The 72,089-nt window shown below is 42.6% G+C and overlaps 1 protein-coding gene across 1 annotated transcript; it reads right to left on the bottom strand.

Moving 5' to 3' along the window:
- Positions 1 to 35,956: 35,956 nt before the first annotated feature.
- On the bottom strand, positions 35,957 to 51,204 carry LOC129466028 (pregnancy-specific beta-1-glycoprotein 6-like). Its single transcript, XM_055248846.2, has 6 exons — positions 51,141 to 51,204; positions 49,515 to 49,880; positions 43,769 to 44,047; positions 40,743 to 41,042; positions 40,109 to 40,363; positions 35,957 to 36,715 (listed from the first exon to the last, which is right to left on the bottom strand). Exons 1-6 carry the CDS (start codon positions 51,202 to 51,204, stop codon positions 36,648 to 36,650), a joined length of 1,332 nt encoding a protein of 443 aa, XP_055104821.1. The 3' UTR covers positions 35,957 to 36,647.
- Between the last annotated feature and the right edge of the window lie 20,885 nt (positions 51,205 to 72,089).

Genomic DNA, 72,089 nt, shown 5'->3' with positions numbered 1-72,089 from the left:
TGCCCTTGCTGATTTTGGTGCATTTTTCATTCCCCAAAGGCAGGACAGGCCTCCGTGTGAGAAGAAAGGAAATGGAACAGTCAGCTTTGTTAGAGGAGGTGTCTGGGGAAGTCCTCAGGGTGGAGGAAGCTGTGCGGGACAGGGCTCGTCAGGTAGAATGAAAGGGGGATGCAGTTTTTTCACAGAGCACCTTTCAGATATCTCACCAACTCTGGCCTCACTGGGCCCTGCCTTTCCTCCTGAGCCCTGAGCCCTGCTTCCTGGGAGAGAGGAAGGATGAAGCTGGCATGTGTGCTGTCCAGGTTTCTTCCATCTCTGGAATCTTGACAGTGAGGGACCCTAATGTGTTACCACAGAGGAGACCGTGGGAAAAAGCTGTTTCTCAGGGGTGCCTGGCTTGTGAAGTGAGGGGAATTCAGACCAGGTTGGACTCGTGAACTACAGGGACCCTGTTCCATGTCAGCAACCAGCTCCTCTAGCTCCGTGTTTCTCTCTGTGTCTTATTCTTTTGTGTGATTTCTAAGCCCATGCTAGATTCCTCCTCATGATGCCTGATCGTCAGACCTGTGTGGGGAGACCTAATGATGGGGTGGGGGTGGTCTTGTGTGTCACACAGAGTGTCCAAGGAACAGGCTTTGTGACTTTCTCTGCCCCAGCCCCACAACAAGATCTGGATGGTGGGCTGGGTCAGATAAAGTCAGAATCCATGGAGGAGGGTATGTGTCCTGGCAGTGCTGAGGTTCGTGCCTCTAGGTTACTTCCCAGTCTCTGCAAATACATTTATGTTGTGCATGTGCTGTTTGCTGGGCTGTCTCATGTCCCTAAATTCTTGAACCTGTCTGTCGTTAATGTCATGAGGGGTCTGCATGGAAGTACATGAGGGCTATCTGATTAGGGTGGGTGTGTTTTACATAGTGGGTTTTTTTTTCACCAAACACTTTTCAAAAAACTGTGGTTGAGTATATATATAGAAACACATACTTATATTCATTAGATGTGAATATATATTCATATAAATTTAATATATATATACATATGTCTATAAATATACACATGTCAAAATGTATATAAATGTAAATAAATATACACGTCAAAATGATGGTGACGGAAAGTAATGCTAATGTCTTAAGTTCTGGGCCCTTAGTGAGAGTCTAGAGACTCCAAAACAGAGCCACTCATGCTAAATGCTACACACTCCAACTGAAAGTTTAAGGAAGCAGATGGATTCCAAAACAGACCAATTTTTTTTTTCTGAGAACAGGAGATTCCAGTCTACCTGAGTCAGCATAATATGGAAGTCACCTCTGCTTTAACTGTTACCAAAAAAGTGACCTGAAGTACATTGATGTTAACCAATCCATTTCTATGGCTCTGTTTACTGGTTCTCTGTTTACTGGTTCTCAAATCCACAGTTGTGTTATTGTATCACCCAGGGGAAGCTATCAGTGTATTTATAGAATCATTTCTGCCCCAAATCATGAATCACAATTAAAAGCCAATTAGATCTTGCCAGGTGCCGTGGCTCACGCCTGTAATCCCAGCACTTTTGGAGGCCGAAATGGGCAGACCACAAGGTCGGGAGATCGAGACCATCCTGGATAATATGGGGTATTTTTTGTACTAAAAATACAAAATATAATTAGCTGGGCATGGTGGCAGGTGTCTGTAGTCCCAGCTACTCGGGAGACTAAGGCAGGAGAATGGCATGAACCCAGGAGGTGGAGCTTGCAGTGAGCTGAGATGGTGCCACTGCACTCCAGCCTTGGCAACAAAGAGAGACTCCATCTCAAAGAAAAAAAAGAGCCATAACTGTAACTAATTTCGTTATAGATCTATAGTAATTTTGTCTTTTGATGCACGTTCACAGCCAGTGATGGCCAGTGGTGTCTCTCTGCATCATTCTCACCCTGACCCTCCTGCCTCCCTCTTTCACTTACAAGTACCCTTATGATACACTGGGCCCACTGAGATCATACAGAATGACCTTCTCATCTCAAGATTCTTAACCTCATCACATCTTCAAAGTCTTTTTGCCAAATATAGTAACATGCACTGGTTCCAGGAGTCAGGATGTGGACATTTTTAGGAGGCCATGATTCTGTGTAACACACGTACCCTTCATGAACATCAACCACAACAAAAATTAGCTTTGTCTTCCTTCTGTGTCTCACGTTTCTGACTGTGCATAAACTTTAAGATGAAACACAGTAGTTCTGCTATGAACTGGCTGGATGACTATGGACCACTGACTTAAATTCCCTCAGCTTCTTCTCATCTGCAGTAGAAGGTGATTCTTTTTTTTTCCAGTTTTTAAATTTTCTTTTTTTATTATTATTATATGTTAAGTTCTGGGATACATGTGCAGAACGTGCAGGTTTGTTACATAGGTATACATGTACCATGGTGGTTTGTTGCACCCATCAACCCATCACCTACATTAGGTATTTCTCCTAGTGCTATCCCTCCCCTAGCCCCCAATGCCCCAACAGGCCCCGGTGTGTGATGTTCCCCTCCCTGTGTCCATATGTTCTCACTGTTCAACTCCCACTTATGAGTTAGAACATGTGGTGTTTGGTTTTCTGTTCCTGTGTTAATTTGCTGAGAATAATGGTTTCAGGCTTCATCCATATCCCTGCAAAGGACATGAACTCATCCTTTTTTATGGCTGTGTTGTATTCCATGGTATATATGTGCCACATTTTCTTTATCCTGTCTATCATTCATAGGCATTTGGGTTGGTTCCAAGTCTTTGCTATTGTAAATAGTGCTGCAGTAAACGTACCTGTGCATGTGTCTTTATGGTAGAATAATTTATAATCCTTTGAGTATATACCCAGTAATGGGATTACTGGGTCAAATGGTATTTCTTGTTCTAGATCCTTGAGGAATTGCCACACTGTCTTCCACAATGGTTGAACTAATTTACTCTCCCACCAACAGTGTAAACGTGTTCTTATTTCTCCACATCCTCTCCAGCATCTGTTGTTTCCTGACTTTTTAATGATTGCCATCCTAACTGGCATGAGATTTTATCTCATTGTGATTTTGATTTGCATTTCTCTAATGACCAGTGATGATGAGTTTTTTTCCATATGTTTGTTGGTCTATAAATGTCTTCTTTTGAGAAGTGCCTGTTCATATCCTTCTCCCACTTTTCGATGGGGATGTTTGTTTTTTTCTTGCAAATTTGTTTAAGTTCCTTGTAGATTCTGGATATTAGCCCTTTGTCAGATGGATTGATTGTAAAATTTTTATCCTATTCTGTAGGTTGCCTGTTCAGTCTGATGATAGTTTCTTTTGCTGTGCAGAAGCTCTTTAGTTTAATTAGATCCCATTGGTCAGTTTTGGCATTTGTTGCCATTGCTTTTGATGTTTTAGTCATGAAGACTTTACCCATGCCTATATCCTGAAAGGTATTGCCTAGGTTTTCTTCTAGGGTTTTGATGGTTTTAGGCCTTATGTTTAACTCTTTAATCCATCCTGAGTTAATTTTTGTATAACATGTAAGGAAGGGGTCCAGTTTCAGTTTCCTGCATACGGCTAGCCAGTTTTTCCTATACCATTTATTAAATAGGGCATCCTTTCCCCATTGCTTGTTTTTGTCAGGTTTGTCATGATTGTGGTTGTGTGGTGCTACTTCTGAGGCCTCTGTTCTGTTCCAGTGGTCTATATATCTGTTTTGGTACCAGTACAATTTTTTTTGGTTACCATAGCCGTGTAGTATAGTTTGAAGCCAGGTAGCGTGATGCCTCCAGCTTTGTTCTTTTTGCTTACGATTGTCTTGCCTATACGGGCTCTTTTTTGGTTCCATATGAAATTTAAAGTAGTTTTTTCTGAGAAGAAAGTCAATGGTAGCTTGATGGGGATAGCATTGAGCCTATACATTACTTTGGGCAGTATGGCCATTTTCACGATATTGATTCTTCCTATCCACGAGCATGAAATGTTTTTCCATTTGTTTGTGTCTTCTCTTATTTGCTGGAGCAGTGGTTTGTAGTTCTCTTTGAAGAGGTCCTTCAGATCCCTTGTAAGTTGGATTCCTAGGTATTTTATTCACGTTGTAGCAATTGTGAATGAGAGTTCTCTCATGATTTGGCTCTCTGTTTGTCTGTTATTGGTTTATAGGAATGCAAGTGATTTCTGCATATTGATTTTGTATCCTGAGACTTTGCTGAAGTTGCCTATCATCTTAAGGAGATTTGGGGCTGAGATGATGGGGTTTTCTAAATGTAGAATCATGCCATTTACAGGGACAATTTGACTTCCTCTTTTCCTGTATGAATACCCTTTATTTCTTTTTCTTGCCTGATTGCCCTGGCCAGAACTTCCAATACTATGTTGAATAGGAGTGGTGAGAGAGGGCATCCTTGTCTTGTGCTGGTTTTCAAAGGGAATGCTTCCAGCTTTTGCCCATTCAGTATGATATCGGCTGTGGGTTTGTCATAAATAGCTCTTATTATTTTGAGATACGTTCCATCAACATCCAGTTTATTGAGAGTTTTTAGCTTGAAGGGGTGTTGAATTTTATCAAAAGCCTTTTCTGTATCTATGGAGATAATCATGTGATTTTTGTCATTTGTTTTGTTTATGTAATGGATTACATTTATTGATTTGTGTATGTTGAAGCAGCTTTGCATCCCAGGGATGAAGCTGACTTGATCGTTCTGGATAAGCTTTTTGATGTGCTCCTGGATTCGGTTGGGCAATATTTCATTGAGGATTTTTGCATCGATGTTCCTCAGGGATATTGGCCTGAAATTTTCTTTTTTGGTTTTGTCTCTGCCAGGTTTTGGTATCAGGATGATACTGACCTCAAAAAATGAGTTAAGGAGGAGTCCCTATTTTTCTATTGTTTGGAATAGCTTCAGAAGGAATGGTACCATCTCCTGTTTGTACCTCTGATAGAATTCGGCTGTGAATCCGTGTGGTCCTGGGCTTTTTTTTGGTTGGTAGGCTATTAACTACTGCCTCAATTTCAGAACTTGTTATTGGTCTTTTCACGGATTCGACTTCTGCCTGGTTTAGACTTGGGAGGCTCTATGTGTCCGGGAATTTATCCATTTCTTCTAGTACCTTTTTAAACTAAAAACACATTCTACTTTTTGTAATATACTTTGCATACAGGGTAGTTTTTCCTATATTTTATTAATCACATACCATAATTACATAATAAGCTCCTAGTAACCCTTTGATATGGTTTGGATCTGTGTCCCTGCCCGAATCTCATATCAAATTGTAATCTCCAATGTTGGAGGTGGGGCCTGGTGAGAGGCGATTGAAATATTGAAATATGGGGTAGGTCTGTCATGATATAACATCATTGCCTTTGGTGCTGCTATAATGATTGAGAATTCTTGTGAGATCTGATTGTTTAACCGTGTGTAGCACCTCCCTCTTGCTCTCCTCTTTCTGCTTCCATCATGTGAGATGCCTTGTTCCCTCTTTTCCTTCCTCCATTGTAAGTTTTCTGAGGCCTCCCCAGAAGCAGAGCAGGTGCCAGAATTATGCTTCCTGTACAGCCTGCCAAACCATGGGTGGTGAATTCATACTCTTTTCTTTTTCTTTTTTGTTTCTTTTTTCTTTTTTTTGAGATGGAGTCTCACTCTGTCACCCAGCCTAGAGTGCGGTGGCCTGATCTCGGCTCACTGCAAGCTCCACCACCCAGGTTCATGCCATTCTCCTGCCTCAGCCTCCCGAGTAGTTGGGACTACAGGAGCCCACGACCATGCCCAGCTAATTTTTTGTATTTTTAGTAGAGACGGCATTTCACCATGTTAGCCAGGATGGTCTCAATCTCCTGACCTCATGATCCGCCCGTCTCTGTCTCCCAAAGTGCTGAGATTACAGCGTGAGCCGCGGCGCCCGGCCTCAATCTGTTTTCTTTATAAATTACCCAGTTTCAGATATTTCTTGGTAGCAGCATGGGAACAGACTAATATACCCTTATATTCAGTAGAACAAACTAGGAAGAAAGCAGTTCTAAGTATGTACCTGATGTGAGGTTCAGGACAAAGAACAGAGCTATGAAGATTATGCCTGGAATCTCTCCCAGCATGGCCAAGAGGCACAGCTGGGACATGGACTGGCTGTTGTTCCCTCGCTTTGCTATGGTTACGTCTCTTAAACTCAGAATCTAAGAGCCCAATCTAAAGACATGAGCCTACAGACAAATTAAGGAAATGTATATATGCAGAGCAGCTGTTTGATGACCTTAAGACATCTAGTAGACATTATAAACCTGTCTGCCAACAGAACCAGGCACAAATATCTAAATTAAATTCTGAATATATTTCTATTTTATATTAACAATAACTTAAAAGTTATCTTTATTTAAAGATTACTAAAATTGCATGAACTGAAAAGCATTTGTGCTTATTTACTTTATTTATGAGCACTCATTTATCTTTACATTAAATTGATACCATGTGTAAACTATATACAAACATTTGGATAGACATATACATATATGTAATGTAACATATTGCATATACATGTACCCATAAAGATAGAGAGTGACAAAAAGACTTCAGAGTTTTAATTTTAGGACTTTGAGGATTGGATGGGTAAAACTCACTACTTTAAAAGGACAGTTGGATTCAAATTGTGCCTTTGTAAATGAAAGAGGTAACATTTATCTGAAGAAGCCCTTACTGAGTTTTAGAAAAAGTGGGTAGCAAATTTCCATCTCAAAACACAAAAAGGGATAGAATTTAGGCTTTTACAAGAAAGACTTTGGATGTGTTCAAGAAAGGTTAAAAATAGATGCTAAGGTAACACAAAAATTACAGAAATTTACCATAAGATTTTATAAGAAAACTAATTTTATTTTAATAGGTAGCTTTAATTTGGTCTCTGTTTACCAGCTGGACCACTGAGCTCAGGACAGAGTCCATTAAAGAAGAGGGTTGACAAAGTCTTTGCAATTGTTAGATCCTAATAAGTTAAATAGGTGAAAAGAAGACACAGTTGGAAGGGAGAGGACCTAGAGCTTTAAAAATCAAGGATTTCACTGAATCCCAGGTCCCCAAGAAGAGTAAAATGCCATGGGAACCATAATGTGCAACACTTCCACAGTTTACTTTGCTACAAAGGCATTTTTCTCATTGTTTAAACTGTGTCTTTCTTATCTAAACATGCAAAGATATAAGTAGTCTTCTGAAGTAGTAAACATTTATTCTAACCACTGTTAGTCACCTCCAAAACCATAGATTTACCACTGACCCAGCAGCCAGCACACACACAAGATGAAGTATTTGTACAGTACAAAGTAATCGCTGATGACCCTAAAAGCCAGAGGTCAGGTAACACAACAGAAAACAGAGCAGGGTTTTAGACCGGAAAGGAATCCATTCACTCACAACTCTTGGGGTTCCATGTGGAAAAACACAGAATCTTCCCAAACAGAAAAGTCTGTGGCATCTTTTCTGTTTTTCCTAAGTGGTCCCAGGCTGTTCAGAATTCTTTAGGTCCCCTCATGTTGCATCACGGGCAGCAAGAGGGAGATAAAGAGAGGAATGAATAAAAGAACAATTGTTAAGAAAAGAACAGAGAGACTAAGCACGTGATTCAAAATGATTCCAGTCACCTGAAAAAAAAATTCAAGAAACAAATAAGAAAAGCAGAAAAGTGAAGCAGCATCATTGTCTGCGGTAAATACCCAAGGTTTATTGTCTCATGGCTACAGAAAACTAGGTTTAGAATGAAATTTTAATAAGTGAAAGAAAGAGAAGAGCTCTGTGCAGCAGAGAGGGGTCCTGGAGAAATGGGTTGCTGCTTCTGTGGTGAAAAGCAGCAGGTTTTACAGATGGGCTTGAGGAGGTGGTGTCTGATTTACAAAGGGCATGAGATATTCGTCACACCAAGTGTTCCATTTGCATAAGGTGCAAAAAACTGGTTAGGGCTAAGTGTGCCATTTGCATGGGGTGTGAAAATCTGGCTGCCCCCCCCAAACTTTAATTATGCAGATGGGTTTTCTACCTGACTGGCACCATGTTGCCAGTTTCTTTACTGTACATGTGGTGACAAAGAAAAGGAAAGGTGGAGCCTCCATGTAGAACATGTCTGCCCCCACCCGCCGGCAGGTCCTTTCTGTTGGCACAGCTGCTGGCATTCACCTGTGCAAGATTTCAGCTTGCTTATCTATTTCTGCAGTTCGATTTTTCAGGCTGCTCTTTGTTAGAACAGAAATGATTTGGGGGCTGCTTTTTTATTAAAAGGGAAATTTCACCAAGGACTCTGTTGCTTTTACTGTCTGCCTAAATAACTTCTTTTTATCTCCTGTATCATATTTCCCCCTTAGGAGTAGTAACCCCAACTGCTGTTAAGGGGTGTGGGACAATGACTCTTTCTGGCTACTTCCTGCTGAAAAGGGGTGTCGTGTGGGAAACAACAGTTAAGTCTCCTCTTGAGGTCAATCTAAATGTCCTCAGAAGAGATGCATGTCCATGTGTGGTTCCATTGTGTGCAGCACCATTTGGAGTTTAATAGCTTCTAGATGAGAAGAGATAAATATTACAAGAGGGTTTAGGGTATAGAGTTTGAATATGAGCATTAAGATTATCATTGTTAGTGGGGGTACTATAGGCCATAACCATGACAGTAGAGTTTGATACCTGTTAGCTGTTTCGATGGGTTGTAATACTAATTTTCTCCACCAGATGTCACTGCACCTCACCAGAAGCGTTAACATAGAAACTATTTTTTTTGGATAAGTGGCATTGGATTGGGTGTTGAAGTAACTTTAGTGTTAACTTTGGCTAAATCTTTTCTGTAATGATTAGTCCTGCTATAAAGATGATAATTAAGCAGAATATTACAGCAGTTAGAATTTTCCGTCCAGAGTTTCACATTGTGAGTGCCACAGTGTATAGTCATGCTGCAAATAGTAGAGTGAATATAACAATTCCCACAAGGGTGGTGTAGTAAATAATTTACATCTAAAATTTTACTCCCCAAGATATAGAATTTCCCTTTGGGCGTCTATGAAATTACAAATGTAAACCCATGGATAATCAAAATCTCCCTGCAAGTATGTGTCAAAAGGAAGTTCTAGTATCTGGTGGTGAATCTTGAGAGGAAAGGTAGAAATGACAAAGTATCTGCTGAGGTAGGGGTGGGACTGAGGAGGATGAGTAGACCTCACTCATTTACTTATCTTTTATGATTTTTAGCTTAAGTTCTCCTATGTCTTCACATTGATATCTGGGACATTCCCCTAGGCTGTCAGGGGTTGCTCCCTCAGCTTCCCAGACTTTGGCTCAAGTGTCACATATCCAGGAGTCAATACCTGTAAGTTTTGCCGTTGAGGGTGTTGAAAGAAGAACAGTGTAAATTTCTTCCCAGCTTGAGCTTAGGGAAGGAGAGAGAGATGGGAGAGCTTTCCTAATACCAAATCTCCTGGGTTAAATAAAGGTGGTCTTATTTTCTGTAGTTGGACTTCTGCTAGTTGTGTTAATTTCTGTTGAAAGTGAGCCAGAGGTTACATGTTTAACCAATTCTGAGGTTTAATAGAAAATCATTGGTAAGACCAGGCACGGTTACTCCTGCCTGTAATCCCAGCATTTTGGGAGGCCGAGTCGTGTGGATTGCCTGAGGTCACGTGTTCGAGACCAGCCTGGCCAACATGGTGAAACCCCGTCTCTACTAAAAATTAAAAAAAAATTAGCCGGGCATGGTGGCAGGCGCCTGTAATCCCAGCTATTTGGGAGGCTGAGGCAGGAGAATGGCTTGAACCTGGGAGGCAGAGGTTGCAGTGAGTGGAGATTGCACCACTGCATGCCAGTCTGGGTGACAAGAGCAAAACTCCATCTCAAAAAAAAAAAAAAAAGAAGAAAAAAAAAGAAAATCATTGGCAAGGAAAGGTCATCCATACAGCATTTCAAAAGGGCTTAGGCCTAACTTTGAAAAGGTATTTCTTACCCACAGTAAAGCCATGGGAAGAAGAGTGACCCAAGGAAAGTGGGTTTCTTGGAACAGTTTTCTGAGGTGTCTTTTGATAATATCATTTGTCTTTTCTACCTTTCCTGAGAATGGGGGTCTCCAAGCACAATGGAGATGACACTGTATGTCTAATGCCTTTGAGACCCCCTGTGTGATGGCTGCCTTCAATGAGGGGCCACTGCCAATTTTGAGGTACTTTTGTAGACCAAAGCAGGGAGTTATTTTGTTAGCTAACACTTTTATTACCTCAGAGGACTTTTCTGTAAGGCATAGAAATGCTTCTACCCAGTTAGTCAAAATATCTACCTATACCAGGAGGTATGAAATGCCCTTCGTCTTTGGCATGTGGGTGGAGTCTATCTGCCAGTACTCCCCTGGATAGTTTCTCATCCTTTAAGTTTGATGAGGAAGAAGCTGCCTGTTGGAATTATTTTTAAGACAGACTTCACAAGCATTAACAACATGTTCAACTGTTTTTAATAAGTTCTCTCCTGAAAACAATCTCTGGGCACACTGATAAGTTTTATCATTTCTCAAGTGAAAATCTTGGTGAAGGATATTAAGGGTGTTCCACTGGCTGGAGGCTGGCAAATGGAGTTTGCCATCCTCTGACTATTGACATCCTGAGGGCTGGAAAGTGTACCCTTGAGAGATGGCCCAATCTCTCTCTGCAGGGGAGTACTGAGGCTTAATTTTTCTTATGGAGCCTTCCCAGATTAGAGAGCCTTTTAGTGTGTTAAGATCCTGAGGCTTTCTTGCCATTGACTTGGCTCCTGATCAGCTAACTTGTCTCCTTTGGCTAATTCATCTGTTCCCTTCTGATGTCCCTTACAATGCATTACTGCTACCTCTTGTGGAAGGAAACTGAGGATAATAACCTGTTAATTTCCCTATGATATTTTATAGGAGATCCCTTAGTGGTAAGACTCTTTCCTTCCAAATTGCAGCATGAACATGTATCAGGGGAACCCGCCCTCAATATTTCAATGTACGTTCTTTCTATTATTCATAAGTGTCGGCCAGTTGAGAGATAAAGAGTACAAAGAGAAGAAGTTTACAGCTTGGACTCTGGGGGTGATATCACATATCAGTAGGACCTTGATGCCCACCTGAGCGACAAAACCAGCAAGTTTTAATTAAGGACTTCAAAAGGGGAGGTAGTGCAAGAACAGGGAGTAGGTCACAAGATCACATGCTTCAAAGGGCAAAAAGGAGAACAAAGATCACAAGCTTCTGAGGAAACAGGATAAAAGGCAAAACAGAACTACTGATAAGGGTCTGTGTTCAGCTGTGCACCTATTGTCTTGATAAACATCTTAAACAACAGAAAACAGGGTTTGAAAGCAGAGAACTGATCTGACCTCAAATTTACCAGGGCGGGTTTTTTTCCCCACCCTAATAAGCCTGAGGGTACTGCAGGAGAGTAGGGCATATTTCAGTCCTTATCTCAACAATGTAAGACAGACACTCCCAGAGTAGCTGTTTATAGACACCCCCGCAGGAATGCAATTCTTTTCCCAGAGTATTAATATTGATATTCCTTCCTAGGAAAAGAATTTAGTCATATCTTCCCTACTTGCACGTCCATTTACAGGCTCTCTGCAAGAAGAAAAATATGGCTCTTTTTGCCTGATCCTGCAGGCAGTCAGACCTTATGGTTGTTTTCCCTTGTTCCCTAAAATCGCTGTTATTCTGTTCTTTTTCAAAGTGTACTGATTTCACATAGTTCAAACACACATATTTTACAATCAATTTGTACAGTTAGATACAATTATCACAGGGTCCTGAGGTGAGATACATCCTCAGCTTATGCAGATAACAGGATTAAGAGATTAAAGTAAGACAGGCGTAAGAAATTATGAAAGTATTATTTGGGAAGTGATAAATGTCCATGAAATCTTCACAATTTATGTTCCTCTGCCATGGCTCCAGCTGGTCCCTCTTTTTGGGGTCCCTGACTTCCTGCAACAAGCATGGAGAACTAAGAAAGCATACTTGGGGTCAGTGTAAATGTTAGCTACATTTCCCTTGCTTAATTCAAGAGTTCTTGTAAGAGCTATCAGTTCAGCTAGTTGAGCATTTGTGCCTGGAGAGAGGGGCCCACTTTCAGTAACATCACTCAGAGTGACTATGACATATCCTGCCTTATGGACTCTGCTTTCCAAAGAAACTTTCATCCATGAAGAGGCTGCAGATTGGATTTTCTAGAGGAGGTTCCCTGAGATCCTCCTTGGCTATGCAGGTCTGTACCACAACTTCTTCATGGTCATGTTCAGGTTCCTCAGGGTGGAAAGTGGTTAGGTTTAGGTGAGAACAAGTTTTCAATTGGACTGTAGACACTTCTAACAGAAGAACAGAATATTTAAGGAGCCAGCTGTCTGTTAGCTAAAGGCTTCCCCTGGAAGACAGCAATCTTGCTACATTATGTGGGGTATAAACAGTGAATCCATTTCCAAGGGATAATTTGGTGGCCTTCAATACCAGTAGGGCCATTGTGGCAACTGCTCAGAGGCATGCTGGCCATCCTTTAGCCATCAAACCAAGTTCCTTGCTCAGGTAGCCCACTGGCTGTTGTGTTGGTCCTCGGGCTTGAGTTAAAACTCCCGGGGCCGTTCCCAGCATTTCTGATACATAAAGATTGGAGGCCCTCCCTATGGGAAAGCTGAGGGATGGTGACTTAAGTAAGGCTTGTTTTAGCTGGTTGAAGGCCTTTCGACCTTCAGGTTCGCAGGTTAGAAAATGAGTTTTAGCGACTTGAGTTTCTTTAATGAGGTGATATAAGGGATGTTGTATCTCACCGTACCCAGGTATCCATAGTCTGCAAAATCCTGTAATGCCCAAAAATCCTTAGTTGCTTGAGGGTTTTAGAGAGTGGGAAGAAGGAAATGGGCTTAATCCTTTCTTCTCCTAATGCTCTGGTTCCTTCAGACAATATTAAGTCTAGGTACTTCACTGAGGTTTGGCAAAGCTGGGCCTTGGATTTTGAAACCTCTGTCTGCTAAGAAATTAAGAAGAGTTTTCAGTGCCTTCCTGAGAAGCTTCCTCAGTTGCAGCACAGAGCAGCATGTCACTCATATATTGCAAGACCCTCACCTGAGGATGGGAAAACTCAGAGAGGTCCTTTGACAATGCCTCTCAAAAGAAGTGAGGACTGTCTCAAAATCCCTGAGGCAGCACCATCCATGTTAACTGGGTGGTCTGGCCAGAGGGATCTTCAAAGGCAAACAAGTATTGAGAGTGAGGATGTAATGGTATACAGAAAAAGCCATCCTTTATATCTAGGATTGTGAACAATTTAGTTCCCTCAGACATTTGAGTTAGCAAGATATAGGGATTACGGACCCCAGGATGAATTGGGACTGTGGCCTTATTAATGAGGCAGAGGTCCTGAACTAGGGTCCATGCCCCATTTAGTTTTTACACTCCTAATATTGGGGTGTTGCAGGGGCTGTTACAGGGTTTGAGGAGGACTCAACATATTCTTCCTTGAACTGCCCATGCTTCTGGATTAATATTAGCTTCCACTGTGGGAGACAAAGTGTTTATCCTGGGGAGATAAGGATGTTGGCCCCCGTGTGATTAAAAATATTTCTACCTAATGAAGGAGTGAGACTTTCAGACATACTTAAGAAGGCATGTATAATAATAGTTCTCCCCTCTACAACTAAGGGGTTGAGAAAAATATCAGGTTAGAACCTTTCCCGAGATGTCTATCACAGTCATGCTACAGGAAGAGGGGAGGCCTGGATAAGAGAGAAGAGAGAGACTGGCTCCAGTGTGCACAAAGAGGTCCAACCTTCTTCCTTTAATTTCCATATCACCTGGGGTTCCTCTGTAGTAATGACAGCTTGAGCTGCTGCAGCCAAGGGTTTGAATCCTGGGACCCATCAGTCCCATTGGACCATTTGTGGAACTGATTCTGATCTCAGTGTCCTCCATCTCCAGGGACAGTCTGATGGAATGGGTGCTGTCCAGGTTGCTGCCCTCTCCTGAAGCTTGATAATGAGGAGCCCTGATGTGTCACTATGGAGGAGGCTGTGGGAAAAAGCTGTTTCTCAGGGTGGCCTGGATCACAAGGTGGGGGCACTTTTGACTTGGCTGGACCTGTGAATTACAGGAATTCTGCTCCATGTCAGCAACCAGCTCCTTCAACTTCGTGTTCCTCTTTGTAGCTGATTCTCTTGCCTGATTCCTGAGCCTGTTCTAGAGTCCTCCTCACAATATCTGATGGTCAGGGCTGTGTGTGGAGACCTAATGAAGGGTCTTGTGTGCTCATACAGAGTGTCCACGGGACAGGCTTCATGACCTCCCCTGCCCCAAGCCCACAAAAAGATCTGGATAGTGGGCCGGGTCAGATAAACTCAGAATCCCCAGCATGGGTGTGTGTCCTGGCAGTGCTGAGGTCTATGCCCTAGATTAACTCTCAGTCTCTTTGCAAACCCATTTATGGTTTGCATGCGTTGTTGGCTGGGAAGTCTTATGTCTCTAAATTCTTGTGTCACTCTGTGGATAAGGTAATAAAGAGTCTGCGTATAAGTATGTAAAAGCTATCTGATCAGGGTGGGTGTGTTTTACATAGTGGAGTTGTTTTTCACCAAAGACGTTTCAAAAAGCTGTGATAGTATATATATATAGACACACATGCATATTTACATGTGTTAGGTTTTTATATATTTATAGAAATACAAATATATATTAAATTTGTATATAATGTGCCATTTTAACCACTTTAAAATGTGCAATCAAATAAAATTAACCACAGACACAGTGTTACATTACCATCAGCCCTATTTTTCCTAGAAAATTTCTGTCATTGTAAACTAAAGGTTTATATCTTTTAAATGATAACTCCCTATTTTTTCCACCCTAGACCTTGATAATCTCTAGTCCACTCTCTGTCTCTATGAATTTGCCTATCCTTGATGTTTCATATAAATGGAATCATACATATTTGTCATTTTGCTTCTCGGGTATTTCACTTACCATAATGTTTTCAAGGTCTATGAATGTTCCAGTGTGTGTCAGAGTTTTTTTCCTCTTTATGGCAGATTAACATTCTGTTGTATGTGTCACCACATTTGTTTACTCATGTGTTGATGAACACTTGGATTGTTTTCATATTTGATCTTTTGTGAATAACGCTGCAATCAACATTCCCATGTGGGTACCTGTTTGAGTCCTTCGATTCAATTCTTTGGGTATATACCTAGGAATGGATGCTGTTTCATATGAGAATTCTCTGATTAGCTTCTTGAGGAACAGCACAACTCTTTCTCCTAGTGGCTGTATCTTTTTATAATCTCACCAGCAATCTATGAGGATTCTGAATTCTACATAAGGCTTTCACTTGTTATTTAACATTTTAAAAGAATGGTAGCCATATGTGTAGGTGTAATGTGGTATCTCATTGTGGCTTTGACTTTGTATTTTCCTAATGACTAATGATGTTGAGTTTCTTTTCATGTCCCTCTTGATGATTTTCATATCTTCTTTGAAGAAATGTCTATTTGAGTTCTTTGCCCATTTATATAAATTGGGTGGCTTGTATTTTTGTTATCGAGTTGTAGCAGTTCTTTGTATATTCTGGGCGTGAAACCATTGTCTATGTGATTTGCAAATATTATGTCTCATTCTGTGTTTGGTCTTTTTATTTTCTTGATAATATCCTTTGATGCGCAAAAGGCTTGCATCTTTAGCCCAATTTATCTATTTTTCCTTTTTGTTTCTCATGCTTTTGGGTCATACCTGAGAATCCATTGCACATTTGAGGTGGTTAAGTTTTACCCCTGTGTCTTTTTCTAAGATGTTTTTATGGTTATAGATCTTATAATTAACTCACTGATCCATTTTTAGATAATTGTTTGATATGGTTGGAAGTCTAGTTCTCTAAGTTTATTGTTTTCATGTGGTTATCTAGTTGTTTCTGCACCATTATTTGAAAGGATGATTGTTCCTCCATTAAGTTATCTTGACACCCTTGTGCAAGAACAATTGACTATAAGGGTGAGGGTTTATTTGTGAACTCTCAATTCTATCCCTTTGGTCTCTATTTGTATTCTTATGCCAGCAGATTCTGTTTTTAATAGTTGTAATGTTTTGTGATTTCAAATAAGAAAGTTGAAGTTCTGCAATTTATTCTGGCAAAATTGTTTTGGCTATTTCAAGCGTGCTTTTTTGAAAAGCAAGGAGGTCAATGTTTTGCAATTTGGAAAGCCTTTTCTGTCTTGTTTTGGAAAGAAATTTTGCTGTCTAGGGATCTTTTCAGGAACTTTATCAATGTAGGTAAATTATCACCACTTCCTTTGCTGAGGTACTGTGTTAAAATGTGTGTTGCCTCCCGTTGAGGAATTGAGAGACCCTGGAAGCACTTGCCCATGTGGTGAAGGACAGTCAGCTCCATAATGAGGGGCACAGAAGACATTGCTTTGGGACACAATGTTGTCAGGGGAGCTGTGTGCATCTCTACTTCTTTATTTTTTGTACAGCTTGCATATCTGCTGGACATATTAGATATTGAAATCTTTGTTCATTGTCTTGGTTCTGGGTTGGCTGACCTGTCAGCTGGAGCTGGAGGACATGCCTGGCAGCGGAATGACCCCCATGGGAAAGAGCAGGGCTCAGCAGAGTGAAAGCAGCTGGGACCCAGAGAAGCCAGGGAGGTCTGACTCTTAGAAGTCAAAGACCAACAGGTGGGTGTCCTCAGGGGCAAATGGACTGCACTGGTACCCATTGCAGTGGACTGGAAAAAGGTAAGAGGCTTTGGGTATCCCATTTTCTCTCTCAGCTCTTCAGTAGGAGATTTGGGCTCTGGGCTGGTACTGTCCTGCAGCAGGGGCAGGGTAGACAGGAATGGCTGCATATCAGGCCTAAGTTCATGTCATCCTCTCAGGCATTGCAACTGAAGATGGAGAATTTTGTTCAGAGGCCCAGCCTGGGGACATGGGAGGCACCACCTTGTTACAATTAATTTAGTAAAACAGTATACATGATTTTTTCTTCTAGAATAATTATTAATGTCATGTTTTACAATGTATCTCTTAAAGGAATGGTGAGAATCATCTACATAATGTATGTTTTAAGTGGTCTTTTCTATAATTGCAGCTTTCATATGTTTTTATAGAAACCATTTTCTTTGGGAACACACAGGCAGTGTGTCTGTGTTCATTTCTGCTGGGAAACAATTATGCTGGCTAGAGAGAGTGACATTTCCTAATGAGAGATGGAAAGCATCTGACTACCAGAAAAAGTGTCCAAATGCTGCTGGTAATGATCATGGGGCTGCAGGTGGAGGTCAGTTTAAGGAGGTGTCAGGGAAAGTAATTTTGATAGTCTTTTTTTTTTTTTTAAATGATGGGCAGAATCCACCACCTGGACCTGCGACATGTTGGAATGAATGAGGGACAGAAATAGAGTGCAGTAAATTAAGAATGAAATCCAAGAGTGGGCAAGAGGTTTGAGAGGTCCATGAGTGTGAGAGGTGGATGGGTGAATGGTGAGAATGTTCAAAATATCTTCTTTCTCCATAATAAGAGAGCATTTAGGCCCCTGAGTCATACAGTGTCCAGGACAGGGGGAGCGGGATGTTGTCAGCTCTCCTGGCCAAAAGGGAGACTCCAGCAGTGTCCAGTTACTTGGTCCGTTTTGGGATTTATTCATATTTTAAAAATCATCTAACTGTATACAATTTTGAAAGTATACAAAAATCCCTATGCTACCATTCATAGATTGCTAAGATGGCCCTAAGATGGTGAGAGAATCAGAAAGGGGTTTGGGTTTACGTTGTGTATTTTTTTCTGCCAATATCTACAGAATTCCCTGCATCCCCCTTTTTAATGTAACCCAGTGGGTGTCATTCCCATTCGCAGTTGCAGACCTTTCCAGTTCATGGTTACAGACCCTTGGAAAATCCATACCATTTCGGCTGTGAGGTACAGGCAGCCATGTGGCATCACCTCTAAACATGCCTTCTGGGACATCAAATTGCTGATTAAGTAAAAGTCATTCCCATAGATATTGAAGACCTTTATTTTACCCCTCTCACACTTGTAATTCTTCTACCAACAGGTGACAGATTTTAGTGGTGATTTGCTTTTATAGATTAGTGTAGATTAATGCTTCTGGCAGGGGCAGTTTTTTATTTGGAAAAGCATTTGGCAAAGTCTGGAGACATTGCTGGTTGTCAGAGCTGGGGGAGGGAGTCCCGCTGGCCTTGAGTGGGTAGAGTCCCCAGATAGTGCTGAACATTCTAGAGCTCACAGAGTCCCACCAGTATGACCATTACAAAGTTTAATGCTGAGGAGGAGTGGAGAGCCCTGATGTGCCTCCCCTAGCTTCCCTGGAGCTTTTTACCTTCTCCTTCCGTCTCACCTCCGCTTACTCCTTGAACCTTAATGCCCTCCACTTGAACTTGCCCTTAGTTTAAGACCTGCTGTAATCTCTCGACTCCCCCGGTTCCTTTCTGATCCTTAGCAGGGTGTCCCCTAGAGGGCATCCTCACCTTTCCTGTAGCTTTCCAGGATACAGACGCCCCTGCCCTGTATGGGCACCAGGGATATGGCCGTGTGCCTGTGTCCCTAAACGTCCTGTCACTCAGGATGTTTGTGTGAGAGCAACTGAGGTGATATTACCCTCCCCTACTTTTCTTGAAACATAAAAATTTGTGCAAACCTTGTAGAGTAAAATTTCTTAATACATGTGAAAATTTTAAAAATATATATTTTTGCCTCCCAACCTTTACTGGGAAAAATTTATCACAGTCATAGTCATAAAAAATGACACCTAATCAGAGTTATTCACTGTATTGTTTAACAGCAAAATATTGCTAACAACCTAGAAGTTCACCAGTACAATGCTAATTAAACAAGTTACCTTATATCTACACAATAGAATATGATGCAGCTGCATAAAAAGTATGGAATCTTTCAGCTATTCATATGGAAACACCTCCATGTTCTGTTTTAATTATAGCATCTAAACATCACAGAATCAGATGCAGTTTTTGTACTACATCTGACCTTAGAACATTATTTTTATTGTTTCTTTTTTAAGAGAGAGGGTTTCATTCTCATATCCAGGCTGAAGTGCAGTGGCAAGATCATAACTGACTGCAGCCTCAACCTTGTGAGCTTAAGCGATCTTCCTGCCTCAGCCTCCTGAATAGCTGGAACCACAGGTACTTGCCACCATGCCTAGCTAATTTTTTGTGTTTGTTTCTGTAGAGATGTGGTTTCACCCAGGCTGGTGAAACCCCAGGCTGGTCTCAAACTTCTGGGCTCAAGTGATCTGCCCACTTTCACTCCCAAAATGCTGGAATTATAAGCAAGTGTCATCACACCTGATTCTGCCTTTTTTTTTTAATTGGACTGCAGTCTACTCACTCATCACTTCCCCATCAGGTGATTTCTAATTTTCCTCTATTTCTCTACCATATGTCCAAGCCAAAATCCAGATGTATTTGCTTTTATCTAGAATTAGATTTCTTTTGTTTAAGAGAAGCCTTAGGAATGGTCTCCTAGCTGATTTTCAGGATTCTAATCTTCACTGTCTGAGCCATAGTTTTCCAACTCTGGATACTGATTAGAGTCACTTGCAGGGCATTTAAAGCCTACCAATGCCTGTACCATCCCTCAAGTGTATCTGATGTGGCTGATGTGTGGTGTGGCCAAGGGATTTGTTGTTTAAAAATGCTTTCAAGGAAAAGGGTCATTTCGCAGTGGAGGAACTTTAGCCCAGTGATCAAAGTTAACATCCCCAGTAATCAGAGATAATGACATCTTAGGGCATTCTAATATAGTGGTTGGAGAAGGTGCAACATCACCCCTGTGGTATTCTTTTACAAAGTGTATAACCTGAGTTTAATCATGAGAAAATATAAGAAAAGTCCAAACTGAGGATCATTCTACAAAATAAGTCACCAATACTCTTCAAAAATGTGAAGGTCTTAAAGGTGAAAGAAATCCTGATTAACTTTCCCAGATTAAAGGAGACTGAGAGAACAGTGCAATGAAATGCAGTATGTGATACCAGATTGTATCCTGGTCCAGAAAAAGGACATTAGTGAGAAGATAGAGGGGATGTGAATAAGGTCTGTACAGGCATTCATTTTACAGTGTTAATAATCATGTATTGATTTTGTTGATTAGATGCATATCTATAACGTTAATATTTGGGGAAGTTGAATGAAAAGCATATGAGGACTTTTCCTATTTTTGGAACATTTTTGAAAGTCTGAAATTATTTCAAAATTGAACATTAAAAGAAAAGAAAAGAAATACAGATATTTTAGATATTTCTGTTAAGTTGCCAAAGTTGAAGACCATTTCCCAACTTATCTTGCCTAATACTGTCAGAGTAATCTTCCAGGAAATGCTGTTTGTCATGTTTGTGACCTCAAAGCTTTCCAGTGACTTCTCTTATCTGTAGGATGAAGTTCCCATTATGTAGGCTGTCATTCAGTGCCCTCATAACATAGCCCTAATCTCCCTTTTTTCTGATCTGTGTTGAAAGACCTGACCAACATTTTACTTTCTTATGTCCAAACCTGTTCTAATTTTTTCTTGCTTATGAAATGCCCTTCCCTGTCTTCTCAACTGTGGGAGTTCAGTCAGGGTGGTGGGAAAGATTTTAGAAGAAAAATTATAAAGAGAGTTATAGGACATAGTCAGAAACCATGGAAGGCCGGGAGGTTTGCATAGCTTCAGTAAAATGTTTGGCTGAAGGCAGCTGAATAATCTTAAAAGCTTAGGGTGTAGACACATAGGAATGTAGAGGAGTTTCTCTAAATAGCTTGTTTACTCAGGCAGTCCTAAAACCAACATTTAATCTTATACTTGGGGAACTACTCGGGAGGTCGAAGATGTCAATTACCTTCTAGTGGTGTTTACTCAAGACCTTTGTCATTTAATCTGTACTAAATAAATGCGAACTTTGCTGGCTGATCAGGGACACAGCTGCTAACTCTTTACCGGAAAGGTCTGGACCCTTCTCTGTATGGGTGAGTAGTGACTCGGCAACCTAGCCTGCTCTTTCACTGGATATTTGTGTCTGAGTGTATTTATTCCTCCGTTGCTGGGTCAGGGTCTGCCAGTTGGACCCAGACAGTTGGTGCCCCGTGTGAGGAACTAGCATGTTGGTGCCAAGGTCTGAGGTATGGCTGCAAAGAATCACGAACCCTCAAAAACGAAGAAGACTGTGCCATTGGTAAGCCAGTAAGTCGATAAGTCAGTAAGTCAGTAGGTCATTTGTGCCTGCTTGGGATCTCCAAGTTCGAGGGAATTGTTCAGGCTAGGGTTTGATCTTGTGACAACAGTTATCATCAGCACAACAGAAGCAGTATATAAAAGTATTCAAACAGCTGCTTAAAGCCACTGGAGCCTCGGTTTTGCAGGCTCAATTAAAGGAACTAATGCAAATTGTATCACTTAACCCATGGTTCCTGTAAGAAGGTACACTAGACATACAGCTCTGGGAACAAGTGGGAAGAAATTTTTTTTTTTTTTTTGAGATGGAGTCTCCCACTGTCGCCCAGGCTGGAGTGCAGCGGCGCGATCTTGGCTCACTGCAAGCTCTGCCTCCTGGGTTCACGCCATTCTCCTGCCTCAGCCCCCTGAGTAGCTGGGACTACAGGCATCCGCCACCACGCCTGGCTAATTTTTTTGTATTTTAAGTAGAGATGGATTTCACCCTGTTAGCCAGGATGGCCTCGATCTCCTGACCTCGTGCTCAAAAGCAACGGGTCCCAGTAATCTTTAACGCTATGGGCTTTAGTGAGGGTGACTCTGGTCCCATTATACACAGAAAGCCTAAAAAGGGGAAGGAGGAAGAACCGTCGCCTATTTTACCATCTATGAGTCCCTCAGCCCCTCTATTACCGTGCCAAAATATCAAAGAGGAAACGGAGGTTTTGCCTGAGGCCCCTCCTCCAATAAATAAGAAAAAAGACCAGGGATACACTACAGCTATGGGACCCTGTCTTAAGCAAGCGGCATTAGAAAGAAGGGGAGCTTTTAGCCTGCCCGGTGATGCAAAATCAATAAGGTAATCAGGTGTATGTTTATAGAGAGATAAGGAAAGGCATTAGTGGGTGTAGCACAGCAACATGGCACATGTATACATATGTAACAAACCTGTACATTGTGCACATGTACCCTAGAACTTAAAGTATAATAAAAAAAAAAAAGAAAAGACATTAGAAGCCGAAGCTGCGCAGCCAAAGGGCGGCGGGCGAAAGGAAAGCCTCAGCTGCAAAAAAGCTCTTAGCTCCCAAGCTGACAGGGTTCGCCCAGGCCGGCAGCATCTCCCCAGCGGTGGGAGGAGGGAGTCCTGCAGAAAAAAGCGGCAGAAACAAAAAGTGGCGCCTAAGCAAGCACCGTGCGGCGGCTGCCCAGGACCCGCCCCACTGCCCTCCAGCTCCACGGGGGCCCACGGTAAAATCTCCTGTGTTTCTTGTACACAAGGAACATCCCAAATTATAATTCTCTGTTAAAATTTAAGTTAAATTTAAATTATAATTATGACCACTGTTTTTCCTCCACTACCCATGATGTGGCTCTCTCAAAATCTTAATTGGGTGAAAGAGTGACCTCTGAAGGGAGAGAAATTACAAAGAGCCCATGAATTAGTTGAGCAATGATTACAAGCCGGCCATATAGGACCATCTAACAGCCCTTGGAATTCGCCCATTTCGTCATTCCCAAAAGTCTGGCAAATGGAAACTTTTGCATGACTTACGTGCTATTAATGCTAATCTACAGCCTATGGGACCCCTTCCCCCGTGGCGATTCCTCAAGATTGGCCTATAATTATTATTGACTTAAAAGACAGTTTTTATACTATTCATCTCACAGAACAAAACAGAGAAAAATTTGCGTTTACATTACCAGCTATTAATAATCAAAGGCCAGCTTGTGGATTTCATTGGAAAGTGCTTACTAAAAAAAAAAAAAACAAAAGTGCTTCCTCAGGGAATGCTGAACAGTCCTACATGTATCAGTAACATGTAGATCAGGCTTTGCTCTGCAGTAGAAAAGAATTTTCTAATAGCAAGATTATTCATTTTATGGATGATATATTACCGGCAGCCCCAAGAGAGCCAGTACTTTTAAGTTTATATGCCTCTGTCATAAAGAATACACAGTTGGCCGGGCGTCAAAGCTCACGGCTCTAATCCCAGCACTTTGGGAAGCTGAGGCGGGTGGATCACTAGGTAAGGAGATCAAGACCATCTTGGCCAATATGGTAAAACCTTCTCTCTACTAAAATACAAAAAATTAGCCGGGCATGGTGGCATGCGCCTGTAGTCCCAGCTACTCGGGAGGCTGAGGCAGGGGAATCATTTGAACTGGGGAGGCGGAGGTTGCAGTGAGCGGAGATCATGCCACTGCACTCCAGCCTGGCAAGAGAGCAAGACTCCATCTCAAAAACAATCAAACAAACAAATAAACAAACAAACAGTTAAGAGGTTTAATCACAGCACCTGAAAAAGTACAAATGTCCTCTCCTTCGAAATATCTTGGGTACATACTAACTTCCCAGTCAGTAAGACCTCAAAAAGTTAAATTAAATACTAGCAACTTACATACCTCAAATGATTATCAGAAATTTCTGGGCGATATAAACTGACTTTGCCCATCTTGGGCATAACTGCTTATCAGTTGCAAACCTGTTTTCTATCTTAAAGGGCAGTACAGCCCTAGATTCTCCCAGATATTTAAACCCTGTAGCAAAAAGGGAGATTGAGGAAATAGAAGAAGACATCTCTCACAGGCAACTACATCGCATAGACCTGCTCTATTCAATTCAGTTGTTTATTTTTTCCACCAAACACTCCCCTACAGGGTTAATAGGACCGATGATCCTGGGACTGTGCTTTCTAGAATGGGATTTTTGCTCACATACCAAGACTAAAACACTATCTCCCTATATCCATTTAATAAGTAAAGTCATGTATTTGGGCCACAGACGATGCAATCAGTTGCTAGGTTATGAAACTTCTATCATCAGGATTCCTTTAAGTAAAAAGCAATTCGAAGCAGTTTTGTCTCTATAGAGAAATAAAGGGAAAGAATGAGTAAGAGAGAGACTAGAAGAGACAGATCAGAGAGACACAAAAAGTAAGACAAAGAATAAAGTAGAAAGAAGAGAAAGAAATATTAAGAAAGTTATAGATATGAGAATGCACTTCCAGTAAGGAAGGTTATAAAACAAAGTCAGACACTTAACGCATGTCGAAGATTGTCTGTGAAGTTGTAAAAAATACTATAAGGGGGTGGAGCCAAGATGGCCGAATAGGAACAGCTCCGATCTCCAGCTCCCAGCCCGAGCAACACAGAAGACAGGTGATTTCTGCATTTCTGGTTGAGGTACTGGTTTCATCTCACTAGGGAGAGCCAAACATTGGGTGCAGGACAGTCGGTGCGGCGCACTGTGTGCAAGCCAAAGCAGGGCGAGGCATTGCCTCATTCGGGAAGCGCAAGGGGTCAGGGAGTTCCCTTTCCTAGTCAAAGAAAGAGGTAACAGACGGCACCTGGAATATCGGGTCAGTTCCACCCTAATACTGCGCTTTTCCAACGGGCCTGGAAAACGGCACACTAGGAGATTGTGGCCCGCACCTGGCTCAGAGGGTCCTATGCCCACGGAGTCTCACTGATTGCTGGCACAGCAGTCTGAGATCAAGCTGCAAGATGGCAGCGAGGCTGGGGGAGGGTTGCCCGCCATTTCCCAGGCTTGCTTAGGTAAACAAAGCAGCCAGGAAGCTCGAACTGGGTGGAGCCCACCACAGCTCAAGGAGGCCTGCCTGCCTCTGTAGGCTCCACCTCTGGGGGCAGGGCACAGACAAACAAAAACTCAGCAGGAACCTCCACAGACTTAAATGTCCATGTCTGACTGACAGCTTTGAAGAGAGTAGTGGTTCTCCCAGCACTCAGCTGGAGATCTGAGAATGGACAGACTGCCTCCTAAAGTGGGTCCCTCACCCCTGAGCAGCCTAACTGGGAGGCACCCCCCCAGTAGGGACAGACTGACACCTCATTCGGCCGGGTACTCCTCTGAGACAAAACTTCCAGAGGAACTATCAGACAGCTGAATTTGTGGTCTCACGAAAACCCGCTGTTCTGCAGCCACCACTGCTGACACCCAGCCAAACAGGGTCTGGAGTGGACCTCTAGTAAACTCCAACAGACCTGCAGCTGAGGGTCCTGTCTGGTAGAAGGAAAACTAACAAACAGAAAGGACATCCACACCAAAAACCCATCTGTACATCACCATCATCAAAGACCAAAAGTAGATCAAACCACAAAGATGGGGAAATAACGGAGCAGAAAAACTGGAAACTAAAAAGCAGAGCACCTCTCCTCCTCCAAAGGAACGCAGTTCCTCACCAGCAATGGAACAAAGCTGGATGGAGGATGACTTTGATGAGTTGAGAGAAGGCTTCAGATGATCAAACTATTCTGAGCTACAGGAGGAAATTCAAAACAGTAGCAAAGAAGTTAAAAACTTTGAAAAAAAAATTAGAAGAATGGATAACTAGAATAACCAATGGAGAGAAGGGCTTAAAGGAGCTGATGGAGCTGAAAGCCAAGTTTCGAGAACTACGCGAAGATTGCAGAAGCCTCAGTAGCAGATGCGCTCAACTCGAAGAAAGGGTATCGCTGATGGAAGATGAAATGAATGAAATGAAGTGAGAAGGGAAGTTTAGAGAATAAAGAATAAAAAGAAATGACCAAAGCCTCCAAGAAATTTGGGACTATGTGAAAAGACCAAACCTACATCTGATTGGTGTACCTGAAAATGACAGGGAGAATGGAACCAATTTGGAAAACACTCTGCAAGATATTATCCAGGAGAACTTCCCCAATCTAGCAAGGCAGGCCAACAGTCAGATTCAGGAAATACAGAGAACGCCACAAAGATACTCCTCGAGAAGAGCAACCGCAAGACGCATAATTGTCAGATTCACCAAAGTTGAAATGAAGGAAAAAATGTTAAGGGCAGCCAGAGAGAAGGGTCGGGTTACCCACAAAGGGAAGCCCATCAGACTAACAGCTGATCTCTCAGCAGAAACTCTACAAGCCAGAAGAGAGTGGGGGCCGATATTCAACATTCTTAAAGAAAAGAATTTTCAACCCAGAATTTCCTATCCAGCCAAACTAAGCTTCATAAGTGAAGGAGAAATAAAATACTTTACAGACAAGCAAACGCTGAGAGATTTTGTCACCACCAGGCCTGCCCTAAAAGAGCTCCTGAAGGAAGCACTAAACATGGAAAGGAACAACCAGTACCAGCCACTGCAAAAACATGCCAAATTGTAAAGACCATCGAGGCTAGGAAGAAACTACAGCAACTAACGAGCAAAATAACCAACTAACATCATAATGACAGGATCAGATTCACACAAAACAATATTAACGTTAAATGTAAATGGGCTAAATGCTCCAATTAAAAGACACAGACTGGCAAACTGGATAAGGAGTCAGGACCCACCAGTGTGCTGTATTCAGGAAACCCATCTCACGTGCAGAGACACACATAGACTCAAAATAAAGGGATGGAGGAAGATCTATCAAGCAAGTGGAAAACAAAAAAAGGCAGGGGTTGCAATCCCAGTCTCTGATAAAATAGACTTTAAACCAACAAAATCAAAATAGACAAAGAAGGCCATTACATAATGGTAAAGGGATCAATTCAACAAGAAGAGCTAACTATCCTAAATATATATGCACCCAACACAGGAGCACCCAGATTCATAAAGCAAGTCCTGAGTGACCTACAAAGGGACTTAAACTCCCACACAATAATAATGGGAGATTTTAACACCCTGCTGTCAACATTAGACAGATCAACGAGACAGAAAGTTAACAAGGATATCCAGGAATTGAACTCAGCTCTACACAAAGTGGACCTAATAGACATCTACAGAACTCTCCACCCCAAATCAACAGAATATACATTTTTTTCAGCACCACACCACACCTATTCCAAAATTGACCACATAGTTGGAAGTAAAGCTCTCCTCAGCAAATGTAAAAGAACAGAAATTATAACAAACTGTCTGAGACCACAGTGCAATCAAACTAGAACTCAGGATTAAGAAACTCACTCAAAACCGCTCAACTACATGGAAACTGAACAACCTGCTCCTGAATGACTATTGGGTACATAATGAAATGAAGGCAGAAATAAAGATGTTCTTTGAAACCAATGAGAACAAAGACACAACATACCAGAATCTCTGGGACACGTTCAAAGCAGTGTGTAGAGGGAAATTTATAGCACTAAATGCCCACAAGAGAAAGCAGGAAAGATCCAAAATTGACACCCTAACATCACAATTAAAAGAACTAGAAAAGCAAGAGCAAACACATTCAAAAGCTAGCAGAAAGCAAGAAATAACTAAAATCAGAGCAGAAGTGAAGGAAATAGAGACACAAAAAACCCTTCAAAAAATTAATGAATCCAGGAGCTGGATTTTTGAAAAGATGAACAAAATTGATAGACCACTAGCAAGACTAATAAAGAAGAAAAGAGAGAAGAATCAAATAGATGCAATAAAAAATGAAAAAGGGGATATCACCACCGATTGCACAGAAATACAATCTACCATCAGAGAATACTACAAACACCTCTATGCAAATAAACTAGAAAATCTAGAAGAAATGGATAAATTCCTCGACAAATACACCCTCCCAAGACTAAACCAGGAAGAAGTTGAATCTCTGAATAGACCAATAACAGATTCTGAAATTGTGGCAATAATCAATAGCTTACCAACCAAAAAGAGTCCAGGACTTGATGGATTCACAGCTGAATTCTACCAGAGGTACAAGGAGGAACTGGTACCATTCCTTCTGAAACTATTCCAATCAATAGAAAAAGAGGAAATCCTCCCTAACACATTTTATGAAGCCAGCATCATCCTGATACCAAACCCTGGCAGAGACATAACCAAAAAAGAGAATTTCAGACCAATATCCTTGATGAACATTGATGCAAAAATCCTCAATAAAATACTGGCAAACCGAATCCAGCAGCACATCAAAAAGCTTATCCACCAGGATCAAGTGGGCTTCATCCCTGGGATGCAAGGCTCATTCAACATACGCAAATAAATAAATGTAATCCAGCATATAAACAGAACCAAAGACAAAAACCACATGATTATCTCAATAGATGCAGAAAATGCCTTTGACAAAATTCAACAATGCTTCATGCTAAAAACTCTCAATAAATTAGGTATTGATGGGACGTATCTCAAAATAATAAGAGCAATCTATGACAAACCCACAGCCAATATCATACTAAATGGGCAAAAACTGGAAGCATTCCCTCTGAAAACTGGCACAAGACAGGGATGCCTTCTATCACCACTCCTATTCAACATAGTGCTGGAAGTTCTGGCCAGAGCAATCAGGAAGGAGAAGGAAATAAAGGGTATTCAATTAGGAAAAAAGGAAGTCAAACTGTCCCTGTTTGCAGATGACATGATTGTATATCTAGAAAACCCCACTGTGTCAGCCCAAAATCTCCTTAAGCTGATTAGCAACTTCAGCAAAGTCTCAGGATACAAAATCAATGTACAAAAATCACAAGCATTCTTGTACACCAATAACAGACAAACAGAGAGCCAAATCATGAGTGAACTCCCATTCACAATTGCTTCAAAGAGAATAAAATACCTAGGAATCCAACTTACAAGAGATGTGAAGGACCTCTTCAAGGAGAACTACAAACCACTGCTCAATGAAATAAAAGAGGATACAAACAAATGGAAGAACATTCCATGCTCATGGGTTGGAAGAATCAATATCGTGAAAATGGCCATACTGCCCAAGGTAATTTATAGATTCAATGCCATCCCCATCAAGCTACCAATGACTTTCTTCAAAGAATTGGAGAAAACTACTTTAAAGTTCATATGGAACCACAAAAGAGCCCGCATCACCAAGTCAATCCTAAGCCAAAAGAACAAAGCTGGAGGCATCACACTACCTGACTTCAAACTATACTACAAGGCTACAGTAACCGAAACAGCATGGTACTGGCACCACAACAGAGACATAGATCAATGGAACAGAACAGAGCCCTCAGAAATGATGCCACATATCTACAACTATCTGATCTTTGACAAACCTGACAAAAACAAGAAATGGGGAAAGGATTCCCTATTTAAAAAATGGTGCTGGGAAAACTGGCTAGCCATACGTAGAAAGCTGAAACTGGATCCTTTCCTTACACCTTATACAAAAATTAATTCAAGATGGATTAAAGAAGTAAATGTTAGACCTAAAACCATTAAAATCCTACAAGAAAACCTAGGCAATACCATTCAGGACATAGGCGTGGGCAAGGACTTCATGTCTAAAACACCAAAAGCAATGGCAACAAAAGCCAAAATTGACAAATGGGATCTAATTAAACTAAAGAGCTTCTGCACAGCAAAAGAAACTACCATCAGAGTGAACAGGCAACCTACACAATGAGAGAAAAGTTTTGCAACCTACTCATCTGACAAAGGGCTAATATCCAGAATCTACAATGAACTGAAACAAATTTACAAGAAAAAAACAAACAACCCCATCAAAAAATGTGGCTTCTTTAATAGGCAGGTTAGACTGAGTAAGTTACTGAAGAGAAAGGAGTTGAAGGAGAAGATGGGTGAGGGCAAGAAAAATGGGAAGGTGAAAGGAAAGGACTGAAAGGAATGTTTACCAAGGGCTCATCAGGTAGCAGGCTCTGTGACTAATGTCTTACACATGTTAATTGACTCTTCCACTGTCATTTTCTGATGCAGTAAGAGTCAGCCTTACACTGCAGATGAGGAAAGAGGCTGAGGGAGGTCAAATGAGTGGCCCAGGGTCATCCAGACACTTCATAGCAGAGGTAGTGTGTGTCACTGTGGTTTGTGCAAATAAAAAAGTGAGACATGGAAGGAAGGCACGACATTTTTGTTGTGGGTGATGTTTATGAAAGTGACCTGTATGAGACATAATGATGGCCTCTTAAAAATGTCCACATCCGGGCTGGGCGCGGGGGCTCACACCTGTAATCCAAGCACTTTGGGAGGCCGAGACGGGCGGATTACGAGGCTCTCTGCAGGGGGAAGCACATCACGTGCTGTTGGCTCCTTCTTGCAGCCCAACCTGGCATTTGTCTTCACACAATCCTGCATGCAGTTTTGTATTTACAATAATCAGGGGCACTTCATCTTTCATTCCATGGCAATAGTTTCAGGGGGTCTCCCTACATCTTCCCCTTTTCTCTGATTTAAATGAACCATAACAATCATAGCTTGGCACTGATCATGATTGGATTGAAGAATATTTTTTCCAATTTTACATATGAACAATGAAGCAATAGCACAAATTATACACAGAACAAAATTAATGATAGTGGATCCTCCCAAAGATTTTACCTATTGAATGGGGTTGAGATTAGATAATCCCTCAGAGATACTGTCTAAAACTTCAGCACTGGGTAAAGCAGTTAAGTGTGCTTGAGAGGCCTCAAAAATCTGTTCTTTTAGCTTGCTTATGTCTAAACTTAAATTTTCTTCACTTCCTTGTAAATGGCATTTTACTGATTCCCAATTGTCAACAGACTCATTATATTGGAGTGGAGTTATAAAAAAATCAGAAGTATTCCAATCACGTTGCATTTGTAATCTATGTTCCAAACTCATAATTGTATCTCCCATCCATATAACAGAAGCACATCATGCGCTGTAGGCTCATTCTGGCAGCCCAACCTGGCATTGTATTTACACAATCCTGCATGCAATTTTGTATTTACAATAATTAGGAGCATTTCATCTTTTATTCTGTAGCAATAGTTTCAGGGGGTCTCCCTACAGGACTAAGGGGTGCACCACCATGCCCGGCTAATTTTTGTATTTTCAGTAGAGACAGGGTTTTACCATATTGAGCAGTCTGGTCTCAAACTCCTGACCTTGTGATCTGCCTGCCTTGGCCTCCCAAAGAGCTGGGATTACAGATATGAGCCACTGCGTCTCCGCCATAAATCACACATTTCTTTGAGATTTTGTAATTCCAGCCCAAGAGAAACCATTTGATATTTGAAGAATGGCTGCACACAAATAAAAACATCTGTGGATTGCACCACACGAGGGAGACTACCAGTATGACTATCAGGAGGAAAATATCAAGAGTTTGGAATATGCACCTTAGGCAAGATGCAAACCAACTACAATAGAATAGATCAAAGAAGAAGCCAGAAGAGTCTAGTCATTTTAACCAGGCAGCACATTTATTGATTTTTACAACTGAGTCTCTATAGTACCCGTTGTATTTATCCATGTGCAACAAGAAATGTCAGAAACTACACAGGCTCCCCTTGTTCAGCTGGTAGAGAGCAATTCTATTCTCTAGCATTGCATGTCTATGTTAAATTAAAACAAGGAGTGAGAATAGGCAAGTATAGAAGTGGAAGCCTAAAAAAAACTCCATACATTTGAGGAAAAAGTTGTGTTACAGATGCAGCTAATGTCAGCCTTTGGGTGGATTAAAGGATCTCTTGTTATGTAAAAAATGTGTGGGCCAGGTGCAGTGGCTCATGACTGTAATCCCAGCACTTTGGGAGGCTGAGGCGTGCAGATCACCTGAGGTCCGTAGTTCGAGACCAGCCTGACCAACATGGAGAAACCCTGTCTCTACTGAAAATACAAAATTAGCTGGGCGTGGTGGCGCATGCCTGTAATCCCAGCTACTTGGAAGGCTGAAGCAGGAGAATGACTTGAACCCAGGAGGGGGTGGTGACAGTGAGCCAAGATTGTGCCATTGCACTCCAGCATGGGAAACAAGAGCGAAACTTCATCTTACATAAAAAAAAGTATGGTTGACATGATATATCTGACACTGTTAACTTACTCTCAGAAGCTACTTCTTGTGAAATCCTAAGTAGAGCATTATTCTGGGAAGCAAAGGAGACAGGCATAAGCAAGGACAAATTAAGAGAGGTAAGAGTCTCATCGTGATTGATAGTCTTGTTCTGACATCTTGAGAAAAGCTGTCCACAGTGTAAAGTCATCAACTTGTTGTCATGGTTTGCAGTTTGAGTATCTCTAAGTTATGGTGTTGAACATTTGGTGAGCTCTTAGTGGCCCACACCTCAGATACGAAGGTTTTCCCATGAAATTTACATAGAGTTGTCCACCTCCAGCTTACATGGCTTCAGGAACAGAGCCGCTCTTGTTCCTAATGATTTCATTGGAGAAAATTGAATGGGAAGAACTAAAAGGATTCAGGGTCCAGTCCAGTCTACCAGTGGATTATAAATACTCAAAGATAATGAACAGTGGCTCAGTCTGGTAACAGGTGTACTACAGTTTTTCTTTTCAACATAGTTTTTCTCTCTATAGGAGTCTCTATTTTTACCAAAGATAATTCCAGTAGGATGAATTTGTTTGCAAAATAGGTTGAGTCTCACCGAACATGCCCAGGTTTTTTACCTAAGTGTGTCAAGAGTAGCAATGGGTCATAGAGGCTCTTTTTAAACTTCACTTTGCTAGAAGTTTTTAATAAGAATCTCAGATTAAACTTCCAAAAACCTCTTGAGACTAGGAAGCCAAACCAAGGCCAACTTCAGACTTTGCCTGTATTCCCTATGGGTTTATTCTATGTATATTCTCAAATATAACATCCCAGTCAAAGCCTTGGTAATATAACCAATGTTTTCAAATGTGTCCTGTTATAAAGAGAGCAGATTCTTACTGAACTTGTGCAAATAACTTTATTACCATAAGCCTGTGAATACTCATGAATAGTTTCCCAATTCTGGGGCACTCAGAGAGCAAAAGCAAATGTTTCGATTTTTGTTTACAAAAGTATACTTTACCAATTGCCCAAGAAAAAAATTCATAAATCTGGAGAATAAAACATTCAAAGAATCAGCACATTTTCCAATCGAAAATTATGAAAACGTTATTCTTTTGATTATTTCATCCAATAAAACTGAGTTTTTTTCTTCTTTGTCTTGAATTTCATGAAGGTATCAGCCTGTTCATTAAAATTTTGAAAGTTCATAGTCCAGTGGTGTGATCTTGAAGTTATCAGAAACTTGTATTCAAGAGTCCTTGTCAGAGTCTTTTCCATAAATCTCCTTGAAGAAAAAGCAATTTTGGACTGTAGCTGATTGTAAATACTTTGAGGAAGAATCAAAGCAACTGTCTGGGAAGGACAAAGTTTTAAAATGACTATGGTTAAAAATCTAATGAGGGTTTATTATGGTAAAGACACAGCTCACATAGAAATCTAGTTACTTCTGTGGCATAGGACACTGTGATAACATATTTGATTTCCAGAAATTTCATATAATTATTGGAATACTCATTTTAAAAAAATTCTTTTTGAGATGGAGATTCACTCTGTCACCCAGGCTGTAGTGCAGTGGAGCGATCTCAGTTCACTCTAAGCTCCGCCTCCCGGGTTCATGCCATTCTCCTGCCACAGCCTCCTGAGTAGATGGGACTACAGGTGCCTGCCACCAGGCCCGGCTAATTTTGTTTTTGCATTTTTAGTAGAGATGGGGTTTCACCGTGTTAGCCAGGATGGTCTCAATCTCCTGACCTTGTGATCCACCCACCTCGACCCCCCAAAGTGCTGGGATTACAGGCGTGAGCCATCGCACCCAGCCTAGAACACTCATATTATTAACATTCCCATAAATATTATTTAGAGAAGGTTTAGCATCACTTATCACTCATTTGAAAATGCTTTCTATATAATTTAACATATCAAATAAGGTGGCTTTTCCATTTAGCTTCTGCTTCTCAACTGGATCACTGAGTTCTTGGTGTAGCCCATTCATCAATAGGGCCAAAAACTATAGTCTTATGTATGTTGAAAAAGTCCTTAGGTAATTCCAGTACTTCAAGCTGAGAATCATTGACTTAGTTTTAATTTCTACCTATTACAACAAGAGTTCTCTGTACTTGTTACATGTTACTAGAGTCAGGGAAGATTTAAAAACTACCAATGCCTGGGTCCCTCTCCAGACCTTTAAACTGGAAGTAATGGGTGGGGCTTGAGCATCACTTTTAAAAAGGTTTTCCAGTGATTCCAATGTGTAGTTCTATTTCCCATCAGATTTCTCTGATTTCTTGTGGCATTCAATTTTTTCTATTTTGGTATCATGATTATTTTCTGGTCTCATTTCCTGTCTTAGGCTTTATGTCTCCTAGGGTAGGGATCTTGCCTTCTTCTTTTCTGTATCTTTTTTAAACACATGAACTGGTCATCCGGAAAAGATCTCAACCACACACAGGTTGTGTTCTGAGTCTCAGGTTCACATGTTAATCCTAAAGTCTTTGTCCTCCAGGAGGTCAGATGTTGCTTGTGATGAAGGGTGTGGTTAAGTCTGCAATGCAGATGGTGGAGGGGATTTCACTCTGTTTTTAGACATAGCATTGGAACTAAGAATTTCATGTCTGTATGGGTGAAGGGGCAGGGATGTGTAGGAAGACAGTTCTAATTAGCATGGAAGATTTATACTAGGAAGTAGAGGTAAGGGAAGTGGGAATGCTTAGTAAACAGAAGAAATGTGAACTTATTAAATAGGCTAGAGTAGACACCTGGAGATTCTTGATTAAGTGAATTAACTAGATTTTAGAAAGGTAATGAGGCAGTCATATGCAAGGAAGGTTTCAAAGTCTGGAGACAAGAAGTCAAGCAATACCTTGAGAAGTGGTTGAGCTTTATGGGAATGGAGAGAATTACACTATTGAGAGATATTAAAAATAATGAAGAGGCTTTCACCATGTGGAATTGTGTTTCTCATTTGAATCTGAGAAACAAATGAGCAGAGGCTGGAGATAATTATGTCTAAAAGACAGTGGGGTACAGGGAGCATAAAGGCCAGGGAGAAAGGGAACTGCAGGAATTAGTGTTGAGAAGCAGGAGTTTAGTGGAGGAAGGAGGAGATCCAGTCCCAGAAACAAATAAGTCTTTTCCCTCTCCCAAACATGGCAGTCAGCCCTGCAGGAACCAGGATAAGAGAAAAGGCCATCTTACCTGCCAGTCTTCCTGAAATACAGAAATGACATCACAGCTGCTAAAATGGATTAAGGCCAGGAAGACGTCCTGTTCCTGAAGGAGCTGTCACGGAAAGAAAAGAAAAGAAAAGAAAAGAAGGAATGAAGGTGATGTTATTTTACATGGGGGAGCCTCAGGCATAAGCATGTAACATGAGGTACCCTAGAATTGTTTCTTCAAGGACTACATTGTTTCTGTTGGAAAATTAATGGGAGATGATGATATTCTTGCAGTTTTTTTTCCCTCTCACCGTGTTTCTAGGTTGGTGATCAGTCCTCTGTCAATTCTCTACTGCATTCAGATATTTTGGAAGGTTTTCGGATGTGAGAAAGGCTGATTGCTATTTTCTATGTCATTAGAACTTGCCACCTTTGCACCTTTTCATGGTTGCATCTTTTTCTCAGTGTCTCTGTTGTGGCAGCCGTGAATGAGATCCTGCCAGGTCTCATGGCAGGGACCTGATTGACAGAAAGCCCAGGTCAGCGCATTTCAAATTCACCACCTCCTTTGCACAGAAAACTTCTTTCCCACAGGCTCCCAGCAAGGGCGTGAAAGCAAGCCCAGTTCTCTGAGGCTCTCTAACTATAATGGGTGACTGGTTGGAGGACTCCCCATCAGCCTTGCAAAAACTCTTAGAACTGCACTGGTACCTAAAACTTCTTTCTCTGTCTTTTTCACAGGAATCAGCTCTGTATAGTTGTCTGTGGGTTCTCCCATGCTACCTTCATGCCTGCCCCACATTCCCTCACAGGTGTCTTCCCTGATCAATTATCTTGTATGTCTAATCCCATCTTGGGTGCATCTCAGTTGGTAAAAACTAACATACCAGGCTTGATTCTTTGCACTTAGCTTTTTTTCTTTCTCTCCCATAAGCAGTCAGTAACCATGTCCTAGTGTTTTATGTGTTACCTCTTTTTCCATATACATACGGAAAAAGGTAGGTACAGTTGAGGGGCACTTCCTATGTGCCAGGCCCTGTGCTAAATACTTTACCTGTATCTCATTTAATCCACACAATAACCCTGTCAGGTAGACATTATTTCCATTTTGCCGATGAAAAGACAGAAGCTTAGAGTGGCGTAAAAACTTTCCAGGTGTCATATGGCTAGTGACAGGTGGATCTGAGATTTGATTCTAGGACTGTTTGACCTCAAGGCTAATGATGATGGTAGTAATATAGCAGCTGACATTGGATCCTCTGTGTGTGGCATTTTGTTTCATTGACTGCGTTAAACCTTTAAAAGAATGGTATGAAGAAACACTCTCATTGCAGTTTTCAAGTGAAGAATCAGAGTTTCAGAGAAGCTGAGTCTTGTGCAAGAAATGTATAACTGTAGCCTCTCACATTAAAAAAAAAGAAAGATCTTATGTCAACAACCTACTTTAATAATTCAGGATATGAAAGAAGAACAAACTAAACCCACGCACAGTGAATGATGGAAATAATAAGGATTAGAGTGGATATACATAAAATGGAGAATGGAAAAAGAATAGAGGAAATTAATGAAACCAGAAGTTGATTCTTCAAAATAAAATCAACAAAATTGACAACCATTAACTAGATTGACTAGGAAAAAAAGAGAAAAGTTTAAAATTACTAAAATCAGAAATGAAAAGGGACTCTGAGCATGGTGGGTCATGTTTTAATTCTAGCACTTTGGGAGGTCACAGCAGAAGAATTTCTTGAGACCAGGTGTTTGGACCAGCATAGGTAACCTGACGGGACCCTGTCTCTAAAAAAAAAATAAAAAACCAATTAGCTAGCCATGGTGGCATGCACCTGTAGTCCTAGCATCTTGGGAGGCCGAAGAAGGAGAATTGCTTGAGCCCAGGAGGTTGAGGCTGCAGTGAGCCATAATCACACCACTGTATTCCATCCTGGGCCGGCCTACAGAGTAAGAACCTCTCTCTCTCTTCAAAAAAAAAAAAAAAAAAAAGAGAAATGGAGCGATTACTACCAATTCTTATAAAATAATGATTATGAAAGTACTATAAATAATTTTATGCCAATAAATTGGATAAAGTGGATGAAGTAGATAAACTCTTAGAAACACACAAAAATATGAATAAAATTATAATCAGTAATAAGATTGAATCAATACAAGCATTTGATGAAATTCAATATTTTTTCATAATAAAAACATTCTAAGAATGGAAGGAAACCACCTCAACATAAAGGCAATAAGTGAAAAACCCAACGCTAACATCATACTAAATGGAGAAAGGCTGAAAGCTTTCCCTGTATGAGCAGGAATAAGACAAGGATGCCTGCTTTTGACACTTTTATTGAACATAGTATTGAAAGGTCTAGTCAGAAAAATAAGACAAAAATTTAAAAAAAGACATTCAAATTGGAAGGAAGAAGTAAAATTATTTCTGTTGACAGATAACTTGAACTTATATGTAGAAAATCCTAAAGATGGAACAAACCTATTAGAATTAAGAAATAAATTCAGTAATGTTACACAATACAAAATCAACATTCAAACATCAGTTGTATTTCAATACACTAATCATGAACAATCTGAAGGGAAATTAAGAAAAAAAAATTCAATTTATATTAACATCAAAAAGAATAAAATATTTAGGAATAAGTTAAACTAAACAGGTGAAATGATTATACCTGGAATCTACAAAATATTGCTGAAGTAAATGAAAGGTGACATCAATAAATTGAAAGACATTTTGTTTTCATGAATTGGAAGACTCAATATTGTTAGGAGGACAGTGCTACTCAAAGTGACCTGCAGATTCAATACAATTCCTATGAGAATCTCAGTGACATTTTTGCAGAAAAAGAAAAATCTGTCCTAAAATTTATATTGAATCTCATGACTCTAAATAGACACACAGCTTTGAAGAGGAAGAATGAAGCTGGAGGACTCACACTTTCTGATTTCAGCATTTTCTACAAAGCCCCAGTAATCAATACAGTGTGGTACTGGCATAAAGGAGAACATAGAAATTAATGAAATATAATAGCCCAGAAAGAAATGCTTGCATATATGGCCAAATGATTTTCATCGAGTGTGCCAAGATCGTTCAACGGGGAAAGGACAGTGTTCTCACCAAATCATATTGGGAAAGCTGGATATCCAAGGGCAAGAAGAGTGGAAACTTTACCTAACACCATGTAAAAAATTAACCCACAATAGATCAAAGATCTAAATGTAAGAGCAAAAACAATACAACTCTTAGAAGAAAAGCTTCATGATACTGGATTTCACAATGATTTCTTGGTTGTAACAACAAAATGGATAAATTGGACTTCATAAAAATCAAAACCTTTTATATAGCGAAGAACATTATCAAGAAAGTAAAAAGGCAACCCATGCAATGATAAAAATATTTGCAAATTATATGTGTGATAAGAAATCAATTTCCAGAATGCATGAAAAGCTACAAGTCAACAACAGCAAACATCCAAAACCCCAATGAAAAAATAAACAAAGGATTAAAATAGAGTTTTCTCCAAGGAAGATATACAAATATCCAATAAGCTCACCCAAAGTTCCTCAGGATCACGAACACTTAGAGATATGCAAATCAAAACCACAATGTTACACCACCTCACACACTTTAGGATGGCTTTGATAAACAACAACAATGACAGCAACAAAAAACAACAGGTGTTTTCAAGTAGATGGAAAAATTGGAGCTCTAGTGCATTGCTGATGGGAATGGGAAATGTTATAGCCACTGTAAAAGGTGGTGTGGCTGTTTCTCAAAAAATTAAACAATAGATTACCATTTGATCCAGCAATTCCACTTCTGGACATACTCCCCATAGAATTGAAAGAAATTTGAACAAATATTTGTACACTGATGTTCAGAGAAGCATTACTCACAATAGACAAAAAATGGAAACAACTGAAAAGTCCATTGAAAGAGAAGTGGGTAGGCAAATGAGGTGTATCTATACATTGAAATGATATTCAACCTTAACAAGAAATAAAATTCCAATACATCGTGCAAAATGGATGAACCTTGAAGATATTATGCTAACTGAGATAAGCCAGACACAAAAGGATAATTATTATAAAATTCCACTTATAAAAGATAGTTAGAATAGCCAGCTACGTAGAGACAGAAAGTAGAATGGTGGGGGCAAAGGGTCGGGGGAGAAGGAGTGAGAGATACTGTTTATTGGGTACAGAGGTTTAATAAGGTAAGAGGAAAAAGTTCTGGAAATGGATAATGTGATGGCTACACAACACTAAATTGCACACTTAGAAATAGTTAACGGTAAGTCTTATATTAGATATATATAAAGTGTCTGGTAGTCTTACCCTCTCTATAATTACACACATTTTGGCACTGCCCCTTTCCTGCCATGCAGAGCCCCAGGGGTGAATCTCCCTATTTCTCTAGCTCTGCATCAGTCACTGTCCTCCGTACTGTGTCCCACGTGCTGTACCCACAGCCTCATACAGCGGGTGACGTCAGAGCCAGGACGCAGCTCCGGAGTCTGCCCTGAGGCTCCCTCTCTTCTCATTTCCCTGCAGCCTGGCCCATGGGAGGCTTGGCTTCAACAGGCAGCTCGATTTAGCCAAATTCAGGACAGGCCACCAGGGCTCTTTCTGCACACACGCTGGTCCCTCCCCAGGTGGAGTCAGGCAGGGACAGTCACCAGAGGAGCCCGGAGCAGAGCAGGAAGCAGAGTCTGAGCTGCTCCTCCCTCACCCAAGGGGCTTCCTCCTCTCATTTGGGGGAAAAGTGTGAGCTTGTTTCAAAGCCTCAGATGTTCCTTGTAGCTCATGGAATAGGTTCAGGAAAACAAAGACGTGGCAGAAGGGGATGTGTTGGTGACAGTGAGAAGCAACTTGATCTTGAGGACTCTCCTTCTTGTCCCTCTGTGAAGCCTCTTCTACCACATAGGACTGAGGGCAGATGAAGTCCCCTCCCTACCTTTCTCAGGCCAGACACAAGGTCAGCCATGAGAAAACAGAAAAACAAGGAGAAGAGAGTCTGTAGAGACAAATTGGGAGCGTTCAGGAGGAGAATTTGGGATTTGCTTGTGCCCATGGGACACAGGCTGGGAATAAAAATGATTTCCTGATTCTTCTCTGAAAGCCAGGTAGACTCCACCTAAAACCCTATTGCCAAGGATGCTGGGATCCACTTACCAGAGACTTTGACTCTCATGGATTTGGAGTTTCTCCTGCCAGTGGCTGAGTTACGAACAGAGCAAGCATAGAGCCCGCTATGCTTTGTAGTAATTTGTGGGATAGAGAGCTTTTGTCCTGATTGCTGAAACTTCCCATTAATGGTCCAAGAATACTCTGCCGGTGGGTTAGAGTCCGCGAAGCAGGACAAGGAGAGGTTTTCTCCTGAACGGTAATGGGCGAATGAAGGATAAATGCTGGGGAGGTCTGGACCATCTGGAGCAAAGAGAATAAAGCCACAGGTGATGTCATCCGAGGGAAGGGGATGTTCCTTGTCTCTTAAAGGGACACAGTGACCCTCTGAGCCAAGACACACCCTCAAGTCCCAGCCAAACCCCCTCTATATTCACTGAGCCGAAGCCTGAGGTATTCACCTGTTTCTCCCATCAAAAGCTGCGGGCCCCAAGTCTCCCATGACAAGAGCGTCCCCTCCCCTTATATTCTTGGTTAAGGCTGTGCCTACCCAGGTTTTCCCAGGGCAGGGAGTCATGGCCAGCTCGGATATCCAGAAGTAAAGGTGTCTATACTTGGACCGGTGAGAGACTGAGAGGCCTGGCCTCTGGTCGTTTGAATTTAAGCTGGTGTCCTGGCCCACAGAGGAACAAAAGATACTCCCAGAGGACATTCACGGTGACTGGGTCACTGTGGATGCCACCATATCGGTCCCGTATTTCACATTGATAGGCTCCTGTTTCATTCCTCATGACACTGGGTAGAATGAGGATGCTGTTTTCAATGGGTCGCTTTACCCTGGGACTGACCGGGAGCCTTTGACCATTTGGCCACCACCTGTAGGTGTAGTTCTCACTCTGAGCTTCACAGGTGAAGGCTAAGACATCCTTATTCTGCCTGGGGTTTAAGTTGTTGATGGTGATGTAGGGCTTGGGCAGCTTCGCTGTGTGGATGACAGAGAGAAGATTGTCCTGTGTGGCACATTTGATTCCTCCACAGGCGTCCTTCAATCGGAGTGGCATCTCCCACCTCTCAGCCCACCCAAGTCCTTGAAAGCCAATAGCTGGTGAGTGTGTCACAAGACAGATGCATGGTGATCTAAGGGTTCAAAGACTGTGAGGCTCCCTGTTCTGTCTTAGGGAAGCACAGACTTTCCAAGTGTCAATTGAGCAGCAGTGTTGGGTCATGGACAGACATGTCAGTGGAAGTCACAGCCCCTGGTACCCCTCACAGTCCCTCCATCATCAGTTGACTGGCTGGCTCACCTTGGGTTCCTTACCTGGAATGTGCAACTTCTGGGCCCTTTCCAAATTCCATCCTACTTTGCCCCCCTAGATGTGATTTCTCTGCAGCTTCCATTTCCAAGGACATTCTAGAGATGAGTAATAATGGGACTTCCCATTGTCCTGAAACCCTGAAGATACTGAGCAGCCTGGCCTGGGACTGGATGTTTCAGCAGAAATAACACAGGGGAGACCAGAGTCAAGCCTGGAGGTCAGTTCAGTCATCAGGCAGTGGAGGCACAATGTGGGGCAGTTTTTTGCAAGTGTTTCATGATGAGTTACTTGAACCAGTGACCTCTAAAGATAGAGCAGAGTGCAAGGAATGATCTAGAAAGAGTGAAGGGGACAGACAAGAGCTGGTGGCTTTGGAGCAGAACCATGTTCCCTGTCCTGGGTTCTTTACGTTTCCTCTCCTTCTGCAGAGGGCAGGTGACGACTATGTGGATCTTTCCAGAAATACATGTGGACATTTGTAAATGCAGGACTGACTGCTGGAAAGGGTGGGAATGAACTGCTGGAAATCTGGTCCTCATGGGCCATGTGTGTTTGATGGATATGAGACAAATTTGTAGAGATGTTTTGCAAATATTTTCTTTCGTTGGACATTCTACTCTCTGATTCCATGGGTTCGACTACCATAGGGACCGCATGTAAGTGGATTCCAGAGTGAATATGAGAAGAGACTGCTGGTTGCCAGGAGCTGGGAGTGGGGAGAATCAGAAGTTGTTCATGGCTGTGCAGTTTCAGTTATGCAAGGTGGGGAGGTTCTAGAGATCTGCTGTACAGCTTGATGCCTGCAGTTCACACAGATTGAGTATTTCTTCTGCATAAGACTTAGGACAGAAAGTGTTCTGGATTTCTAACATTTTTCGATTCTGAAATATTTGTCATATTCTTACTGGTTTAACATCCCAAATCTGAAAGATTCAAAATCCAAAATGCTTCAGTGAGCATTTCTTTTCAGCATCAGATTAGTAGGCAAAAGTGGGAGGTGATAAGACAAATATATTCTTGCTCTTTTTTTTTTCTTTCACCATGTTTCTAGCTTGGTGATTAGTTTTCGGTCAATTCCATACTTGCCATGCTGCACTCGTATATTTTTGAAGGCTTTGGGATGTGAGAAAGGCTGATTGCTATTTTCTATGTCATCAGAACTTTCCACCTTTTCGTGGTTGCATCTTTTTCTCAGTGTTTCTCTTGTGGCAGTCATTAACAAGGGCCTGTCAGGTCAGATTTAGGACTGAGTTTTCTAATTATGCAAAAAAATGATACTGGGATTCTGGTAGGAGTTGCATTGAATTTTCAACTCACTTTGGGTATTATTGTCTTTCTAACAATATTGATTCTTCCAATCCATGAAAATGAAACGTCTTTCCATATATTGATATCGTCTTTAATTACTTTCAGGAATGTTTTCTAGTTTTCAGGGATAATCATTTGACCTTTTTGGTTAAACTTATTCCAAAATATTTTATTCCTTTTGATGTTAATGTGAATTGAAATTCTTTCCTTAATTTCCTTTCAGATTGTTCATTGTTAGTGTACAGTCTAAAGAATGATCTAGAAAGAGTGAAGGGGACAGACAAAAGCTGGTGGTTTTGGAGCAGAAACATATTCCCTGTTCTGGGTTTTGATTTTCCCTTTCCCTTTGTAGAGGGCAGGTGGCTCTTCCATGATAGCTAGATAGACTGCACTGGAAAACATATTGCCAACGCTCCAGGGATCCACTTACCAGGGACTAAGATCATCTTGATGATGAGATTTGTTCTACCAGTGGCTGAGTTATGGATGAAACAGACATAGACCCCTCTGTATGTTTTAGTGATTTGGGAGATAAAGAACACTTGTGCTGATTGCTGGGCCTTCCCATCAATCAGCCAAGAATGCTCTGCCAGTGGGTGAGAGTCTGTGAGACAGGAGAGCTTGGGGACTTCCCCTGTATGGTAATAGGTGTGTGAGGAAGCAATGGTGGGGGCATCCAGACCATCTGGAGCAAGCAGAATAAAGTCACAGGTGATATTGTCAGAGGGAAGGGAAACTCCTGGTCTGTGGAAGGGCCACAGTGACCCTGTGAGCCAAGTCGCAACATTGAAGTCCCAGCCAAATCCCCGCTGCGTTCACTGATCTGGAGCCTGAGACATTCACCTGTTTCTCCCATCACAAGCTGTGGAGCCTGGGTCTCCATGACAGGAGCAGCCTCTTTTCTCCTATTGTTGATGAAGCCTAGGCCTACTCTGGTTTGCCTGGGGCAGAAAGTCATGGCCAGCTTTGATGTCCAGGAGTCAAGATCTCTGTACTTGGACCTGAGAGGGACTAAGAGGCCTGGCCTCTGACCATGTGTATTTGGGATGGCAGCCTGGCTCCCAGAGGAACAGAAGATACTCACAGAGGAGATTCAGGGTGAATGGGTCACTGCGGCTGGCACTCACTGGGTTCCGTATTTCACATTCATAAGGTCCTGCAATATCCTTTGTGACACCAAATATAAACAGGGTCCTGTTGCTTCTGGACAGCTGCAACCTGTAATTCATAGGGAGGCTCTGACCATTCATCCACCACAGGTAGCTTGCGTGCGGAGTCTCAGGATCACAGGTTAATCTCACAATATCCGTGTGCTCCATGGGGTTTAACTTGCTGCTAGATATGTAGGGCTTGGGAGTCTCCACTGTGCAGAAAACAGAGAGAAGATTGCCCTGTGTGGCAAATTTCATTCCTCCAAAGGCATTTTTTAATCAGAGTTGGCATTTCCCATCTCTCAGCCCACCCAAGTCCTTAAAAGCCCATGGCAGGTGTGTGTGTTACAAGACAGATGCATGGCAATCTGAGGGCTCAGAGATTGTGAGGCTGCCTGCTTTATATGGGAGATGCACAGACTTTCTTAAGTGTGAATTGAGCAGCAGAATTGGGTCATGGAAAGACACAGGATCAGCAGTCACAGCCCCTCATGCCTCTGTGAGTCCCTCCGTCTCCAACTGCCTGCCTGGCCGACCTTGTGGTCCTCGCTTGGAGCATGCAGTGCTGGAATCTTCTTAGTTTCAGTCTTACTTTGCCCCCCGAGGTATGTTTTCTCTGCAGCTTCCCTTTCCAAGGACATCCTAGAGATGGATGATGGAACTTCCCATTGTCCTTAAATCCTTTGGGTACTAGAAAGCCTGGCCTGGGACTGGGTACTTCAGAAGAAATAACACAGGGGAGAGACCAGAGTCAAGCCTGGAGGTCAGTTCAGTCATCAGGCGGTGGAGCCACAAGGTGGGGCAGTTTTCCCAGGTGTCTCATAGTGACTGACTTGAGCCAGTGACCTCTAAAGATAGAGGAGAGTCCAAGGAATGACTTACAAAGAGTGAAGGGGACAGGCAAGAGCTCATAGCTTTGGACCAAGACCATGTTCCCTCTTCTGGGTCCATTATGCTCCCCTCCCCCTGTAGAGGGCAGGTGAGGACCATGTGGATCTTTCTAGAAATACATCTGGATGTTTGCAAATGCATAACTGACTGGTGGAAAGGGCAAACATGGACTGATGACGGAAGTCTGGCCCTCATGGACCATATGTGTTTGGTGGATATTAGATCAATATTTGGGAAGAAGTCTTGCAGACACTTTCTCTCATTAGACATTCTACTCTGTGATTCTGAGTTTGACTACTCTATGCACCTCATAGAGATAAAGTGTTCCTTATGCAGAAAGCTTAAAACAAAGCGTTTTGGATTTCTAATTTCTTTTTTGGAATATTTCCAGTATAAGTACTGCTTTAGCATCCCAAATCTGAAAAATTTAAAATCCAAAATGCGCCAGTGAGCACTTCTTTTTGGCATCACATCAGTGGACAGAAGTGTTGAGTTTTGGAGGATTTGAGATTTTGGGTTTCTGGGTATGGGATGCTCAATTTGTAATACTGGAATTTTCCCATATATAGTTGTCCGGGGTTTAGACCTCATGTCATGTTCTGACTGTAGTAACAACAAAAAAAAATTTAGAGGAAACATTAAAATGTTTTCATAAGTGGAAATTTTTACTGATGGTTCAAACATCTAAGATCAATTGCTGGTAGTAGTATTTCTCTTGAGACCAAAATAAGGTTTAGGTGTGCCATGAATTCCAGCGGGATCACATTACGCTCAAAGAAAGATGCCAAAGGTGATTTGAAATTAGCAACTCCTTAAGTAGAGAGAGTCCCTTTAAAAGGAAAGAACTGGTCAGTGCATCAATTACATAAAGGGAGGAATAATGCCAAATTAAAAGAAGCGATGTGTGTTATGTTAGTAAATATAGAAAGAACTCCCTGCTTCTAATTTCTCTGCAGAGTTAGGAAAAATGGGGAGGACCCCAAAACAGGTATGTGAAATGCTTTCTTCATTTTCTCTTTAGCTCAGGAAACACCACTAGAGTGTAAGTTTGTGTGAATTAGGAAGAGTCTAAGTGAGATGCCAATGGCTCATGTGTCTCCCCACACGAAGAACTCCAACTAATGAAAACGGCATCATCATGAGGAAACAGTTGTATGTGGCACAGGCAGTAAAACCTTCAGATAGCACCCACCTGGCCACCTCCAACTGGTCCCCAAAACCACCAGTATTCCCATTACGTGTATGTTACAGCCTTTGTAGTTCTCCTACAACTACAAAATTTAAAAATTGCTATTGTCAAAACAAAATATTAAATATGAAGTTGAATATGTTGTTCCACTTTCTTTTCCCCCCTCTTTTTGAACTTTCCTGTTTCAGTTTTGGAAGTTTCTATTGACACATCCTCAAGCTAGGGATTCTTTCCTCAGCTGTGTGTAGTCTACCAGTAAGCATCAAAAGCATTCTTCATTTCTCTAACAGCAATTTTTTGTTTCTGAGACAGAGTCTCATTCTGTCGCCCAGGCTGGAGTGCAGTGGCGTGATCTCAGCTCACTGCAAGCTCCGCCTCCCGGGTTCATGCCATTCTCCTGCCTAGGCCTCCCAAGTAGCTGGGACTACAGGCACCCGCCACCACACCTGGCTAAATTTCTGTATTTTTAGTAGAGATGGGGTTTCACCATGTTAGCCAGGATGTTCTCTATCTCCTGACCTTGTAACTGCCTCAGTCTCCCAAAGTGCTGGGATTATAGGTGTGAGCCACTGTGCCCAGCCATCTCTGAGGGATTTTAGCGAGTTGTTAACTTTTGAGTTTGTTCAGCTTTTTACTTAGTGTTAGAACCGAGTGACAAATTTCAAGCTTGTTATGTGCCTGACAGGAAGCCAGAAGTCTCTAGGAAGTGACCAGAGAATGTGAGCTCCATAGCAGGTTGAGGATGGAGTCACGAGTGAAATGGGTGAAATGAGCCCATGGGCTTTGGGGACTGCAGGGCTGTCCAGCCTCTGACACCCTGGTGAGTCGTGCAAAGATTACAACAGGGACAGCAAACTAGCATGGCTGACTCCATCTGGCATCTAGTCTCAGGCTGGCTGTCCTCACTCATTCCTGGGCATAGGCCAGGCTAACCTTGGGAGGAATTTAGTTTATGGTTTAACTTTGAAGCAAGAATGATAATAGTTCCTCCATAAAACTAACACCCTTACTTTGCCCAGGGACTGCCTTTGTAAAACTCGTGAAAGACCATGAGATTAAGATGATAGGAGGGAACTGAATTGTGCTAAAATGTAGGCACAGTTTCTATAATCCCTGACTGCTCAAATGTCATTTGGCCAGAGTTTACAAAATTTGTAACTAATTGCTCCTGTAGATAACATCACTATTGTAGAACGTGAGATTGGTCTTTTGAGATGTTTCTCATTCTTTTGCATTCTGGCAACCGGCTGACCTCATCCATACCTATGACTATTGGCTCAGCCAGTCATGTGGTCCCTACCTAGAGGCAGATTCAAGCACAAACAGATCATTTCCCTCCGCCGACATGATTCCATCACCAAACAATCAGCAGTACTCATTTTTTAGTCCTGTGCCCCTGAAACTATCCTTGAAAATCTCTAACCTCTGATCCACCGGGGAGGCTGATTTGTGTAATAATAAACCACCGTCCTCCTGTTTGGCAGTCTTGGAGTAGTTAAATCTTTCCTTGCTAAAAATCACCATTACAATAATTATTTTTTCTTTTTTGTGCAGGAGGCCAGAAGAACTTGTCTGGCAATTATTAGAGTGGATGGAGGATCTGCCTATCCCTGTCCCATGGTCTTGTCCACAGGTCAGCCTCACAGAGGGAAAGAGCCCTGGATGGGAATACAGTGGAAGGTCATTCTCTTAGTGACCAGGGGACATTGGCTCGAGATGAAGCCTGGCAGGAGTGGCAACTCTGGTGATTTCTGCACCTTTCCTATTTCCTCGGAGGTGGGCCAGGCCACAGTGTTAGGGGGAAGGGAACAGAACAGCCAGCCTAGTTAGAGGGAGTGTCTGCGGAAGGCCTATGGATGGAGGAAGAAGCTGTGCAGGACAGGGCTTGCCAGTCAGAATGAAGTGGGAGGAAGATGAGGGACACAGAGAAGCAGAGAGAGGCAGAGACACCATGGCAGTGAGCAGTGAGGGCTACACTGACTTCAGAGACCCCAGGGACCAGGTGCCCCCAGTTCCACAGTCCCGGACCAAGGAGCCCTGAGAACCCTCTGGTGGCCAAAGAGCTTCAGAGTTACATGAGGTGGAGTGGCTTTAGGAGCAGGAGGTAGTGGGGGGATGAAACATGGGTGTCAGCCCCTGAAGGATAAGGGACAGGTGTGGCTAGAACCTCCTAGGATTCTGCATCCAAGATCCAGTCTCTAAAGAGGTTTTGGATCATTCGTTTCTTCAATGGATTCCTTCATTTGTTATGTGAGAGCTCCTGAGTGTCTCTCTCTCGCTGGGCCTGTGCTAATGTAGGGTGTGAGTGTGGAAAGAAAACAAGTTCCTCTCCTTGATCCTCTCATGACAGTGACATGGACACTTTGGGAAACATACGATTTCAGGTTCAGGGATGGGGGTGAAGATCTGAGGGGGAGGCCTGGACAGTATTTTTGCACTGACTCTGACGGTTGAGGCAGGTGATTCAGTTCTGGGGTAGAGACTAATCAGCTGACCAATGGCTCTCACTCCTCTGAGGTTTGGATTCCTAAGAAGAGAGGATTTGAGCCAATAAATGACTATGGGGTCCTTGGAACCCAGTCAGCCCTCACTTCTGGTGGAGGAGAGGATGGGCCTGTGGCTGCAGACAGACCTCATGTGACCCTGATCTCCCCTTTGTGTTTGTGTGACTCTAGTTCAGTGACTGTGCCTTCCTGTGCCTCAGAATTCTCTGAATCAAATAAGCTAAATGGCAAATGGACTGTGGCTTTTCATGCTATCTGTGAATAAATTTTATATTATTCACAGTCACCTGACCTAATGCTTGGCACAGTGGAGGTGTTCACACAAACAGCACTTATTATTAATTTCCTTCCATGAGAAAGCGCCTTCAGGTCAGATCCCTGTGGACAAGCTGCTACCAGGTACATTTTCTCTCTTCTGTTTCTGCTTCTGGGGACATTAGACTTTCTAAGGACTGTCCTAAGCCTCCCAAGGCAGTTGGCTGATGGTCTACAAAGCTTGTCTTTCTGTCCTCTGCACTCTGAGTCTCAGGTGAAGAAAGCTCTGTCCTTGCCCAGATGAGGCTCTGAGGGCTGAGCTCTGGCTGGTGAGCAGCTCCAGGAGACACAGTCCTCAGACAGCTGGTAAATCCTTGGTCCCAGTAAGCCCTGCTGAAGAAGCCACAGCCCAGGCCTGGCACAGAGTCCTCAGCTTTATCTGGAGTAAGGATTTAGGGACAGGGGCCTGGGGTTGAGGCTTCTAGGGCTGAGCTTCTCTGAGAGTATCTCAGGTGCCCCTCAGGCCAAGCCCTACTCAGTTCTCCAGGGTCTTGCTCAGGGTGAAATTTATGAAGAGGGCATGAGGAGCTAGGCTGAGACTGATCTCCTGCTGAGTCCCCCCTCTGCAGGGTGTCTGCAGGGTCTGGATGCAGGAAAGGAATTCTGATCTGTTGAAATTTGCCTCCTCTCTGTGTGTCCTGTACTAAACGCCCAAACCCCAGCATGGGACATATTGCAGAGAGGGACACAGACACAGTACATGCCTGACAATCTTGTTTGTGTATGAAGTAGAAATGACCCCTGCCCAGCAACACCCAGGGATCATGTGGAATCACTCACAGTATAAGGTGGCGGTGAAATGTCCAGTTATTCCTGTAGTCTCATCACCTCGCTTTATGATGTGTAAAGTGTAGGATCCTGCGTCCTCCCGGGTGACATTCTGGATCAGCAGGGATGCGTTGGAATATACTGTTTCTCGTCCAGTGTATGCAGGCCCAGATATAATTATGTCATTGTCTACTACATATGATGCAATGTAATGGTAGAGGTCTGTCATTTGCCCTCTGTACCAGATGTAGCCAGTAAGATTCTGGGGCAAATTGTGGACATGTAGAAGAACATCCTTCCCCTCGGAAATTTTTGGTGGCTGGGCTTCAATAGTGACTTGGGCAGTGGCGGGCGGGTTCCAGAAGTTTAAAAGTGATGCTAGGAGGTGGAGGGAGCATCAGTTAATATTGAGACCTATGTATTGGGGTGAAAAGATGGGGCCCTGTGTCCTGAAAAGGTCTTTTCAATCCTCAGCCTTGAAGACACACACACACACACACACACACACACAAACACAAACACATAAAAGGGGTATGTGTCTTTGTGTGTGTGTATGTGTATGTGTCCTACTGTCCTACTAGGTCAAGGTCAGCAGCATGACCCCCATTCCTTCAACACTTCTGACCTTGGCATTTTTCTGTCTGGAATCATCTTCCCTAGGGATCCGCATGGCCCCCTCCACACTGCCCTCAGGTCCTGCTCACATCAGGGCATCCTTAGACTTCTTTCCTGACACCTCCTTCAGAGACCCTGGGTCTTCCCTTTCTGACTTTTTCCTGCTCTGCTCCCTCCAGGGTTCTTGTCAACACCTGACCTCACATTCTAGATCTCTTTCCATGTCCGTCTTCCTCCTCATGGCAGCATGAGCTCCGTGAGGACAGGGACTTTTGTGATCTTGGTTGCACCCCAGTGCAGACTGCACTGGAAGGAACAGGCTGCAGACTCCTGTAGATGTGAGAGTTCTCAGGGCCTTCCGCGCCCTGGGTGTTTTCTTTTTTTCCCCAATTGTTGAGGTTTTTTGCTGAGGACAGTGTTTCATACCATGTTTATATTTTGATTTGAAGTGTCATCTGATATAGTTATTATTATCATTTTTCAAAATGTGGTGGCCCCTGATGATTAATCAGGAAAACAGAACACTTAAGATTTTCCTACCTCTTACCAATTCCTGTTCAATGTGGCTTTCCTGTTTTGACCCCTGTCCCTCTCCAGTGTATTTTCCTCTATCTAGTCTCCAACAGAGCCTTCTTTACTTCTTTTTCTTTTTTTTTTCTTTTTTTTCTTTTTTTTTTGAGAAGAGTCTCGTAATGTCGCCCAGGCTGGCGTGCAGTTGCGCAATCTCGGCTTGCTGCAACTTCCGCCTCCTGAGTTCACGTGATTCTCCTGACTCAGCCTCCCGAGTAGCTAGGATTACAGGGGCACACCACCATACCTGGTTAATTTTTTGTATTTTTAGTAGAGACTGGGATTCACTGTGTTGGCCAGACTGATCTTGAACTCCTGATCTTGTGATCCACCCACCTCAGCCTCTCAAAGTGCTGGCTGCTTTTATTTTTTAGGACACCATCCTCTCCAGGAGACCCCGTCCAGTGACTCTGCTTCCTCCTCCTGTCGTCTCCCAGGAAGTTCTCTCCTCACCTGTGAGCAGGAACCCCTTCCATGTGATGCGCTGTGTGCATGGAGGGGCTGAGAGGGGCCCCATGGTCTCTGCTGCCTGCGTGTTCTCTTCTGTGGAATGAGCCTAGGATCCAGAAGCTTCTTGAGCACGGCTGTGAGCTGTGCTGTCCTTCCTCCTTCTGTGCTGAGCCTCTTCCCGGGGCAGGAGCACTTCTCAGCTCATGGGCGGGGTCAGGCCCAGGACACCTCTCTGTCCCCTCCTCTCTCTGTCCTGCCTCCTTGTCCCTCCTTCTGTTTTTCCTTTTGTCTGTGTTTCAGGTCCCTGGGAATTGTGGAGGCCTCTGCCTTTTTCAGCAGTGATTCTTTCACCAAACCTCAACACACTCTTTGTGCAGACACACACACACACAGAAGAGACACACACACACCCACACAGTCACACACATACCCTGCAGGTTGGGCAAGCACAGTTCTGGGCCTCAGCCTCCTGCTGTCCCCATGGCTCTGGGTCGGGGTGCACATTCACGCCCTTTGCCCTCTTTCATCCCCATCTGGCTCTCCCCTTCAGTGCAGGAGGCTGGAGCTGCACCGGGTCCCTGTCACAGTGACGCCCCATTGTGCTGTGGGTGAGCTGTGTGTTGCCTGGTGAGAGGGACCCTTCCTTTCTGTAATCGTGTCTAGCTTGGCTGCAGCTTCCAAGGATGGACATTCAGGACCTGGGTGTCCCAGAGGAAACTGTCCTTCGTGGAGGTGTGCAGGGTGAATCTCTCATGCTGCTTGAGAGGAGAGGCCTGTGCTTGTTGCTCAGTGGGGGCTGTGAGTCCCATAGTCAAAGGGACAGTTCTCAGTCACTCTATGGGTCACTGGGGTGTGGCAGCTGAGCTGGAGCTCAGGGTTTCTCATGTTCTTCCTGACCATCTTTGAGGTCCTCTCTTCTCTGCCCAGCTGATTGTCCTGTGGTCACCACACCTTCCCTGTGGTAGTGCAGGAGGAAGTGGGGAGTTACCCAGGAACCCCGTGGGACATGGCTCATTGAGACGCAGGAAGGGGAGCCTGGGACAGAGCAGGGGTTCAGAGCTGGAGAGATTCATCCCGACTTACTCCGTGGCCATGATGGGCTCAGCCCTCCATGTGCTGACATACCCAGGGGTCTGTCCTGAGGGTTTTGACCTGGCCAATCTGCTGTCTGTAGAGGAGGAACAGGCAGTGGCCAGAGAGCCTGTCTGGGGGGACGTTGCTCACACCTGAGAGGGCGGGTGGGGGTGAGTTGTGTTCTGGGAGCAAAGAGCAATAACACCCCCCTTCTCCCCACAAGCACACAAGAGAGGTCTGTCTTCCCCAGGGACAGCAGGGGGTAGGTGGCCACATCCCGGATGGTGCCTGTGTGTGAGCATCACACGCGCTATGAGCCCCCTGGGGTACAGCGGGCAGGCAGGTCACAGGGTGCCTGGCTGATTCCCGGGGAGGCTGTGGGCCCTCAGGCAGCCGCTGTTCCGTGTCAGCCCTAGGCTTGCCCTGGGATGCCCCAGAGAACAGGACAGATGGAGCAGGGGCGGGCATTTAGGGAGCAGTGACAGAAAGAGTTGATGAGGATGGAGGGAGGTCATGAGGGGAAAGCGCCCAGTTTGGCATCGCATGTGCCAGCGCTGCCCTGGGAGATGCCTTTATCTGGGCCGAGGGAAGGAGCAGGTGTGTGTGGCAGGAGCTACCTGCAGAGGGAGTGGTGTTAGGTTGGCGGCCGCCAGGTCAGGGAGGAGCTGACAGAGTCCGTGTGGGGAGCATGGAGGGCGCTGAGGACTTGGGCCGAAGTGGCCTTGGTGAGGGTGGACCGTGCTGGGCTGTGGGTTCCGCTGAGGGAGGTTGGCATCCCCTGGGAAGTCTCCAGGCTGGGACAGACTCTGTCACCCTCTGGTGGACAGGGAGGGAAGTGTGAACGGCAGCAATCCCAGGCCAGGCTGCATGTTTTATTCCACATGGATCTGTGCACTTCACACGAGGTCACACGTATGTTATGTTACAGCTCCGTCACCTTCCAGCCCCGTGAGTCCCAGTCTCTGTGGCTCTACGTTCACTGTTCTCCCTCTTTCACAATCAGATGTCCCAAACGCAGATTTTTGTCACCTTCTGTGAGTTTCTGTGTGTGTGCTGTAGGCGGCACTGTGTGTACCCTGGGGACAGTGACGTTTGGGGCTGAGCACTGCACATGGGCTTGGGAGCAGAAGAGGGAGCAGCAGGGTGGGAAGATCAATGTCAGGGAGGCAGGGACAAGTCATTTTCATTTTCTCACTCCCAGGGACCAGAACCCAGGATTCTGACTCCAGGGCACAGTACCACACCCTGCTGGTGTCCCTGGATGTCATGATGCTCATAGTGTCATGTTGCCTTGTCATTCATTTTTTAAGGTGTAAGTTTATTTGCCTCAAATCAGAAGCAGGGCTTGGTCACCATGGCAGTTTCCAATACTGTATCTGCTTCAAGTGGCTCCAGTTGGTGGCCAGAGATAAAATCTTAGAGGCATCTCTCCTGCTTGGTGTGCTGGGCTCCCCTCTCTCCAGCTGCTTTCTTTAAACTGATCATTCTGACATTCGCCCTCACATTTAAAATGACCACCTCTCAGTCACAGCGTGAGCTCCTGGTCCCAGTGTTTGCTGCTTGCTTTGAACACATCCATTAAAGCTCCCTGCTGGAAACCTGTCAGATAACACCCTGGACTTAATAAAGCCATTGGCTTACCGGTCTCTTCTCTCCTCCCTGCCTGGGCTCACTGACCTCTGTGTCTGTGGTCTCCAGGTGTGCCGAGTGCTCCCCAGTGTCTGTCAGTAGTAAAAATACTTACACTTTCGCGTTGTGATTGTATCGCTGTGGCCTCACATGCCATCCAGGGCCTGACATTGAGGCTGCCCTATGGGACCTGTGCTGGCTGAGCCCCTGCTAGAGCTCTCGTTTTGGGGCCTCTGGTTCTGCTGGGGACATGAGCTTCCAGCTAACTTGATTGAAAAACTGATGCGTTTCATTGAAAACACTGGGTCAGATGATGTATTTATGTGCTTCAGCAGCCACAACAGACACCTCAGCCTGGGTGAATTAAATAATAGAAATCTACTGTTCACAATTCTGTGAATAATGTGCTATTTTAACCACTTTAAAATATGCAATCAAGTGAAATTAACCACATACACAGTGTTAAATTACCATCACCACTTTTTTCTAGAAAATTTTTATCATTTTAAACTGAAACTCTGTATCTTTTAAACAATAACTCCCTGTATGTTCCACCTAGACCTTGATCATCTCTATTCTGTCTATGAATTTGCCTATTCTTGATGTTTCATATAAATGGAATTATACAATAATGTTATTTTGTTTCTGACATATTTCACTTAGTATAATGTTTCCAAAGTCCATGCATGTTCCAGCGGGTGTCAGAGCTTCATTCCTCTTTATGGCAGATTAACATTCTGTTGTATGTGTCACCATATTTATTTATTCATGTGTTGATGAGCACTTGGATTGTTTTCATATTTTATCTTTTGTGAATAATGCTGCAATCAACATTCCCATGCAAGTAGCTGTTTGAGTCCCTGCATTTAATTCTTTGGGTATATACCTAGGAATGGATGCTGTTTCAAATGAGAATTCTATGATTAGCTTTTCGAGGTACAGCAAAACTGTTTCTCCTAATGGCTGTACCTTTTTATATTCTCACCAGCAATGTATGACGATTCCAAATTCTACATAATGCTGCTACTTGTTATTTAACATTTTAAAAGAATGGTAGCCAGTTTTGTAGGTGTGTTGTGGTGTCTCATTGAAGCTTTGATGTATTTTCCTAATGACTAATGATGTTGTGTATCTTTTCATGTCCTTCTTGACTAATTGCATATCATCTTTGAAGAAATGTCTATTTGAGTCTTTTTATAAATAGGATGGTTTGTCCTTTTGTTATGGAGTTGTAGCTAGTTCTTTATATTATCTGGACATGAAAACTGCCTGTATGTGGTTTGCAAATATTTTCTCTCATTCTGTGTCTATTAATTATTTTCTTGATAATTTCCTTTGATGCACAAAAGGCTCACATCTTGATAAAGCCCAATTTATCTTTTTTTCTTGTTTCTCATGCTTTTGTATCATATCTAAGAATCCATTGTACATTTGAGGTCATCAATATTTACCTCTATCTCTATTTTAAGATGTTTTTATGGTTATAGGTCTTACATTTAACTCACCGATCAATTTTTTAGAGAATTGTTTGATATGGTGGGCGGTAGAGTTATCTAAATTCGCCGTTTTGTATGTGGTTATCTAGTTGTTTCTGCACTATCATTTGAAAGGAGAATTGCTCCTCCATTAAATTGTCTTGACACCCCCTTCAAAGAGTAATTGACCATAAGTGTGAGGGTTTATTTCTAGACTCTCAATTCTATCCCATTTGTTTTTATATCCATTCTTTTGCCAGCAGCTTCTGTTTTAATAATTTTACTCCTTTGTGAGATTTCAAGTAAGAAAGTTCAAGTCCTACAATTTATTTTGGCTATTCAGGGGTACTTTTTTGAAAGGTGGGAAGGCCAATGTTTCACAATTGGGAAGGCCTTTTCTGTATTCTTCAGGGGGAAATTTGGGAGAACCTTTTAAGAAACTTTATGTAAGCAGGTAAACTGTCACCACTTTATTTGCTGAAGAGGTATGTGAAAGTGTGCATTGCCTCTTGTTGTTGTGAGACCCTGGAAGCACCTGCCCACGTGGCGAGAGAGAGCGAATTCCATGATGAGGGGCAGAGAGGACACTGTTTTGGGATACAATGTTGTTGGGCGAGTTGAATATGTCTCTACTTCTTTGTCTCTGTACAGTAGGTGTAGGGACCAGCCCCACAGGGTCGGTGGGTTTTTCTCCCCATGTGCAGAGATGAGAGATTGTAGGAATAAAGACACAAGACAAAGAGATAAAAGAAAAGACAGGTGGGCCTGGGGGATGACTACCACCAAGATGCAGAGACCGGTAGTGGCCCTGAATGCCAGGCTGTGCTGATATTTGTTGGATACAAGACAAAGGGGCAGGATAAGGAGTGTGAGCCATCTCCCGTGATAGGTAAGGTCACGTGGGTCAAGTGTCCACTGGATGTGGGCCCTTCCCTGCCTGGCAGCTGAGGCAGAGAGAGAGGAGAGAGAGAGAAAGAGCTTACACCATTATTTCTGCTTATTAGGCACTTTTAGTACTTTCACTAATTTGCTACCACTAACTAAACGGCAGAGCCAAGTGTACAGGATGGAACATGAAGGCGGACTAGGAGTGTGGCCACTGAAGCACAGCATCACAGGGAGATGATTGGGCCTCTGGATAACTGTGGGTGGAGCTGACTAATGTCAGGCCCTCCACAAGAGCTGGAGGAGTAGAGTCTTCTCTAAACTCCCTCGGGAAATGGGAGACTCCCTTTCCTGGTCTGCTAAATAGCGAGTGTTTTTCCTTGACACTGAGGCTACCTCTAGACCATGGTCTGCTTGGCAACGGGCATCTTCCCAGATGCTGGCGTTACCGCTAGACCAAGGAGCCCTCTGGTGGCCCTGTCTGGGCATTACAGAAGGCTCGCACTCTTGTCTTCTGGTCACTTCTCACTATGTCTCCTCAGCTCCTCTCTCTGTACGGCCTGGCTTTTCCTAGGTTATGATTATAGAGCAAGGATTATTATAATATTGGAATAAAGAGTAACTGCTACCAGCTAATGATTAATGGTATTCCTATATTGTCATAGCTAAGATCTATATCTGGTATAACTATTCTTGTTTTATATTTTATTATACTGGAACAGCTCGTGCCCTCAGTCTCTTGCCTCGGCACCTGGGTGGCTTGCCACCCACAAATGGGCATCTCCATTGGACACAGTAGGTTTTGAAATCCTTGTTTATCCTCTGGGGTCTGGGTCTTGGCTTACCTGTTAGCTGCAGCTGAAAGAGGTGTCTGCTAAGGCAATCACACCTGTGGAAAGAAGAAGGGTTCAGCAGAGTGAAAGTAGCTGGGACTCAGAGAAGCCAGGAAAGTCTGACTCTTAGAAACTGTGGGTCAGCAGGTGGGTGTCCTCAGGGGTAAATGGGCCATGCCGGTAGCCACTGCAGTGGCCTGGAAGAAGGTAAGGGATGCTGGGTATCCCATGTTCTCTGTCAGCTCTGCAGCTGAAGATTTGGGCCCTGGGCTGGTACAGCCCTGCAGCAGGGGAAGGGTATAGAGAGATGGCTGTATATCAGGACCAAGTCCATGTCATCTTCTTAGGCATTGTTACTGCAGATGGAGGATTCTGTTTAGAGACCTGGCATGGACACATGGGAGGGCCCACCCCATTCTTTTAAAATTATTTTAAGAGAACAGTATTAGCAAATGTGGCACATGTTTTATTCTGCTAGAATCAGTATTACTGTCACGTTTTACAATGTATCTCTTAGGAAACAGCGAGAGCCATCCACACAATGTGCATTTAAGGGGGACTCTACTATGATTTCAGCTTTCCTACCTCTTTATAGAAACCATCCTCTCTGCAAACACACAGGCAATATCTCTGTGTTCATTTCTATTGGGAGCCCTGTATGCAAGGTGGAGAGAGCCACATTTCCCCCTGAGATGTTATGTAAAAGTTTGAGGTTGAGAGGACATATATGACACTCTGTTGTTACCCTCAGAAGCTACTACATGTGAAATTCTAATGACTGCATTATCCTGCCAAGTGAAAGAGGCAGGCATGAGCAAGGACAGTTAAGAGGGGTGAGAGCCTCATCATGATGGGAAGTCTTGTTCTGACATCTTGAGAAAAACTGTCCACGGTGTGAAGTCATCAGCTTGTCTTGGTTTACCGTTTGAGCAGCTGTCATTATGGTGTTGAATATTTTGCTGAGCTCTGAGTGGCTCAGGCTTCAGGTCCAAGGGTTTTCCCATGAAATTTACATTGAGTTGTTCACCTCCAGCTTATAGGGCTTCTGGAACAGCGTGGGTCTTGCTCTTAGTGATTCCGTGGGAGAAAATGGAATTGGAGGAACTGGTAGAATTCAGGGTAATGTCCAGTCTACAGGTGGATAATAAAAACACAGAAACAATGAACAGAGCTGCAATCTCATAGCAGGTGTACTACAGTTTTTATTTTCCACATAATTTTTCTCTCTATGGTCATGTCTATTTTTACCAATGATAATTTCAGTAGAATAAGTTGTTTTTTTTTTTTTTTATACTTTAGGGTTTTAGGGTACATGTGCACAATGTGCAGGTTTGTTACATATGTATCCATGTGCCATGTTGATTTCCTGCACCCATTAACTCGTCATTTAGCATTAGGTGTATCTCCTAATGCTGTCCCTTCCCCCTCCCCCCACCCCACAACCGTCCCCGGAGCGTGATGTTCCCCTTCCTGTGTCCATGAGTTCTCATTGTTCAATTCCCACCTATGAGTGAGAACATGCGGTGTTTGGTTTTTTGTCCTTGCGATAGTTTACTGAGAATGATGTTTTCCAGTTTCATCCATGTCCCTACAAAGGACACGAACTCATCATTTTTTATGGCTGCATAGTATTCCATGGTGTATATGTGCCACATTTTCTTAATCCAGTCTATCGCTGTTGGACATTTGGGTTGCTTCCAACTCTTTGCTATTGTGAATAGTGCCGCAATAAACATACGTGTGCATGTGTCTTTATAGCAGCATGATTTATAGTCCTTTGGGTATATACCCAGTAATGGGATGGCTGGGTCAAATGGTATTTCTAGTTCTAGATCCCTGAGGAATCGCCACACTGACTTCCACAATGGTTGAACTAGTTTACAGTCCCACCAACAGTGTAAAAGTGTTCCTATTTCTCCACATCCTCTCCAGCACCTGTTGTTTCCTGATTTTTTAATGATGGCCATTCTAACTGGTGTGAGATGGTATCTCACTGTGGTTTTGATTTGCATTTCTCTGATGGCCAGTGATGAGGAGCATTTCTTCATGTGTTTTTTGGCTGCATAAATGTCTTCCTTTGGGAAGTGTCTGTTCATGTCCTCTGCCCACTTTTTGATGGGGTTGTTTGTTTTTTTCTTGTAAATTTGTTTGAGTTCATTGTAGATTCTGGATATTAGCCCTTTGTCAGATGAGTAGGTTGCAAAAATTTTCTAGAATAAGTTTGTTTGCAAAATAGGTTGAGTTTCTTCAAACGTGGTCTGATTCTTTACATAAGTGCAGCAAGAGTAGCAATGGACCATGTGGACTCTCTTTTAAAATTTTCTTTGCTCTAAGTTTTTATAAGGAATCTCAGATTAAACTTTTACAAAACTCTTGAGAATAGGAAGCCAAACCAAGGCTGACCAGATTTGCCTGCAGTTCATATTGGTTCATTCTATCTATATTCTTAAATATAACATCCCAGTCAAAGCCTTGGTACTATAACCAATGATTTCAAATGTGTCCTATTACAAAGAGAGCAGATTGTTACTGTACTTGTGCAAATATGTGTATTACCATAAACATATCAATACTTATGAATAGTTGCCCAATTCTGGGGCAGTCAGGTAGAGAGCAAAAGTAAATGTTTCAATTATCATTCCCAGAAGTTTAGTTTATTGAACTGCTATAAGCTATGCATAGATTAAAAGAGAAAAATTCAATAAATCTAGAAAACAAACCATTTAAAGAATCAGCAAATTTTCAAATAAAAATCATAAAAACATTATCCTCATTATTATCAATTATTTCAATGAAATCAATGTTTTTCCTGCTTGGTCTAGGCTGGGAATTTTATGAAGATATCAGCCTGTTTGTTAAAGTTTTGGAAGTTCTTAGACAATCCAGTGGTATAATCTGAAAGTTATCAGAAACTTCTATTAAGGAGTACTTGTCAGCATCTTTTCCATAAATCTGCTTGAAAAGGAAGCAATTTCGGACTGTAGCGGATTAGAAATGCTTTGAGGAAGAATAAAAACAATGTCTGTGAATGACAAAGATTTTAAATGACTATGGTTAAAACTCTGATGAGAATTCATTATGATAATATAGTTCACATAAAAAGTTACTTCTGTGGTATGTGACATTATGGCTGATAACATATTTAATTTCTAGGAATCTCATACAATTTTTGGAACAATCATATCAGTAACATATCCATAAATATAACATAGGAAGGTTTAGCATCCTTTACACCTTATGATTTGAAAATGCTTTTCATATAATTTTACATATCAAATAAAGTGGCTTTTCCATGTAGCTTGTGTTTCTCAACAGGATTACTGAGTTCTTGCTGGAGGCCATTAATGAATAGGGCCAAGAAAGTATAGGCTTATGTATGCTAAAACATTTCCCTAGATAATTCCAATACTCCCAGCTAATAATCATTAATTTAGGTCTAAGTTTTACCTATTAGAACACCTGTTCTTTATCCTGGTTACACATTAGTAGCATCTGGGAAGACTTAAAAAGTACCAATGCCTGCCGGGGGTGGTGGCTCATGCCTGTAATCCCAGCACTTTGGGAGGCCGAGGTGGGTGGATCACGAGGTCAGGAGATCGAGACCATCCTGGCTAACAAGGTGAAACCGTGTCTCTACTAAAAATACAAAAAAATTAGCCAGGTGTGGTGGTGGGCGCCTGTAGTCCCAGCTACTCGGGAGGCTGAAGAAGGAGAATGGCATGAACCCTGGAGGCAGAGTTTGCAGTGAGCCAAGATGGTGCCACTGCACTCCAGCCTGGGCAACAGAGCGAGACTCCATCGAAAAACAAAAAAATTACCAATGCCTGAATCTCACTTTAGACCATTAAATTGGATCCTCTGGGTAGGGTTTGGGCATCCATTTAGAAAAACGTTTTCCAAGTGATTCCAGTGTGTAGCTATATTTCCCATCAAATTTCTCTGATTTCTTGTGGCATTCACCTTTTTCTATTTTGGTATTATAATTATTTTTCAGGTCTTATCATCTATCTTAGGCTTTATGTTCCTTGTGGTAGAAACCTTGCCTTCTTCATTTTTGTATCTTTCATGAACATATGAGTTGGTCATCAGGAAAAGGTTCTCAATCACCTGTAGGTTGTGTTCTGAGTCTCAGGTTTACACATTAATGCTGGAGTCATTGTTCTCCGGGAGGTCAGAGGTTGCTTGTGATGAAGGGTATGGGTAAGCCCATACTGCAGATGGTAGATGGGAGATCACCCTGTTTTTAGCCATAGCATTGGAACTAAGCATTCTACGTGTATATCAGGTGGAGGGGAAGGGATGTGTAGAAAGACAGATTTAATTAGAATGGAGGAATTACCCTAGGGAATAGAGGGAATTGAAGCAATAAAAATTAGTGAAGAGAAGAAATGTGAACTTATCAAATAGGCAAGAGTATATCTCTGAAGATTTTTGAATAGGCAAGTTAAGTAGAATTTAGGAAGGTAATAAGGCAGTCATACACAAGGAAGATTTCAAAGCCTGGAGATAAGTCAAGCAGTACTTCTAGCAGTTGTTGAGGTTGTGGGAATGGAGAGAATGACACAAGAGAGAGATATTAAAAAAAAAAAAAGGATCAAGAGGGTTTTATAAGATATTGAATCTGGGAAACAGATGAGCATATATTGAGGATAATCTTTTGTAGGAGACAGTGGGGTACAGGGAGCATGAAGAACAGGGGAGAAAAGACCTGCAGGAATAAGTGCTGAGAAGCAGGAGTTTAGTGGGAGGAGGAGGAGATCCAGTCCCAGATACAGGTAAAGAAGTCCTTTCCCTCTCCCAAGCATGGCAGTCAGCCCTGCAGGAAACAGGACAAAAGGAAAGGCCATCATACCTGCCAGTCTTCCTGAAATAAACTACACCAGGGCTGCTATATCAGAGCCACACTGGCCAGTACTCCAATCATGATGCTGACAGTGGCTCTACCTGAAAGGCCAGAACTTCCTTGTACTGAAGTATCTGTCATGGAAAGAAAAGAAGAGAAGGAATAAAGGTGATGTTATTTTACAGTGTGGTACCTTAGGAACCATCACTAAGTATGAAGTAGTTTCTACTTCTTCCTTCAGGGATTACATTAATTTTGTACGAGGGTTGCTGGTAGATGATTAGCCAACTATATTCTTGCAGTTTTTTTTTTTCTCTCAACGTTGTTTCTAGGTTAGTGATCAGTCTTCTGTCAATTTCATGCTGACCATGCTGCACTCAGATATTTTTGAAGGCTTTATGATGTGAGAAAGGCTGACTGCTATTTTCTGTGTCATTAGAAATTTCTACTGTTTCATGGTTGCATCTTTTTCTCAGTGTCTCAGTTGTGGTAGGCATGAGTAAGACTCTGTCAGGTGTCCATTGCAGCTTCTGTTTCTCAAGAGGATTAGTGAGTTATTGGTGGAATCCATTAATGAATAGGGCCAAGAAAGTATAGTCTTATGTATGTTGAAAAATTTCCCTAGATAATTCCAATACTCCCAGCTAATAATTGATTAATTAATAATCAATTGACTTGATTGACAGAAGGCCCAGATCTGTGCATTCCAAATTGACAACCTACTTTGCATAGAGTCCTCACTTTCCTGAAGCTCCCAGCAGGGATATGAAAGCAAGCCCAGTTCTGTGAGACTCTGTTTTACTCTCTTGGGTGACTGGTGGGAGGACTCCCTGTCAGCACTGCCATGCTTTCTTTGAACTGAAGCTAAATCTTCTCTCTCTTTCTCCGTACAGGAATCAGATTTGCATAGTGGTTCCAAGGCTCTCCCAGACTTTTTTCATGCCTTCTCCACTTTCCCTCACAGACATTTTTCCTAATAAATTATCTTGCATGTCTAATCTCAGTGGGCATAAACTAACATACCAGGCTTGATTTTTTTGCACTTAGCTTTGTTCTCTCTCTCCCACACGTAGGCATAACTATGCCCTAGTGTATAATGTGTTACCTCTTTCTTTGTGTGTATAGGAAAAATATATATACTTCGATATATATTTATATATAATATATAATAACAAAATATATAATATAAAATGTATAATAATGTAAAACTTATACACATTTCCATATATGTATATGGAAAAAGAGGTAACACATAAAACACATGAACATTTATATATAATAAAATTGACATATAATATATATATATGGTGTCTGGTAGTCTCACTCTCTCTATAACTACACACTTTTTGTCACTGCCCCTTCCCTCCCATGCAGAGCTCCCACGGCTGAATCTCCTATTTCTCCAAGTATGTGTCACTCACTGTCCTCTGTGCTGTGTCCCATGTGCTGTGTCCACAGTCTCCTAGTGTTTTATGTGTTACCTCTTTTTCTATGTATACATATGGAAAAAGCATATACACATTTTTCTCTATATATTTATTTGTATACAATATATAATAATCTAAAAGTATATAATATACAACCATTTAAAATATATACCTATATCCATATATATGAAAAAAGGTAACACATAAAACACTAGGCCATTTATATATAAAGTTCACATATGTAATATAAATGCCAATTTTATCATATATAAATGATGAGTATATACATGATAGACATCATATATAAGGTGAATTTGGAATGCCCTGACCTGGGCCGTCTGTCAGTCAAGTCGCTGCCATGGAGGCCATTCATGGCTGCCACAACTGAGACACCAAGGGAAAGATGCAACTATGAAAAGGTGAAAAGTTCTAAAGTCATAGAAAATAGCAATCAGCCTTTCTCACATCCCAAAACATTCAAAAATATATGAGTGCAGCATGTCCAGGATGGAATTAAAAACTTCAATCTTGAAAAGGAAAGAGGAAGCTGGAGGACTCACACTTTCAGATTTCAGCATCTACTGCAAAGCTACAGTAATAGATACAGTGTGGTACTGGCATAAAGGAGGACATAGAAACTAATGGCATAGAATAGAGAACCCAGAAAGAAAGCTTGCATATAAGGCCAAATGATTTTGTCAAGAGTGCCAAGACCATTCCATGGGGAAAGGACAGTCTTTTTAACATGTGATACTGGGAAAGCTGGCTATCCATGGACAAGTATGAGTTGAATCTTTACCTCACACCATATACAAAAAAATGAACCCACAATGGATCAAAGACCTAAATGGAAGAGTGAAGACTACCAAACACTTAGAAGAAAACATAAGGAAAAAGCTTCATGATATTAAATTTCAGAATGATTTATTAGTTATAACTACAAAGTTATTTTATTAAAGAAGATATACAAATGGTTAATGAGGACATGCAAGGATTCTCAATATTAATACTTAGAGATATGCAAACCAAAACCGTAGTGATACATAACCTCACACACATTAGGGTGGCTTTGGTAAAAACAACATGAACAACAACATCACAAAACAATTGTTTTCTAGTACATGGGAAAATTGAAGCTCTTAGCGTATTGCTGATGGCAATGGGAAATGTTATAGCCACTGTGGAAAAATGGCATGGCACGGCCAGCTCACGCCTGTAATCCCAGCACTTTGGGAGGCTGAGATGGGTGGATCTCTTGAGGTCAGGAGTTTGAGACCAGTCTGGCAAGCGTGGCGAATCCCCATCTCTACTAAAAATACAAAAATTAGCTGGGTATGGTGACATGCACCTGAAATCCCAGCTACTCGGGAGGCTGAGGCATGAGAATCGCTTGGACCTGGGAGGTGGAGGTTGCAGTCAGCCAAGATTGTGCCATTGCACTCCAGTCTGTGTGACAGAGCAAGACCCTGTCTCAACAACAACAACAGAAAAGAAAATGGTATGTCAGTTTCTTAAACAAATGAAAGAATTACCACTTGAACCAGCAATTCTACTTCCAGATATACAACCAAAAGTATTGAAAAAAATTTGAACAGATATTTGTACACTGATATTCACAGCAGCATCACTCACAATAGCCAATGGGTGGAAGCAACTTAGAAGTCTATTGAAAGATAAGTGGATGAACAAAAAGGTATATCCATGCTTTGGAATGTTCTTCAATCTTAGCAAGGGATAAAATTTTGACATATGGTGCAAAATGGATGAACCTTGAAGACATTATGCGAAGTGAAATAAGCCAGACACAAAAGTATAATTATTATATACTTCCATTTATGTAAGATGGTTAGAATAGTCAGTTACATAGAGACAGAAATTAGAATGGTGATTACCAGGGGTTAAGGGGAGACGGAATGAGAGTTATCATTTACTGGGTACAGAGGTTTAGTATAGTAGGATAAATAAAGCTCTGGAAATGCATAGTGTTGATAGTTACACAACACTAAATTGCACGCTTAGAAACAGTTAATGGTAAGTCTTAGGTATATAGCGTCTGGTACTCTTACACTCTCTATAAATACACTTTTTGTCACTGTTACTTCCCTGCCATAGAGAACTTCTGTGAGTTAATCTCCCTATTTCTCCAAGTGTGTGTCACTCACTGTCCTCTGTGCTGTGTTTCATGTGCTGCGTCCACAGACTCAAACAGGCAACGACTTCAGAGCCAGGACACAGCCCAATTCCCATTTTTTAAAGCCTTACCCATGGGAGGCTTGGCCTCTACAGGCAGCTCTATTTAGCCAGATTCAGAAAAGGCCACCCAGGCACCTTATCCACATGCCCTGGCCCCACCCTGGGAGGAGTCAGGGCAGGGTTGGTAACTGGGCAAGCCCACAGCAATGCAGGGAGCAGAGCCTGAGCTGCTTCTCCCTCACCCAAGGGTTTTTCTCCTCTCATTTGGGGAAAAGTGTGGGCTTGTTTTGAAGCTTCTGATGTTCATTGCAGCTCATGGAGTACACACACACACACACACACACACACACACAAGACAGAAGGGATGTTTTGGTGACAGAAACTACTTGACCCTGAGGACCCTCCTCTTTCTCCCTCTGTGAAGACCCTTACACTGCATAGGGCTTGGGGCTGATAAAGCCGTTTCCCTACATTTCTCAGGCTGGACCCAAGGTCATCCACCAGAAATCCGGAAAACAAAGGGAAGAGAATCTGTAGATATGAACTGGGAGGGTTCAGGAGAAAAATTTGGGATTTACTTTTGTGCATGGGACACAGACTGAGAATAAAAATGTTTTTCTGGCCCTTTCTTGGAAAGCCAGATAGGCTTCACCTGCAAGCATATTGCGAATGCTCCAGCGATCCACTTACCAGGGACTGTGATTTTCTTGGTTGCAAAGCTTTTGCCATTTTAGTGACTGGGTTATGGACATAACACAGATAGTCCCCACTATTCTCTGTAGTGACTTGGGGGATAAAGAGCTCTTGTCCTGTTTGCTGGTTATTCCCATTCAGCAGCCAGGAATACTCTACTGATGGGTTAGAGCCCGCGAGGCAGGAGAGGGTGAGGTTTGACCCTGGATAGTAATAGGTGTCTGAAGAATAAGTTTTGGGTTCATCTGGGCCATCTGAAGCAAAGAGAATAAAGCCACAGGTAATGTTATCACAGGGAATGGGAAGCTCCTGGTCTGTGAAAAGGACAGTGATCCTTTTTGCCAAGTGACAACCCCGAAGTCCCAGCCAAACTTCCTCTGTGTTCACTGAACTGGAGTAGTCTAAGACATTCACCTGTTTCTCCCATCACAAGCTGTGGAACCAGAGTCTCCTAAGACTGGAGAAGCCCCTCCCTTCCTGGGCCTACCCAGGTTTGCCTGGGGCAGGAAGTCATGGCCAGCTTGGGGGTCCAGGGGTAAGTGTCTTCATACCTGGATCTGAGAGGGACTGAGAGGCCTGGCCTCGGGTTATGTGGATTTGGGCTGGCAGCCTTGTCCTTGAAGGAAAAGAGGATACTCACAGAGAACATCCAGGTCACTGGGTCACTGTGGCTGGTACTCACTACATTCTTCCTTTGACATTCATAGAGTCCTGTGTCACTCCTTGTGACACTGAGTAGAGTAAGGATCCTGTTGTCATGGGACGTCTGCAGCCTGGGACTGACTGTGAGTCTATGACCATTTACCCACCACATGTAGATTGTGCCATGAGTCTCAGGTTCACAGGTTAAGACCACAGCCTCCTCATGCTCCACGGGGTTGCTGGTGACATAGGGCTTAGGCAGATTCGCTGTGCAGATAACAGAGAAGATTCCCCTGTGTGGCACCATTGATTTCTCCACAAGCATTTTCCAATCAGAGTTGACATCTCCCACCTCTCAGCCAATCCCAGTCCTTAAAAGCCCACAGCAGGTCTGTGTGTCAAAAGACAGATGGATGAATGATGATCTGAGGGCTCAGAAACCAAGGGGCCACCTGCTCTGTGTGGGAGATGCCCAGACTTCTGAAGAGTGAATCGAGCAGCAATGTTGGTGAAGTGTGAATTGAGCAGGGTCAAACAATTGAGTTTGATTAACTTGTTTAAATTGGGCAGAGTCCAAGTGAGGCAGCAGTGGCTCATGCATCTCCCAACCCGAAGGACCCCACCTTATGACAATGTTGTTATTGTGAATACACAGGTGTGCATGAAACAGGCAGTAAATCAGACAGCACCCACCTGGCCAGCTCCACCTGGTCCCAGGAACCACCAGTATTCCCATTATGTGTATGTTACAGCCTTTGTGGGCTACAAAATATAAAATACAACTTCAGAATATAAAATATGCTATTGTCGATACAAAAGATTGAATATGAAGCTGAATATGTTGTTCCACTTTTTCTCACTCTTGTTTAACTTTGCTGTTTCAGTTTTGGAAGTTTCTACTGACACATGCTTAAGCTAGAGATTCTTTCCTCATCTGTGTGCAGCCTACCAGTAAGCCCATGGAGGGCATTCTTTATTTCTCTTAGAGTGTTTTTAATCTCTAGCATTTCTTTTGGTTCTTTCTTAGAATAGCCAACTCTGTTTAAATCACCCATCTATTCCTGAAAGGGGTCTCCTTTTTCCATCATAATCCTTAACCAGAGTTGTTTTAAATTTCCAGTCTGATAATTTCAACATCCCTACCACATCTGTGTCTGGTTCTGATCCTTGCTCTGTCTTTCAAACTGCATTTTTTTTTTTTTTTTGCCATAGTCTGTCTTGTATTTTTTTGAAAACCACACATGATGTACTGGGTAAAAGGGACTTGAGTGAGCAGGCATTCAGTGACATGGTGCTGAGTGTGGGGAGGGAAGGGTTCTGTGGCGCTGGATGAGGTCTGTGTCCTGGGCTGTGAATGTCACAAGTGCCCCTCAGGTTTTTCTTTCCATTAGGTGGGATATGATGACTTGAGGAGGTTGGAGTTGGATATTTCCCCTCCCTCTGGCCAGTTAAACTTTCATCAAACCCCAGCTAATTAGGCTGCGGTAAAATAGTTTCTCTTAAATGTAGGTCTCACCGAGGGTGGAGCCAAGATGGCCGAATAGGAACAGCTCCGGTCTCCAGCTCCCAGCCCCAGCGACACAGAAGACGGGTGATTTCTGCACTTCTGCTTGAGGTACCGGTTTCATCTCACTAGGGAGTGCCTAACAGTGGGTTCAGGACAGTCGGTGAAGCGCACTGTGCGCAAGCCGAAGCAGGGCGAGGCATTGCCTCACTCGGGAAGCGCAAGGGGTCAGGGAGTTCCCTTTCCTAGTTAAAGAAAGGGGAAACAGACGGCACCTGGAATATCGGGTCAGTCCCGTCCTAATACTGCGCTTTTCCAACGGGCCTGGAAAACGGCTCACTAGGAGATTGTGTCCCGCACCTGGCTCGGAGGGTCCTATGCCCACAGAGTCTCGCTGATTGCTAGCACAGCAGTCTGAGATCACGCTGCAAGGCGGCAACGAGGCTGGGGGAGGGGCGCCCGCCATTGCCCAGGCTTGCTTAGGTAAACAAAGCAGCTAGGAAGCTTGAACTGGGTGGAGCCCACCACAGCTCAAGGAGGCCTGCCTGCCTCTGTAGGCTCCACCTCTGGGGGCAGGGCACAGACAACCAAAAACTCAGCGAGAACCTCCACAGCCTTAAATGTCCCTGTCTGACTGACAGCTTTGAAGAGAGTAGTGGTTCTCCCAGCACGCAGCTGGAGATCTGAGAACGGACAGACTGCCTCCTAAAGTGGGTCCCTCACCCCTGAGCAGCCTAACTGGGAGGCACCCCACCAGTAGGGACAGACTGACACCTCACTCGGCCAGGTACTCCTCTGAGACAAAACTTCCAGAGGAACTATCAGACAGCTGAATTTGTGGTCTCACGAAAATCCGCTCTTCTGCAGCCACCGCTGCTGACACCCAGGCAAACAGGGTCTGGAGTGGACCTCTAGTAAACTCCAACAGACCTGCAGCTGAGGGTCCTGTCTGGTAGAAGGAAAATTAACAAACAGAAAGGACATCCACACCAAAAACCCATCTGTACATCACCATCATCGAAGACAAAAAGTAGACAAAACCACAAAGATGGGGAAAAAACAGACCAAAAAAACTGGAAACTCTAAAAAACAGAGCACCTCTCCTCCTCCAAAGGAACGCGGTTCCTCACCAGCAACGGAACAAAGCTGGATGGAGGATGACTTTGATGAGTTGAGAGAAGAAGGCTTCAGACGATCAAACTACTGTGAGCTACGAGAGGAAATTCAAAACAATAGCAAAGAAGTTAAAAACTTTGAAAAAAAATTAGAAGAATGGATAACTAGAATAACCAATGGAGAGAAGGGCTTAAAGGAGATGATGGAGCTGAAAGCCAAGTTTCGAGAACTACGCGAAGAATGCAGAAGCCTCAGTAGCAGATGCGATCAACTGGAAGAAAGGGTATCGCTGATAGCAGATGAAATGAATGAAATGAAGAGAGATGGGAAGTTTAGAGAAAAAAGAATAAAAAGAAATGAACAAAGCCTCCAAGAAATTTGGGACTATGTGAAAAGACCAAACCTACGTCGGATTGGTGTACCTGAAAATGATGGGGAGAATGGAAACAAGTTGGAAAACACTCTGCAAGATATTATCCAGGAGAACTTCCCCAATCTAGCAAGGCAGGCCAGCATTCAGATTCAGGAAATACAGAGAACGCCACAAAGATACTCCTCGAGAAGGGCAACTCCAAGACACATAATTGTCAGATTCACCAAAGTTGAAATGAAGGAAAAAATGTTAAGGGCAGCCAGAGAGAAAGGTCGGGTTACCCACAAAGGGAAGCCCATCAGACTAACAGCTGATCTCTCAGCAGAAACTCTACAAGCCAGAAGAGAGTGGGGGCCAATATTCAACATTCTTAAAGAAAAGAATTTTCAACCCAGAATTTCCTATCCAGCCAAACTAAGCTTCATAAGTGAAGGAGAAATAAAATACTTTACAGACAAGCAAACGCTGAGTGATTTTGTCACCACCAGGCCTGCCCTAAAAGAGCTCCTGAAGGAAGCACTAAACATGGAAAGGAACAACCGGTACCAGCCCCTGCAAAAACATGCCAAATTGTAAAGACCATCGAGGCTAGGAAGAAACTATAGCAACTAACGAGCAAAATAACCAACTAACATCATAATGACAGGATCAGATTCACACATAACAATATTCACGTTAAATGTAAATGGGCTAAATGCTCCAATCAAAAGACACAGACTGGCAAACTGGATAAGGAGTCAGGACCCATCAGTGTGCTGTATTCAGGAAACCCATCTCACGTGCAGAGACACACATAGACTCAAAATAAAGGGATGGAGGAAGATCTATCAAGCAACTGGAAAACAAAAAAAGGCAGGGATTGCAATCCTAGTCTCTGATAAAATAGACTTTAAACCAACAAAGATCAAAAGAGACAAAGAAGGCTATTACATAATGGTAAAGGGATCAATTCAACAAGAGCTAACTATCCTAAATATATATGCACCCAACACAGGAGCACCCAGATTCATAAAGCAAGTCCTCAGTGACCTACAAAGGGACTTAAACTCCCACACAATAATAATGGGAGATTTTAACACCCCACTGTCAGCATTAGACAGATCAACGAGACAGAAAGTTAACAAGGATATCCAGGAATTGAACTCAGCTCTACATAAAGTGGACCTAATAGACATCTACAGAACTCTCCACCCCAAATCAACAGAATATACATTTTTTTCAGCACCACACCACACCTATTCCAAAATTGACCACATAGTTGGAAGTAAAGCTCTTCTCAGCAAATGTAAAAGAACAGAGATTATAACAAACTGTCTCTCAGACCACAGTGCAATCAAACTAGAACTCAGGATTAAGAAACTCAGTCAAAACCGCTCAACTACATGGAAACTGAACAACCTGCTCCTGAATGACTATTGGGTACATAATGAAATGAAGGCAGAAATAAAGATGTTCTTTGAAACCAACGAGAACAAAGACACAACATACCAGAATCTCTGGGACACGTTCAAAGCAGTGTGTAGAGGGAAATTTATAGCACTAAATGCCCACAAGAGAAAGCAGGAAAGATCCAAAATTGACACCCTAACATCACAATTAAAAGAACTAGAAAAGCAAGAGCAAACACATTCAAAAGCTAGCAGAAGGCTAGAAATAACTAAAATCAGAGCAGAAGTGAAGGAAATAGAGACACAAAAAACCCTTCAAAAAATTAATGAATCCAGGAGCTGGTTTTTTGAAAAGATCAACAAAATTGATGGACCACTAGCAAGACTAATAAAGAAGAAAAGAGAGAAGAATCAAATAGATGCAATAAAAAACGAAAAAGGGGATATCACCACCGATCCCACAGAAATACAATCTACCATCAGAGAATACTACAAACACCTCTATGCAAATAAACTAGAAAATCTAGAAGAAATGGATAAATTCCTCGACAAATACACCCTCCCAAGACTAAACCAGGAAGAAGTTGAATCTCTGAATAGACCAATAACAGGTTCTGAAATTGTGGCAATAATCAATAGCTTACCAACCAAAAAGAGTCCAGGACCTGATGGATTCACAGCTGAATTCTACCAGAGGTACAAGGAGGAACTGGTACCATTCCTTCTGAAACTATTCCAATCGATAGAAAAAGAGGGAATCCTCCCTAACACATTTTACGAAGCCAGCATCGTCCTGATACCAAAACCTGGCAGAGACATAACCAAAAAAGAGAATTTCAGACCAATATCCTTGATGAACATTGATGCAAAAATCCTC

The sequence above is a fragment of the Symphalangus syndactylus genome, chromosome 17, assembly GCF_028878055.3.
Source record: "Symphalangus syndactylus isolate Jambi chromosome 17, NHGRI_mSymSyn1-v2.1_pri, whole genome shotgun sequence".
NCBI lineage: Eukaryota > Metazoa > Chordata > Mammalia > Primates > Hylobatidae > Symphalangus > Symphalangus syndactylus.
Note: the sequence above shows the minus strand (reverse complement) of the source record. Positions and strands in the feature narration are given on the sequence as shown.

What these genes read in the sequence shown, in the direction of transcription:
- LOC129466028 (XM_055248846.2), bottom strand. Translation starts at nt 51,204, where the DNA reads ATGGGGCCCCTCTCAGCCCCTCCATGCACACAGCGCATCACATGGAAG. An exon ending in ATTCACCCTGAATCTCCTCT is followed by an intron (nt 41,043 to 43,768) that starts GTGAGTATCTTC and finishes TCATCCACACAG; the next exon opens with CGAAGCTGCCCAAGCCCTAC. An exon ending in CATGAGAGTCAAAGTCTCTG is followed by an intron (nt 36,716 to 40,108) that starts GTAAGTGGATCC and finishes TTTTTTTTTTAG; the next exon opens with AGACAGGGTCCCGTCAGGTT.